The sequence below is a fragment of the Cnephaeus nilssonii genome (assembly GCF_951640355.1).
Source record: "Cnephaeus nilssonii genome assembly, chromosome: 10".
NCBI lineage: Eukaryota > Metazoa > Chordata > Mammalia > Chiroptera > Vespertilionidae > Cnephaeus > Cnephaeus nilssonii.
Window position 1 is genome coordinate 32,475,506 of NC_137081.1, and position 72,089 is coordinate 32,547,594.

Sequence of the window (72,089 nt, forward strand, 5' to 3'; positions counted from 1 at the left end):
CAGCTTCACTGACCCAGAGCCACGCCCCTGCCCCCACCCCTCAGGCATGCCTGGCTATTGAGGCAACAGGGGTCTCCTGCAGGCTCACAACAGGTGATGTCCATTGTTCCCAGCCCCAGGCGATGATGAAGTGGGGTCCATCATCACTGAAGCAGGGTCCCCCTGCTCCTAGGCCACATTTGCTCCAGGGAGGGTTGGGGACCTCTGTGTGTCATTCCTCCCACCCACCCTGCTTCTTCTCTGTCCTCCTGGGACTGAACCTTGTGGTCGTCATGGATACACTCCCTGCCCAAGCCTCTGTCTCAAAAACAAAAAGCTCAGAACTGGGGCTCTCAGCCGCGCTGGATATGGGAGGTGAGCATCCACGCCCTCTGACCCCAGTCCAGGCACGAGTAGATGGGCCCTTATTCTCTGAAGATGGAAATTGTTGAGAAAAACAGCCTCAGGTGGCCTCTCCAGGCACCGCTCAGACCTGAGCAGACACTTCTGAAACACAGTTGGTTTAGGATCAAGCTGGGGCTTTGGGGGCTGCACGAACACATTCATAGCATCATTTTAAAATAAACGTCCCCCACTACCGAGCTCTTGTTTGACAAGGAGGAATTTCCTCGTCTAGTAGGTGCTGTGCCAGGATTCAGAACTATGGGACCCTCAGTGGGTTTTCTAACAGGTTGCAGGGCCAGGACTCAGAACTGTGGGGCACAGTGGCCGGCTGAGAATCCCAGCTTTGCTGTTTGCTTTACTAGTCTTTGTCTTGCTGAATTTTGAGGTGGGGGAATGGTGTTTGCAATGATTTTGTGTGGATGAAAGGGAAATTCCAGTGCTCATTTGCCTTCTTGCTTTCAAATAAGTATGAAGGAGCTAAGAATGCTCCAAGCCCTGACTCCCCAGGCCTGTGGTCACTCTGGCCCCCAGGAGGCTAGAAGCCAGGAGTCTCTGTCCCTGCCTCCTCCATCCTCTTTTCTCCAAATGTCTCCCCTTTTCACTCCAGCGCTGGCAAATGGCTCTGATGTCTGGTCAGTTTTTCTCGGAGATGAGTGAGGAATAAAAGAGAAACTGGCCTCTGGGTTGACGGAGAGAGCTTTCGCCTCCAATTTCACTGCTCATGTCCTGCGGACAAGCCTCCTGATTGAAGTAATACCACTGCAAAGTGGAAATCGCCCCCGGCTCCCTCTGCTTTGCCGGAATCTGCCGCACTCGGGGATTATTCCAGAAACAGGCTTCCTTTCAAGCCGCGCTGTCAGCTTCGTTCAGGTGGATCGGGCAATTTATGGAGCTGAGCCACGTGCCTTCAGTGACCCAGAACTGAAGACACTGGGGAGTTCCCAGCTCTGGGCCGGGGCAAAGGGGGATCAGGGGGGCAGGGCTTCTGCACCCCCTTGGGTTTCCCTGACAGCCAACCTCCCCAGGGAGGCCCAAGCACCGCACATCAGCCTCCTCTGCTCCTTGGGGGACCCCTGTCCCTTACATCAGACCCACAGCCCACTGTCCTTGGAGTGTCAGGAAGCAGGAGAATCTCCTTCCACAGGAGAGTTGTTTCCAGGCCGGGAGGATGATTTTCCTTCCACTCCCCGGAGCTCTCTGCCTTCCAGCCCCAGAATCCTGGACACGGTCCCTTCTTTTTTAAGGTTTCCTCTTCGGATCCTCCTGTCACTGACAGTGTCTCCCCCCAGTAAACAGAGAGGAGGCGGTCCCCTTCCGACAGGGAGTACATTTGACTTGGATGAAGCACTTTGCGCTAAGAGAAGGAAGAAGCATTCTCTTTCACCAAATACCCGCCTCTGTATCCACGGTGCCCGGATTAATTCTCCGTCCTCGTGTTCTCAGTGGACACCCGCAGGTGAGAAGTGTCCCTACACCGCCCTCGCTAGAGAAAGGACAAGTGGAACTAACCCACTGCCCAGGCTGTGCCCTCTGAGTAGCTCGGATTTTGCCATCCCTGAATAAAGGAAGGCCGAGCTCACCTGTGCTCAGAACACCCGCGGGCCTTCTCTTCCTGGCCATTTGGGTCACGGTGTTTTTCTGTGAATGTGACAGGGACTCAGGGACAGACATGAAATGATGGTGGTAGCGATTTTTCCTCCCCCCGCCAGCTGCCCAGGGAAGATTCTGGCTTGGTTCACAGGCCACTATTTCTGGTGGGGATGGTCCCGGTGATGGGATTATGAGGGAACTTATTCTTTGCCAAATAGATATAAGCAATAACGTTGTGTGTCACCTTTAGGCATTGTCCTTAAGGAGAAGAGGCTCCTCCTTCTTTGTTCTTTCCTTCAGCAAGCTGCATGAAACAAACTGTGATGGCTGGAGCTCTAGCAGCCATTTTGGGCCATAACGACAAGAATATCTTGAAGGAATCTAGGTTCCTGATAGCTGGGGAGTCATCAAATAACACCGGGATCATCTCCTCTACTCTTTTGCAATTGCATTACACTTTTTTAAAAAAAATGTGAGAAATAAGCTTTTATTTTATTTAACCCAATATTGGATTTTTTGTCACATGAAGATGAAGCTGATTCAAACTGATCCTTCCTTTGCTTTGCTAATTCCCTTGTTTTGGTGGAGGACATCCTTTTAACAGTCATGGATGATCAGGAAATAAAAATTAACTGTATGTATTCCAGGCATAAAGGGTTTCTACAGGAAAGAAATTATCAAATCATTACTTCACAACTTTAATCAAAATTAATTCCAAATGCATTAAATAATTAAAATGTAAAAAGGGAAATTATAACATACTAGAGGCCCGGTGCACTAAATTGATGCATGGGTAGGGTCCCTAAGCCTGGGCAGCAATCAGGGCTGATTGGGGCCTTCCGGCTGCCAGCTGGGGCCTCCCTTCCCTGGCTGCCAGCTGCTAGCCAGGGCCTTCCTTCATTCCACGCTGCCCCCGGTGGTCAGCGTATGTCATAGTGAGCGAGCAGTTTCCTGGTCGAACTCCCACAGGGACAATTTGCATATTAGACTTTTATATATATAGATAGGTAAGTATTTATGTGATTTTAAACTGGAGGAAGATTTTCTAGGGATGACACTAGAAGAAACAAAAAAATTCAGTGGATTTAAAACAAAAATAATAATTTTTATAGGATATACAACACCAAACATAAAATTAAAAAATAAATTAAAATGAATAGGAAGCCATAGTTAAAACTCGGGCTGCTGATCAAAAGTTCTTGCCTTTCACCAGGGTTTCCCAACCTTAGTACTGTTGAATTTTTGGCAGGATAATTCTTGGTTATAGGACTCTGTCCTGTGCACTGTAGGATGTTCAGCAGCATCTTTGGCTTCTACCCACTAGATACTCAGTAGTACCCTCTCTTCTAGTTGTTGACGAGCCAACATGTCTCCAGAGGTTGACACGTGTCCTGAAGGCAAACTCACCCCTGGTTGAGAATCACTGCTCTACACCTGTGGTTCTCACACTTGAGTCTGCATCAGAATCACTTGGAGGACTTGTCAAACCCAGATGGCTGAATCTTCTCCCTGGGGTTTCTGATGTAGCAGGTCAAGGGTGGGTTTGAGACTTTCAGATGTTGCTGAAGTTGCGGGCCTGGGGACCACACTTTGAGCACCTCTGATACTACTTTGCTTGCAAATACACATGTCATCCCCTAAAAAAAAATAGAAGTAATAATAATAATATTGACATTTCCAGTACATGGAAAGGTTGGGACTACAGGCAATCAAGGTATATTTTGACAGTAGAGTTCATCAGTTTAGAAACCATGTTATCACAAAAAATTGAAAGATAGCTGTAAAATTTGTGTTTTACAATCAGATAAAGACTTAGTTTACATTTGCTCCAAGCTTAGTGATTTTTCTTCAATAATATTACTAGAGAGATGAGCAAAATGAAAAGAAACAAGAGAAATTATATCGATGACTGCAAAGAATCTTATTAGTCTACTAGAGGCCTGGTGCATGGATTCCTGCACCAGTGGGGTTCCTCAGCCTGGCCTGCACCCTCTCACAATCTGGGACCGCTCAAGGAATATCGGAGAGCCAGTTTCAACTCTCCACAGGCCAGGCCAAGGGACCCCACTGGTGCACGAATCATGCATTGGGCCTCTAGTATGCATATAAGATCTTTGGTTAATCTCTTCCCACCCTCACTCCTTCCCCCTTCCCTCTGAGATTTATGTTTCTGTTTCCATGCCTATGGTTTCTGCTACTGGCCAGTCGGCTGGCCACTTAGGCAATATATATATATATATATATATATATATATATATATATATATATATCCTATCTAATAAAAGAGTAATATGCAGATTGACTATTACTCCAACACACAAGATCAAGATAGCTGCCCCCATGTGGTCAAAGATCCTGCCCCCATGTGGACACAAGATGGCCACCACAAGATGGCCAGCAGGGGAGGGCATTTGGGAGGGACCAAGCCTGCAAGGGAGGGCAGTTGGGGGCAATCAAGCCTGCAGGGGAGGACAGTTAGGGGTGACCAGGTCGGCAGAGGAGGGAAGTTGGGGGCAAACAGACTGGCAGAGGAGCAGTTAGACATCAATCAGGCTGGCAGGGCAGTGGTTAGGGGGTGATCAGGCTGGCAGGCAAAAGTGGTTAGGGGCAATCAGGAAGGCAGGCAGGTGAGCAGTTGGGAGCCAGCAGTCCTGGATTGTGAGAGGCATGTCCCACTGCCCTACATGGGCAGTGGGACATCCCTCGAGGGGTCCCAGATTGGAGAGGGTGCAGGCTGGGCTGAGGGACACCCCCCCCCATGCATGAATTTTGTGCACCGGGCCTCTAGTGGAAAAAATATCCTCAGATGAGGGTTAAAAAACAATAATAATAAAAATAAATTTAAAAAATATTCAGTTATCCTATCTAATAAAGAGGGAATATGCTAATTGACTGCCACACCCTCAAATATGGTGGCACCCACAGCCACAAGATGGCAGCGCCCAGTCCCCTCAGCCCCCTAGCCGCCCAGGGCCGCCCGAGGCTCAGGTAACCAGGGCCGGCTGAGGCTTGTGCTGCCGGCAGTGGCAGCAGCAGAGGTGTGATGGGGTCGTCACCTTCCCCTGATTGCCGGGTTGCCTCCCGCCCCTGAGGGCTCCTGGACTGTGAGAGGGGGCCGGCCGGGCTGAGGGACCCCCTCTAGTGCATGAATTTTCATACACTGGGCCTCTAGTGTGTATATATATATATATATATATATATATATATATATATATATATTCATTCATTTATTGAATGATATTAGGAAGATCGTTTAATTATAATTTCTTAATTATTTTATAATATAGATGATATGGATGTCCACCAATCTTTAGTCGACCTTTTGCTAATTGCTTGTTAAGCTTCCTATTATAAATTTTATATACATTTCCAGGGACTATGTAAGTAAAAACTATACAATCCTCTTCATTTAGTGCCACATAATTTTAATACCTTAACTAAATAATTTTTGTTGGAACAGCAGAAAACTGCTGGAATGAATGCTGTACAGTTTCTGCAGATAGAAACAAGAATAATGAAAGAAATCATTATGGCCTTAATTTCAATGGATGGCTTACATTTAATCTTCCAGGTTTAGCAGATGTGACGGAACTCCGCAGAGGCGTTTTCAGGTCATCACTTTTTAGCACTGAGAAATTAAATGACCCATCAATACACCAATGAGCTACAAGCAAAATCAATAGTCCTGTGCTAGCAACATTGTTTTATTGTTGTCTCCTTAATCTCCTCTACTCTTTTGCAATTGCTTTTATTATTACTGCTCATTTAATGAGACCCTGAGTTTGGAGCCAGGTGGTGTCGATAGTTAAATCTGGAAGACTCTAATGGAATTGAGTTCAAACCAGGTTAAGAGTAATAGAATTACAAATCTTTAGTGGTCATCATCTCATAGCACACCCTTTGTGCAACTTCTATACACCAGAAATTACTGCAGGCTCCAAACAGAAAGACTTGGATTAAGGTTCAGAGAGACTAGGTGTGCTCATTAATTAATTAATTAATTAATTCAACAAATATTTAATTATGTTCCTATCTGGGTGTTGCGGTATTGTATACACAGGACAGGCATGGTCTCTGCCTCATGGAGCTTATAGTCTACTTGAAGAGAAAGATAATATCATACAAAAAAGCAAGGTCACAACAGTGATAAGTGCTAGGGAGGAAGAAGTAGGAGCTGAAAGGCAGGAAAGATGATGTCAGGTGGGTGGTCAGAGAGGGTCTCTGAGGAGGTGCCACTTAAGCAGAGACCCAAAGGCTGGGAAGGAACGGAGTCTGGGAAAGCAAGAAAAAAAGCCACTGTTACTTGTTGGAAGAAATAATGTGTAAAAGGATATGGCAGTGGTCGGCAAACTGTGGCTCGTGAGCCACATGCAGCTCTTTGGCCCCTTGAGTGTGGCTCTTCCACAAAATACCACGTGTGGGCGCTCACGTACAGTGCAATCAAAACTTTGTGGCCCATGCGCAGAAGTTGGTTTTCGGCTCTCAAAAGAAATTTCAATCGTTGTACTGTTGATATTTGGCACTGTTGACTAATGAGTTTGCTAACCACTGGGCTATGGCATGGAAGTCATTCGGTGTCCCAAAGAACTTCAAGGACACCTGTGTGGCTGGAACCTAGTGGGGGAAAGAAGGAGGTCTGAGATGAAGCCAGAAACTACTGGAGAGCTGCATGTGGTAAAGGGCATTTAGACACTGAGATTATCCAGGTGAGATTTTAATACACCTTTAACACACCTCACTCATGTGCTGATGAGTGAGACTTACAGAAAGAACACCTTTGGGTTCAGAGCAGTAAATATGTGTAGTCCTGCGAATATGTGAAGTCAGAAGCATGATTTTGAACTTGTGCAGAGGGCAGGCAAAACAGAGGCGATATTTTAATTAATAAATTACATTATTGCTTTATGTAGCAGCAATAATATAAAATTTGCATCATGGCACTTTCTATAAGACACATCTGTCATGTTCAGTCTACCCAGAATCTCTTCCCCCTCCTCCTCCTCCCCCTCCTCCTCCTCCTCCCCCTCCTCCTCCTCCTCCTCCTCCTCCTCCTCCTCCTCCTCCTCCTCCTCCTCCTCCTCCTTTTTCTCCTCGTACACAGCCATGCCTGGCCAGCCTCTGGTGAACATTACTGTACTACACCTTGTGCCCTCCCCAGTGGTTTCCTTTCTGTTCTTTCTTCTTGGCCGGAGTCTCCACCTCTCCTGTTGGACGCCTCTGCATCCGTCAAGGCCTAGTTCAAGAGACACGTGACCACCTGGGAACTGAGGTCAAGAGAAGTGAGTGAATGGCCAGTGTCCCCACCACCTCCAGGCTTCTTATAGCAATTTATGTTTTCAGTGTCGGCACTTACATTTGCGTTGTTTAAGCAGGTGAGCTAGATGTTTAGTTCATTTAGACATCCTCTACAGTAATTATTGTTGCCTTAAACCTAGCAGATACTAAGAATACTTACTGAATTGAATTCTTACCAGCAGTTACCATTTATTGAGCAATTAATTTTCCAAGCACTCTTTTAAGGGTTTGTGATTTAATCTTTATGTGATGCTTAATTTTATGTGCCAACTTGGCCATGGTGCCCAGATATTTGTCAGACTTTATTCTGAATGTTTCTCTGAAGATATTTTTTAGATGGGATTAACATTTAGATCAATAGACTTTGAGTAAGTACATTAGTCTCTATAATGTGGGTGGGCCTCATCCAGTAAGTAGAAGGCCTTAATATACAAAGGCTGACCTCCCCTGAGCAGGAAGGAATTCTGCCAGCAGATGGCCTTTGGACTTGAGCTGTAACTCTTCCCTGGGTCTCCAGCCTGCTGGCCCACTCTGCAGATTTTGGACTTGCTAGCCTCTGCCATTGTGTGAGCTGATTCCTTAAAATGAATGTGTATAACCTATAAACATAAACATTTATATATAAACATAAGCATATATGAACATAATATATATGTTATGTTACACACACACACACACATATATATATATACATACACTGAGTGGCCAGATTATTATGATCTCTGAACGCATAATAATCTGGCCACTCAGTGTATATCCTATATAATAAAAGGCTAATATGCAAATTGTCCCTTGACCAGGAATAGTTCAACCAGCAGGCAGGCCAGCCAACAGCCCATGTCCCCTCCCCCTGGCCAGGCTGGCTAGACCCCACCCGTGCACGAATTCATGCACTGGGCCTCTAATATATATACATATATATGCCAGATTATTATGCGTTCAGAGATCATAATAATCTGGCCACTGAGTGTATATCCTATTGGTTCAGTTTCTCCCTGACTAATCATATACCTTACATCTAACCATTTCTATCTATTTTATAGATAAGGAAGTTGAGGCTCAGAGGTGTTGGGTCCCATGACCAAGGGTCCATTCCTGACACGTGTGGAGCCAAAAAAGTCCAGGTCTTCCTAAGCCCCAGCACAATACAGCTTCTCTGCGTGAATTCTAAGAATGAGAACGCGAGGACCTGCATGCCACTCAAACTATATTTGCTCTCAAGTGTCTCTTCTTTTTAATGGTTCATGAGCGACCTTGGGATTTTGTCATGCACAAGAACTATCAATATGCAGACACCATGCTGTCCAGGAGAAGCGCAAAACTGCCCTTTGGCAGAGAAGGCTGGTCCTTGCTTGGCATATTTAAGTCCTGTAGATTAAATTATCTTCTTTGCAGTTATAATCCCCAGAAATGCCTTGAAAGAACCACACACCTTTCATAAACAGTCAACTTCAAGATTTTTAGGAACATGAGAGGGGACTAAACTGACAACAATCGAAAATGAAGTTTTGTTGAAAATAAAATATACCCCCTCCCTCCAAATATGGAATGAAAACAAAGAGAAATAAGCTGTGCATGTAGATGGAATTAAAATAGAGAAAAACAAACAGCGCACACGAAGCCCTGAGCCTCTTGCTGTCTTTGCCGTGGGCTAAAGTCCCAGGTTGAGGTCGCAACTTCAAAGTGGCCTGGCACCTCTCCATAGGAAAAAGCAGCGGTAAACATTCACCCCGGATCAATTGTTTCTGGTTAAGCTCCAGACTGTCCCAGTCAGAGAGAGCAAACTGGGTCACACCTGATAAAGAAAGGGCCGCTCTCAGGAGAACGTGCTGTCCTCTGATGCGTAGAGACACTCTCCGGGGCTCTGAGTGAAAATTATTCTTCCCCACACAGAGAAGATGGCGCTGAAGACATTATTGGTCATGATTGTTCTTGGAATGAGCAACTGGTCCTGTGCAGGTAGGGAACTCAGCTCCACTCAGTCTGGGGGGTGGCAGGGAAGGGGGTCCTGGCCTGTGCACCTGACACCTGGTCTCACTGTGTTCCGCGTGCTTGTGTGCCCAGGTTTCCCGGTGTACGACTACAACCTGGCCTCCCTGCGGCAAGCCCTGGCCGCCTCGGTGGCAGACGTGAACGCTCGGTCCCTGAGCCCGTATCTGTTACGGGCATTCGGAAGCTCCGTAAAAAGAGTAAGCGCACAGTGCCTCTCCTCCACGCCTCTTGCTACTGCTTTCTGCCTTTGTTCTTTGGTCAGTGCATTGGGTACACTTTTTTTTTTAATATATTTTTTCAGGTTAAAATGATAATAGCTAGTCATCTCATTCAGACAATTTTTGGCAGAGAAAGGATTTAATTAAGATTCTGTCATAGACTCTCGAGTCTCGCTGGCCCCATTGCCTGTCTCCAGACGGTTCCTGCTGAGCATCCTGCCTTTGTAGCCTGTGTCCCCCTGGCTCCTCTTGAAATCCTTTATTAAGAACTTCTCATTTATTAGAAATGAGGCCTTTTCAAGTTCAGCAGTTCTGCTTCTAATATTTATTGGAAATAAATCCTGGCTTTTGAGATAAAAAAACCGCCCTTCCTTTGTCAGTTTAGTAAGAGTCTATTTCCTGTTAGCTTTGGAAGTAGGGAAAGATGAATTTTCTTGGGCTTCTGTGCCTAAATCTGTGACAGGCAAAGAAGGAGAAGCAGATACATCCTTCAAAGGAAATGAGAGTGTGGGCAGCAAGTCGCCTCCCCCCCCCCTCGTCCCCAGAGGATTTGATCGCCTAAAGCAGTGGTCGGGCAAACTGCAGCTCTCGAGCCACATGCGGCTCTTTGGCCCCTTGAGCGTGGCTCTTCCACAAAATACCACGTACCTAATTAAGTTAATAACAATGTACCTACCTATATAGTTTAAGTTTAAAAAATTCGGCTCTCAAAAGAAATTTCAATCGTTGTACTGTGGATATTTGGCTCTGTTGACTAATGAGTTTGCCGACCACTGGCCTAAAGGGTTCCTGTGCAGAGAAGGGCAGAAATGCCCTCAAGTTGGTTTCGGTGAAGGTGGGGGGTGGGACAGGTTCTATGAATTACAGGCCACATGGGAGGGAACGGAGGTGCCCCCTCAGTCTGCCTGCTCGCGTCTCCCATTCTGGCTGGGTGCCGCCTTCGCTCACGCTTAGCGTGTTCCTCTTGAAGCGTGAAGAGCATGTGGCTCATGGTTTCTTAGCCCCAGTCTCCAAATACACCATGGTCATCTTGACCCTTCTTCTTCAGAAAATGGCTCTGCGTCCCATTTCCAGAGTCCCAGGAAATGAATCGAATTGTCCCAGTTGTCTTTTCTAATTGGGCCATCGGTCATGAAGACGATGGGCTATGCTTTAGTTAGGTGTGCAGCCCGGGACCAGCTGTCGTGGCCAGAAAGGGGACACGTGGCCTAGATGGCGTGATGTGGGGTCAGTGTGAGATGCGTTCCTTGCACACTGGCTCTGTTGGCTGTGGTGTGGGGAAATCCATGTCCTCTTGTCAACCTGCAGATGAACAGTTTAAATTTGCTTGTAATTTAGCAGTGCTCACGACAGAAGAAAGCAAGGGCTTAATTCAATGAATAAGAGCATGAGGACAGGTCCTGAGAGAGTCAATTACAGACACCATGGAAGTCTGGCCCGGGGAGATGAGCTGATGTGAGGCAGAGCCACCCAGCGCACATTCCGTCATGTGACCATCTTGGTACAGATGCGAGCCCAACACACATGCACCTGCAAATCAGCACACTTAACATATGCATGTGTGTGATCCTTAATGAGTTCATAATTAGGTGATGTCCCACCTCATCCTGTATGCTGCTGTTCTATCTGGAAGCTGCCTATTCTTGCCTCTCTCTGGACTTTTCTGATTATTCAAATTCATTGGTCAGGCGACAGTCACTACGTCCCTTCCACGAAATCTTCACATGTCCATGAATGACTGCCAAAGGACCCTGAGTGTCGAAATTTGGAGTTACAAATAAATTTTAGTGAGTGGGAAAATTTGCAAGTATGGAACCTGTGAATAATGAGGATCAATTATACACGCTTTCCTTGGAGTTAGGACCCAGAAGGGCTGGTTCTGTCTTCCCCCTGAAGTACCATGTGCCTTTGGTAAAGCACCTTTCCTCTGGGCCTGAGCATGAGGGCACGAGACCAGGTGATGGCTGAGATGACTGGTAGCTGTTTTCACTGGCAGAAGATTCCGTAACGTTTTCTCCCTGTGCAGGGAGAGACCGTGCTAACAATGAGAATTTCAGAAACTCACCAGTGGCAAACTGATGTTTTGTTTTTGTGAAGGTCAATGTTCTGGATGAGAACAACTCGAGCTTGGATATAGAATTCAGCATTCGGGAGACCACATGCAGGAGGGATTCTGGCGCAGACCCCGCCACCTGTGACTTCCAAAGTGGCTACTACGTGGTAAGTGTGGTGGGAAGGGCCACCCTCCTCCCCACCCCCCACCCCCAATCCCACAAACTAACAGGAGGCAGCACCTCGTCTTCTTCCATGATTGTCACAGCAAGAGCTTGGCTGTTGCCTGTTGGCCGGCCACACTGGAGGCACTAAGTGTGTCCATGCTGTATTCCCCGGGTGGGGGCAGTGTTGCCCAGTGGTTGAGGACTTGAGCTCTGGGTTACATGGTCCTGAATGATCCTGGCAAATTATTTAGCCCCTGTTGCCTCAGTTTCCTGCTCTTTAAAATGGGGATAGTGATGATTCCAAGCAAAGGGAATACAATGAGGCCAACACCAAACAGAAATCCCAGAGACATTTCAAATTCTACTTAAAATAATTTAAAAACACTACACATGAGAGTCACATTCTTTTGCAGTTGACTGTTGTGGAATATCTGTCTCCCCCACTAGCTCGGACTCCATTGGGAATAAATGTCAGGAATAAATGTAGGACCATGCATGTTTGGTTTGTATCCCCAGTGACCAGAACATGGTCACCCCACACTTGGTTCGCACCCATGGGCTGCACCATCAAACCAATGATTGCTTTCCAAAGCGTTTGCCATGACATGTACATGTTCTCGGGCTTTTGTTACACTATCATTTTATGTCGGGGTTGTCTTACAATGATGTAAATTCTGAAAAGGAATCCTTTGTTTTGAGACTTTTCACCAGGATTATTTTACAAAGGACTCCAAACCCCAAGTGTCAGAGCAGATGAAATCTGGAGCCAAAGGAGAACCTTGGGGTTCTTCTCACTTCTTTTTGTTCAAGTGGGAAAGGCTTCAGGGCAGCCCCTCAGTGCTCATGCAGGAACGTCTGCTTTCCTGGGACTCATAATGTATCAAATGCCTAAGAGATATTTAAATTTTCTCCTTAGGTTTTGAGAAACTTTCATTTTGGAAAAACGAAATGCCTCTGTGAATTTTTCCTTTCTGTCTGTGTCATTTTGTCCAGCCCTACTGTATCCTGATTTCTTGGACAGGTCTAACCCTCTGTGAGCTGCTGGAGGTACAGTTCATTGCTTTGCATTTTCCAGCCAACAGCCTCTTGCAGAAGCACCGTGTGGATGTCTGCCGAGCAGGTGCAGGACGTGTGGGTTCTTTGCCGCTGGTCCTCCAGCTCCGAGTCGGACAGCAGCGAAGAGGTATGACTGGGCCTTGGTGTCCATCAGGACAGCTCCTCATAGGGTCTGTGTGAGTCTGTGATAGATTCCTGTATATAGTGTAGTTGGAGCATCACCCAGGTATGGGCAAGCAGAGCTCTGCTTGCTCAGCTGGATCTTTCTTTTATACCTACAACCTCATTTTCAATACCTCTTACTTCCTCCAGCTTTTCCTCTGTCTGTCTGCATCTATCTATCTATCATCTACCTATCCATCTATATCTCTTTCTATCTCTCTGTTTCCCCAAGATTTGTGAAATTAGCAAATCTTCAAAGTTTTAGACTTAAGTATGCACTCCTGGTCCTGTGGTTCAGTGGAACAAAGAGGGACATTTTTGCTGAGCCAGAGGTTAAAATTATTTGCCAGCTCTGCAATCCAGGTTAGGATACCTAACCATGATCTGTAGCTTCTTCATCTTAGTAAAGGAATAAAGACCACCTGATAGGTTGTTGACCAAACCAGGGAGGGATGGGCAAGGAAGATCAGGTCTCGCATCTGGTACATGACAGGTGTGCAGTGAATGGCAGGACATGCTCTTTCCTTCAATTACATTGAAATTAATTTGCATGTTGTTGATTTGCATGTTGTTGAAGTACTTGTTGAATGAATTTTTTAAAACTGAGGAAGAAATGGTCAGGAATATGGTATGACTCTAACTAGGATAAAAACATAACTGTTACATTATTTGTTTATTCATAATGGGATAATATTCTTGACAGGTGTTTTAAAAACATTTCTACCAGTATACAGCTGGTATTTTTATTTATCTACTCATATTTTTATTCAATTTTTCAAGATTTAAGTTTGTAGTGAAAATTACATTAAAAGAATATACAATTTCAACTTCAAAAATTATACATAAAAAGTAATATTCTCATATTATTAACATACCCATGCTTTAAATATTTTGTTTGGAAGTCCATCTTTTTACATATTTATATTTAGTTTTTTAAATTTGTTTTTCAATTACAGTTGACATATACTGTATTAGTTTCAGGTGTACAACATAGTGACTAAACATTTATATAACTTACAAAGTGATCACTGGATAAATTTAGTATTATTTATGAAAATCTGTTTTAGGATTAGGAAGTAATAGAGGTGATGAGAACTTCTGTTATGGGGTGGTGTTACTGGCGCAGGTAGAACTTTCCCCAGGTTATTAGGACCTTTTCCACACACTGTTTAATTGAGCATAACCTTGTGGCTTGATCTTGTTCACACTGGCTACTTTTGAGGATCAATACCCAGGTGATTTCTGGGGCAATTGCCCCAGAGTCCTATTCCCTTGGCAATATGACAATACCAAGGGCCTCCTTTTCTAGACTTCATTAAAGTATCTAGAAAGTCAGATATGATTCACAGTTCACACACTCACATGCTCACTGCCCAGCTAGCCCAGAAGTGACAGGGGCCACGAATATCATTTCACCAGCATTTTGTTGGAATTGATTTTGTGGTTTCTGTGGAGAAAGCTAAAGAGATAGTGAGGAGCAAGACAAGCATAGTCCTGGCCCTTGTGGAGTGTATAGATGAGTCTAGGTGATGTCTGTTAAGCAGGGGTGACCAGGCAAGTATTGGGGAGCACGTAAAGAGGACTGATTAGTGTGTCCCGGGCAGAGAGAGCTTCCCTGGGAGCTGATATTCAACTCAAGAACTGGAGGGTTGTCATCAGGACAGAAGGGACAGGCGGTGGAGGGGAGGGAGAAAAGAAATTCCAAGCAAAAGGAGATCATGAGGGAGTTCCCTGAAATAGGACAGAAGCTGGTAGATTAAAATGGACAGAAATCCATGACTGGAATGAGCAAAATGCAGAGAGAGAGATGTGGGAGTGGGGCTGGACAGGACCACAGCCAGTTCAAGATAAGCCTTATTGGTCATGTTGAGCATCCCTGGCTGATAATGGCAATGGGGCTATTGAGGGGTTGTAAGTAGGGCAGTGACAGAATAGATGAAGAGTAGATTGGAACTAGCTAAGAGTAGATGGGGGCTAGGCAGGACAGATGAGCAAGAATGCTGCCTGGGGTTGGGAGTTAGTAGTGAATGTTGAGAGAAAGGGATTCTAGTTTATTCTATGATCTTTGACACAATTGAAATTACTTTAATGAATGGTCCTCTAAATTAACCCCTCCCTCTTCTGTGTCTGACTTGGGAAGTTGATTCTGATTGTTTGGGCAACCCACAACTCTTCTTCTTCTTCTTCTTCTTCTTCTTCTTCTTCTTCTTTTTTTTTTTATTAAATATTTTTATTGATTTCAGAGAGAGGAAGGGAAAGGGAGAGAGAGAGAGAGATAGAAACATCAGTGATAAGAATCATTGATTGGTGGCCTCCTGCACTCCCCCTACTGGAGATCAAGCCCACAATCCAGACATATGCCCTGACAGGAAATTGAACCATGACCTCCTGGTTCATAGGTCAATGCTCAACCACTGGCCATATGGACTTGGCACCACAAATCTTTCTAATTGCAGAGTGAAGACACTCACTGTTCTCCCGTCCCACATTTTGTAAGAAGACACTGACATTAAGTTAAGTTAGCTCCTGTAACAAACACGATTTTTACATAAACTCTCAGGTCGCTATTCCTAGAAGATTAGGAGATTGAGATTGTTAAGAATTCTGAGCCAATTTTAAAAAAGAATTCCTTAAAAAGAGAGAGAGAGAGAGAGAGAGAGAGAGAGAGAGAGAGAGAGAGAGAGAATTCCTTAAATTAAAAAATGCTGCAATTCAAAAGAAAGAGAAGAAAGCAGATGGAGTTTAAAGTAATTCCTGGAAACTCTGAAATAGATTTCTTACATGATACAGAAAAAAATTAGAAAATAACTGTTAACCGTTTTCAGTGAAATAAATGGTGATACTACAAACATGAAAGATGATAGACTAGATGAATTTAGACATGGAACAAATAAACCATTGTTGGAAATAGGAAATAGAAAAAATAAAAGACACACGAGTCATGAAAATAAAGACTACTTGACAAACATGTAGAATACAAAAGAATTTCGAGGAAAAGGAATATAATGTAAAGAAAGATTTAACCAGGGAGAATAAGGCTGAAAAAATTCAAATTGTTATAAAAAAGGATTTAGATTAAATGGAAAATATCTGGTAAGAAATGGCCTTGAATATAAGAAATTTGGATTTTTCACTACATAATTTTTAAAAGCATAAAAGCTCTAAAGACATTTGAGGAAATAAATGTCTAAATTTGCTAAAAGTCTCCTCTCCTTAATCAAATAGGTATTTGAATCATAGGTAGTATGTGTTATTTTTTTTCATTTTAAAGGAGAAGCATGTAGGTCTCTACATGGTGCATAGAACTCAGCCAATCATGTAATGGTGCAGTCGTCAAGAATGCAATGTTACACCTGTAAATGGGTGATTGAACTTGACTTTAGACAAATCCTTCTCATTTGGAGTGGAAGGGAAGAGGTCTGGCTAAGGTATCAGCCAAGGGAGAAAATAGTCCAAAAGGGAGAAACTGAGGAAGAATAACTGAACAGAAATTCTGAGCTCAGGGGAGGAGAGGTAACAGACGCTTCATTTATTTACTGTCTTTCATTTCAAGAGACAGAAACTCAACTAGAGATAGCCTGAGTTGAAATAAGACAATTTCATGGTCACATTCCCATAAAGGAAAGGGAGAGTTGGCCTCAGGAGCAACTCAATTTAGGCACCTTCAATGCTATGTGTGCCACATTCATTTTCTCCTTCTCCCTCCCATGCCTCTCCTTTCCCTTCCCTTTCTCATTGCCATGGCCTTTCTCGGTGTAGCAGGAAGCAAGGCTACCAGCTACTCCACATTTAGCTCCTTTAAACTTAGAGGAAAAAGGAGTATTTCTCTTAGACTCCAGGGGGAGATACCTTTTGGCATTATTTCCATTGGCCTGGCTTAGTCGTGTTTCTCTATTTTTTTAAAAATACCACCTATATTGAGATATAATTCACATGCTGTACAGTTTCCCCTTTCTGTGTGTATAGGTGAGTAGTTTTAGTATATTCACAAATTGTACAATCATCACCACTCTCTAAACCCAGAACATATCCACCGTTTCAGAAAGAAACCTCTTAGCCATTAGCAAGTCATTCTGATCCTCATTCCTACCTGGACACAGCCATTCATCTCCCTCCTGTGTCTATAGATTTGCCTATGCTGGACATTTCGCATGTATGAAATCATACAATATGTGTTCTTTTATGACTGGCTTCTTTCACTTAGACTCATGTTTTAGAGGTCCATACCTGTTGTAGTATGTGCAAATACTTAATTTCTTAAATTGTTGAATAACAGTTCCCTTTTTGGATATTACAAATAATGATACTATGAGCTTTCATGTGCAGGTTTTCTATAATTGAATGTATTGGGGTTACATTGGTTAATAAAATTATATACTAGTAAACACATGTATTTTTAAAATATGTTTTATTGAATTTTTTTAGTGAGAAAAAGGGAGAGGAGAGAAACATCAATCAGTTGCCTCCCACATGCACCTTGACCAGGGATGAAGCCCACAACCTGGGCTTGTGCCCTGACTGGGAATTGAACCAGCAACCCTTTGGTACACAGAATGATGCTAAACCAACTGAGCCACATGGTCAGGGCTTTCCACATGTATTTTTGTATAGCCTTTCAGTGGCTTCATGAAGGCTACTTATGTGCACCTAACTGCACATATATGGAATCTTCATAGAGAGAAACCTCCAAAAATTGACCTGAACACAATTTGCAAGTCCATAAAACAAGCTTCCATCTTTCTGGTTCATAACATTTGGGAGTAATTCTGAGTCCGGTGGAAAGCATTTTAGCTTCATGTAAATTGCACTTCCCCACATACTTTCTTAGACATATATGCTTGGTACCCATTAAAGTTATTTGAAATAATATATTGTCTTATTTAATTAATGAGAGTCCATCAGATAAGAGTTGCATTTCTTTTTACAATGTCTTTCCTTTTTGTCTCTTTCATGTGCTGATACATACTGATGCTTACATTTATGTAGATGGTTTTCAGAGGTATATTGGGATCCTCTAAATGGAGAAGCGGCTATCCACTTGGTAAGTTGAGATCCGTTCTATTTTTAATGCTTTTTTTTCTTGGAACAACTTCATATTGAAGCTTTCTGTTAGTCATTTAAAACTAGATGTATCTATACATAACATTTGAACAACTACAGTCATTATAGAAAATAAACATTTTCTTTTATTTTTGTTTCTTTCTTCACACTAGGCAATAGCAATACAACCTTTCATTTAGGTGTTCCTCTGTGTTTATATAGAGGTTTTCCATGCATGATTTCATCTGATGGCCCCAACATCTCTGTCCAGTAGTCAGGGCAGATGTTGGTGTTCCCCTTGAGAGGGTCTGTAAACTTGAACAACCTTGCTCAACCCCCCTGAATGCATGACTTAAGCTGTGGGGCCCACATATGCAATAAGGTGAAGCTGGGAGGATCTGGACTAAAATTCATCTAACTGGCTGGGGCTGAATTGGGTAATCCTCCAGCCACGTGACTGGGCTGGAACATCATTTCCGACTCTTGATTGGGGGAGGGAGGCTCTCCTTTCTTTCCTTCTTGTGTGGCCTCTCATTTGAAGTAGGATGGGTTAGTGTTCTGTGGCTTAGGAACCATTTTTATGTTCCTGAGGCTTTTTCCTATTGGTGCTGATGGTGGTCAAACTGGTGATCTCCCACTTCCTCCTTGTTCAAGAGGCACATCTGGGGCATCAATAATAAAATAACAAAATGTTCTAGAAGTGACAAGGCCTTAAGACTATTATTGTGTTCCAGATCTTGTTCCTGACAAACCCAGACGTGAACAGTTTTATGAACGGTCGCATGGTAAGTGGTCCTGTCTTCTTCCCAAAGTCAGTAGACCTCAGTCTCATCAAGCCAGACTCTGTGGTAGCCATTTCATAGGAGATAAACCCATGAAATACAAACTATTTTAAGTGAATGAAATGATAGTAGAGTACTGCATAAACTTGCTTTGCAAATCATTCAAAAGGTAAACTTGCGGCATTAGAAACTCACTTAAATGTTATCAGGAGTTGAAATATCAAATCTGGCTTGGGAGATCAGTTTGACCTTTTTCCTGCCCCACATTGGGCATTTTCTGAATAATCCAAATTATTTTGATCTTCTCTTTGCCCCCACTCTCAACTATATTTTGTGTTAAGCAGACATTAGTGGTATTTATTTTCTCCTGATTACGGATCAGTTTTCTTATTTAATCTTTGTGATAACTCTTTAAACCAGGTTATTGCCTGCTTATATAGAAGAAATGAGTAATAACTCAAGGTGTTAATTGTATGCACAAATACTCTGTACTAATTGCTAGACACGATTTCCTCCTTTAACCCTCACACCCATCCTGTAAGGCAGCACCGTGTTCCTTCCCATTTTACAGATAAGCAAACTGAGTTTCTGTAACTTGCCCAAGGCTACCCTCCTGGATGCATGACCTAAGTTATGGGACCCAGCTATGCAATAATGTGTAGCTAGGAAGATCTGGACTAATGCTCATCTGACTGACTGGGGCTGAATTGGGTAATCCTCCAGCTATGTGACTAGGACTGACCAAAAGTTAGTGAGTGGCAGAGACAGGACTTTGATACCATTCTGCCACTCTAAAGCCTGTTTGTTTGTTTTTTGTTTTTTCTTCATGCTGTTTTCCAAAGGAATTGTGAAATTTACTCTATGTACAGAGTTCTCCATCACAATGAATAAAACAAATATAAATATTTCATTGAGTTCAATGTCTGATCCTCATTAGGCATGCTTACAATTTGAGGCTTGATTTAAGGAAAAAAAAAAAAAGCCCAAGTTTTAGACCTTCTCCATATAGTCACTTTGAAAGAATATACAGTTATTCCACTACTGTGACAACTGCTGAGAACATTTTTTGAACACTTCTTTTGAAATTGCCTTCAGAATCTCTGGCTCATTCTTTTGAATCTCTGTAGTGGTGGTAAATATTTGCCATTAGATTTGATTTTAGAAATAGCCCAAAGACATTTGGAAATCGGTCTTACCCTAAACTTAGTACCTTAAAGCAACAATTGTTTATTAGCATAGTTTTTGAGGGTCAGGAACCCAGAAGCAGCTTAGTTGGGCATGTCTGGCTCAGAGTCTCTAAAAACAAAGTTACAGACAAGATGTTGACTAGGGCTGTGATGTCATCGGATGGCTTGCCTGGGGCAGAAGGATTCACTTCCAAGGTTACTCACCTGCTTGTTGGCAGGCCTCAGATCTTCATGGGCTATTGGACTAAGGGTTTCAGTTTCTCATCATATGGGCCTTTCCATAGGGCTGTCTGAATATCTTCAAAGTGTGACAGTTGGCTTCCCCTAAGAAAATGACAAGAGACAGAGAGAGAGAGAGAGAGAGAGAGAGAGAGAGAGAGAGAGAGAAGTGAGCAAGCAACAGAGCACCCACGACAGAGGCAAAGTCTTTTATGAGCTAATTCTGGGAGTGACAGACCATCATTTCTGCATATTTATTGATCACATGGACCACCCCTGGTTCAGTGTGGAAGGGGCATGCCCAAGAGTGTGAACAACCAGGAGGCCATCTCGGAGGTTGGCTACCACACTGGGGAAATGCCATTTGGGACGAGAAATATATGGATATAAATTAATGTGACTGATCCTTTTTATGTGTCTCAGGAGGTAATTCCAGAGCTGAATTCTAAAAACATCTTGGGCTTTGGGAGCATCACGGACACAGATGTGCAGCTCTCTCGGAGACGGCTTTGAACATGACAATTTAGTTCAATGCAGCAAATCCGTGTGACAAGCACTGGGCAGAGCCATAGAGACTGAAAGAGAAATAGACAGTCCATGCTTACACCTGTGACTGAGACAGATCACAGGCAGTGGAGAGAAATAAGCACTGGGCTCGGCAGTAACACCATGCAGAACAGGGTGTAGGAGAGCTTGATAAGGAAGACAAAATTATCATATTCTCATGGCAGGATGGGTTCTGGTTATGCTAGTCACAATCCTTCTCATTAATTTATTGTCATGTGGCCTGTGAATGACAGAGCCTATGCATTCCTTTTCTCTCTTTAGAGATCATGAGAAGGGTTCCCCCTGGAGATAGAAGGTACCCGAACCAGTGGCACAGAGCGAGAGTAAATACTGGCTTTGAGTAGCAGTCTTGAGGTAAGAGAACACAGGTAAAAATGTGTATTTAGAAACAGACACTGTTGGAGTGAATGCCTTCAAACTGCAACTCCCACACCTTCAAACATCTATGCTTCACTGTTTACCTCCCATCCTCGCCTTTCCACCGTCTCTTCCCCTTCCCAGACACTGCTCCTCCTTCAGCTCTTCACTCTTGCTTCCTCAGGCTCTTTCCTGTGGCTTTTGTATTTGCTGCCACTGATGTGATCAAGTTGTTCCACTTTAAGAGCAAACAAACAAATAGCAAACAAGAGACCATTCCCTTCCTTTGACGCAGTGTCCCTTCCACCCTCCCTCTTTCTCTGCTAAGCTTCTTGCCACAGTGTCTATGGTTCCTAATCGACTTCCTTGCCTCCCATTCACTTTTCTGCTTTTTGAAAACTGGATTCTAATCCTGCAAATCTGTGAAATCTGATCTGCCTTCCTTTTCTCCATCGGTAATTTAAACCCTGTGATCATTTGTATTATTTCTGCAATCCAATTCTTTCCTTCTAAAGTAGATTACTCTGTCATCTCTTCCACTTGCCTGACTTTTTCATCATTACGCAGTTATTTCCAAGTCCACATCTCTTGCCCTGCTCCATCTGGGATCCAGGCCCTGATATCAATTGCCCACTAGATGTAGTTGCTATGGAAACCTTGGGAGCAAATGAAACTCAACCAGCCTCCTCTTCAGCTCCCTTCCTCAATTGAAGACACCACCACCCACCTAATTTTCACAAGTTCACAATTTTAGAGCATCATGGACTCTTCCTTACCCTCTGTCTTCTCCCAACATTGGAAAATTATTGATTTTGTCCACACATTTTCTCTGGTATTGGCCCAGGTCCTGGTCCCATGATGTCTACCTTGCACGTCCTCGGGTTTATCTGGAAACACAGAGGAGACTCTGGTCCTGCTCTACTTAAACCCCCTAATGTTTGCTTCACTCATGGGATAAAGCAGAGGTGTGCAAAAGTCAGATCCTGAGCCAAGAGGAGGTTGTGGGGAGATGGAGGTAGCCCTGGCTTTTGAAACCTACACTGAGTATCTAGTCTCATGGATATATTAACTCTCAGTTACTAGGGATTGGAGCAAATGCAGCTATGGATTTCGAAAGGCATTGGTAAAGGGACATCATGAAGGACACAAAGGAATGTTGGTATACAATCATAAGTACTGATTCAGAGAGCATTCATTTTTACACACATACACACACACACACACACACACACACACACACACACACACGTTAATAATAAAGCTTGGGCTTCCGGGGCTTTAGATTTACATAGCACCATATGCCTTTAGGATAAAGTCTGAACTCCCTACCATGGCCCACAAAGATCTTGGTGACCTGGCCCCGCCTACTTCTTTAGCCTCATCTTTCCCAAGTCCCCCGAGCCCCTAAGCTCTGGCAGTACTCAAATACTGGCAATTTCTCCTGCTGTGACCTCCACCTGGAACATCCACCTGGCTAATTCCTCCTCATCACTAAGGTCTCACCTCAGTGGCCCCTCCCAAATCAGAGCTACATCTCTTTAGGGCCTCCCTCAAGTCCTCATCCGGGACATGCAATTGCTTGTCTCCTTTCTGCCCGCTCTGCCCTACCTGACTCTCGGGCACAGAGCTCAGGGAGCTTCCCTGCCATCGTCTCCCAGTGCCCTGCACAGAGCAGAGCACACAGCAAGCATTCAGGAAGTGTTTGTTGAGTGAATGATGGAATTCTTCCCTTTGGGCTCTTGAGATTCTTTTATTACAGTAAAAAAAACAACAACACACACAACAGCTAAGCATAGTATAATTAATTTGTAACCATTGGAATTTGAAAGAAGTCAACTGACTTTACTAAAATAGAAGGAAAATTTTACCAGTGAGGTTGTATTGGATGCAAAATGCAAATAGTAGGTTTTCTTTTTCATCTATGTGCCCCTGAATATAAAAACCAGCTTTAGCTGAGATCAAGAAACTACTCATTATGAAGAAACAGACTCATCATATTCCTTTTTTACAAACTTAAATCATTTCTTTTTGCATTGCAGACCATCCTCAGGGTAAACAATAGAGTTCTCAATGATTTGGCTGTATTTTATTATTAATGATATGCTTATATTGGCCATGCATACATATGTATTGCTATATAAATTCATGACCTGATTTCTATGAAAAAAAAAAAGATCACTTCAAAGTCTTTTTTTACTTGATTTTTTTTTTCAGAGAGAGAGAGAGAGAGAGAGAGAGAGAGAGAACTAGTTGTTGTTCCACTTGTTTATGCATTCATTGGTTGTTTCTTGTATGTGCCCTGACCAGAGATTGAACTGCAAACTTGGCATATTTGGATGATGCTCTAACCAACTAAGCTACCCAACCAGAGCCAAAAAACATTGCTTTAAAGACAGCACAGACAAAAGGTCAAAGGCTGCCACTCTGGCCTGGGCATTGACTTTGACTGAAGTCCTGGTCTGTCTCTGCCCTCCGGTGCTCTAAGTTTGCTAGAATCATAAAACAAGGCTGGAAAGGCTCCTACAGGGAGTCTAGTGAGGAAGTTGACTCACAGGGTCTGGAATCAGCAGGCCTGGCTCCCAGCCCCATCTGCCATTTAGGAGCTGAGACAGTGAACCAATCCTTTAACCTCTATGGCTCAGGTCCTTCAAAGATTTATAGTTATCATTTACTGGACCATGAACTCCTTGGGGATGTCTTAGCTTGCTATCCTTATTATCTTAGTTTAACAATAAGAAAATATAATTAATGGTACTATCTTAAATTAACAATAACAATATCGTTTGTTTCATAATGCTAAAAAATGGTGTCTAGAATATAATACGGGTTCAATCAGGTTGGAAGGAAGGAAGAAAAGAAGGAAGGAAAGAAGGAAGGAAGGAAGGAAGAAAGGAAGGAAAGACTGTACAATTAAATCAGGTTGGCTTTTCTAAATTATGAAAGTCACATTTCCCATGGGGAGCTTTCTGTTTTTCTTTTTCTTTCCCCCCTCCCCATTTTTTAAAATTGATTTCAGAGAGGAAGACAGAGAAACATCAACAATGAGAAAATCATTGATTAGCTGCCTCCTGCACGCCCCCTTCTGGGGATCTTGCCTGTAACCCGGGCACATGCCCTTGACTGGAATAGAACCTAGGACTCTTCAGTCCGCAGGCCAATGCCCTATCCACTGAGCAAAACAAGCTAAGGTTCCTGTGGAGAGCTTTCTGAAGGTGGAGATGTGGGCTCACACAGCACAGAAGCCTCAGAGCCTGGCTCAGTCTCTGGAACAAAATAGGAGCCGAGGAAGTGTTTTTGAACCATAACAAACACTGTTCTAGGATTCTCTCAGGTTGCTAGAAAACCATGTTATCTATCAGAGTGGCTAGTGGAAGGTATTATTTAAACCAAGAGCTCTGATATGTTTTTGTAGTTGCTGATCTAAAATTGGAACTATGGCAAATCAGCCCCCCTCACGTTGGCCAGGCTCTATGTGAGGGTCTCACACTTTCTGGATTGTTATTGCTGGATTCGCCCAGACATTTTCATTACATAGGGGCTGGAAGAACACAAACCTCACCGACTTCCCCCAAACGACAGCAGCGTGAGTGACACATGTTCCTTTATATCAATTGTCCATTGGTGTGGAATTCTTAAACTCCATGCCCCAGACCAGCAAAAGAGGTGATTCTTAGTGAGGCCTTTTGGCAGTTACTATAGGGTGGGAAGAATCAGTCTCATGGTTTTATCAATTTGTTTGACACCTGTTCACCAAATGCCTGATTCTTCCCTATCCCCTGCACCAGGACATATCAGAACTGCCAAGCGTGCTCGGGTCCATGTTTGGACCCTGCATGTACTTGGCCTTCTATAAATCTTGCAGCAGTCCCAGCAACTGCTGTCATCATTGTCTCCCTTCCAAGGATGAGGAAGCTGAGTCTCTCGGAGGTGGTGCTGGCATTGGGGAGTAGCTCTTGATGTCCAGCTGTCTGTCTCCAAAGCCCCTCTATTCCTCCCTGTGATGCTCTACCTCATGACAATATCTCCATGTTTAGAAAACAGCACAAGAGGACAAAACCTCAGGATTATTTGTCTAAAATACATTTGTCGTGTGCCGCGTGAAACCAACTAGAAGGCAAGGACTTTGATCGATTGGAAGTGCTGACAACATATCTACCTGCCATCAACTACGTGGGGGTGGCCCTAAAACATGTGCCTCTTAGTGAACTTGCTGAGTGGTTTCCATACCAAGTGTCAGACCCATTAGTGACTTCTTGTTGTGAGCTCCCATGACCGCCCACCTACTGGGGAAGCCAAACACCCCTAACCCTCATATGATAGAAAAGACCCAGCCCGTGCTATGGAGGGAGGTGCATACCTGGCTATAGGTGACTCAATTTACTCACAATCTGAGATTCACTCGCTGCGCACCTGCCGATGACTCCCCAGGTACAGTCCATTCTCCTTGCTATTAGCAGTAGTGCTGCTCTGTAAAATCAGTGAAAACACCGAATTAGTGGGTCCTGTGCGAAGTACAGGGTTCGGTTCTTGCCAGCCTCCAGTCACATTCATGGAATTGCATTGACTGTGCTCTATTCTGCTTCTGTCTTCTCCACTAGGTTTTCGGTTCTTTCTTCCTTCCCTTCCTCCCTCCTTTCTTCCCTCCCTCCCTCCCTCCCTCCCTTCCTCCCTCCCTCCCTCTCTCCTTCCCTCCCTCCCTTCTTTCCTTCCTTCCTTCCTTCCTTCCTTCCTTCCTTCCTTCCTTCCTTCCTTCCTTCCTTCCTTCCTTCCTTCCCTTTCCTTCTTATTGGAGATCGGGACTACACCTTACTGATCTTTGTAATCCCCCCAAGAGATACTCAATGCATACATGTTTATTGAATGGATGAATGAATGAATGACTCGATCCACACAGCCTCAGTTGACCACAGCTGAGGCCAACCTACCCCTTTACTGGCTTGACTGGTTCCTTCCCTCCCAGCCTCCCACCACCAGCTGTTCCTTAGACCAGCCTGAGTTCCAGCATGTGGCTGCAGCCTTTCCTCAGAGCTCCTCTGGACCTTCCCTTTTTGAGACATGAGCATCCTATCTGGGCCTGTGTCTCCATTACCTGGACTCCAGTTCCTCCTATTCTCACTGCAGGTGTCCCTCGCCCTTTCCTGTGTTTGAGGAGCTGGCCGCATTGCCATCTTGGGTTCCATGCTGAATGGCACCCAGGCTCCCCAGGCCCCCCAGGCCCTCCAGGCTCCGTGCCTCCATGGTAAGAATGTGAAAGGCACAGCACAGGGTCTAATCATCTTGTCCTTCTCTCTTTTAACAGCAATATGTATTGGAAGGAAAAGTTCCAGTGAAGAAAGATGCTTCATGAATTGAGTAATTTTCCTTTTGGTTGATTGCAGTCCTTAATAAATGTCTTACTTTTTCTCTTTCATTGCCTGATTTTCTAAAAATAAAAAAATAAAAGATAGGAGTAACTATTACATTTTCAAATAAGGAGCTAATGCCATGAGGAGATTAGTTTAGCCAAGGATTTTAGGAGCTGAGATGTATAAAGCAGCGTGTTTAGCATAGTTATGTCAAACACCTGTCTTAAATCATACAATGGTCATAATTCCTTGTTCCTACCAAGACAGGCAGTCCCAGGCAGCTCAGTGTCAAGGAGCATCTTTCCTTTTGTGACTAATTTTAATTTAAAAAAGAAAAAAGAAATCATCTGGTGATTAAAGGACAAGAGGCAATCTTGTCCCCCACCGAAATGCTGCAATTGCTTCTTTTCCTTCAGATTTCTTAGGCCACAGAGTCAATAGCAAACTGGCTTTCTGTCAAAGCAGGTATTGCCAGAAATGAAGCAAGGACTGTGTCCCTGAGCCACTTACTTAGAAATCTGTCCCAATTAGGTGTCTCAGTTTGGAGCCAGGCATTTCTGCGGCCATTCTGTTGTGGGAATGACAGTAGTGAGAGGTCTGGAAGATTCAAGAATCCCCAAATTGGAATGCAGTCCCTTGCCAGCGAGACTGAAACTGACACCTGTTTCCATGGCTTTCCAGGAAGATGTCAGGAGGTCCTGAGGACTATTTTCAGGACCGATGATACTCTAAGTCATTATCAGGCATTTGCACCTCAATTTAGGGGGGGCTGTCTATTCCTGCACCGTAGCAAACTGCTCTGCTTATCACAGCTTCTAAGTGTTGGACAAGGCTATTGTCTACCTCACCCCCACCCATCTTCTCTATTTTTTCAAAACTTTCCTGGGTATTCCTATACGCTTTTTAAAATTTCAACTTTAAGATCAGCCTGTCAAGTGATGAACAAAAATTCTGTTGATGTTTTAAGTCAATTTAATGACATCAAATTTTTGGATTAAATTCAAAAACAGATGTCTTTAGAATTTTGAGTTTTGCTTTCTAAGAATAAGATATACATTTCCATTTACTGAAATCTTCTTTTTATCCCTTAATAGAGTTTAAGTGTGTGTGTGTGTGTGTGTGTGTGTGTGTGTGTGTGTGTGTGTGTGCATTTGGCATATTTCTTTTATAATTTATTTGTTGGTATTATTCTTTTTGTTGTGATTATAAATGAGATTTTTTTGGTCACTATATCTTGATATAAAACTGACTAATCTATATTAAGCTTTTGGCATGTCTTCCTATTGAAATCTTATATTATTTTTAATAGGTTTTCAGTTGATACTCTACAATATTCCATGTATACACTGTAACTTCTGCAAGTGATATTAATTTTGCCTCCTCTTTATTTTTTGAATGTCAATGCCTTTTTTATGTTCTTTTAATATATTCCCACAGGGTTAGAGGATAGTACGATAATAAGGATCCTGGTTTCGTTTCTCACTTAGACAGAATTCTAAGAAGCATTTTAATGTCTCATCAGTAAGCACAATGCTGGCTTCTGGTTTGGTATCTATTTTTAATCATATTAAGGTTTTATTTAGCCTTTCATTGTTAAGAGTTTAGAGCATAAGTATGTATTGAACTTTATCAAAACATATTTTGAAATTTGTCTATTTTGAATTTTTCACATTTGTCTTCTTTGATAAAAATATAGTGACTTATGTTAATCTATTGCCTATATTGAACCACCTCTGCAATTCTGGAACATCCCTGCTGGGTTACGGTTGCTATTCTTTATATAGGCTACCACTTGTTATCACTGTTTCGTGTAGGCTGTTGATACCAACCTTCATGAGTGAGCATGATCTGCTGTTGATTTGTGTGCTGTCTTTGTCTGATTTGGGGACCAATGTTGCGAAACCCAAGATATCTTGCATCTCCATAGCATCTCCCCTGCCCACCAACTCCCAATGCTGGGTCGTGTGTCTGGCCATGGAGCTGTCTGGTTTGTTCTGTGGATTGTGCGAGCCCATGACCTCCCCAAGCACAGTCACCTGCCCCAGCTCAGCCCCTGCCTGCTCCTAGCACTGCACTCCCCTGGGAGTGAGCAGGTCAGCAGGAAGAGAAACACTATGGAGACATGGGCTCACGGGTGATTGGCAACAAGGGAGACCTTATAAACGATGCATATTGAGGGTACAGAACCCACACCCTCTGTGTGCTCAGCAACATTTGTTCTAAGAACAAACGTGATCTGATTCCTTCAGGCCAGAATTCAGGTGAGCAATTTGCTGTTAAAAAAGGAGACCTCTCTTATGGCTGAGTGGTATTTAATTGTGTATATGTACCACATCTTCTTTATCCAGTCCTCTATCACAGGGCACTTTGTCTGTTTCCATGTCTTTGCCACCATCAATAATGCTGCAATGAACATAGGGATGCATATATCTTTGTGTATAAAGGATTTAGAGTTTTTCGTGTATATACCCAGGAGAGGAATTTTTGGGTCGTATGGTAGCTCTATTCTTAAGATGGTGCTATATACAGATTTTGTAACTTAGAAATCCACACATGAAACCTATCTGTTCATGTTGACCAATGTCACCCCAATAAAATTTAAATTAAAAAAAATCATTACAATGTCAAAAAAAATAAAAAAAAGGAGACCTCATGGCTTTCCTTTGAACAATGAACACCTGTCCTCCCAACTGCCGCCTCTATAGAAATCCCCTGTGAGACAAGCATCTGTACACATTTCCATAAAAATGTTGGAGTGCCAGACATTTTTATGCAGAACAATTTTGGCCTCTCCTCAGAAGCAGGTGTGACCAGAGCCAACCTGTCTGCCGTGGCTTTTGACGTGGGAATCCTCAGCAGCGTCAACAAGCATAACGATGTTATGTTACTGGGCTCCGCCCCTGGGAACCAGCGTACACCTTTACGGAGGGACCGAGTTTACCTTCCTTGTCCTTTCATAGCTTGGATTAAAAATTGCCCAGAGTTCAAATATTTAATGTTCTTCCTTATTTCCCATTCCTGGAATGTCTCGTTGTGGCCTGGCTTGTGGCCAATGTGTGGTCTTCCTCCCCCGCCAAGTACTGGGCAAGGTCTCCCTTTGGGGCTACTTCAGCCCCAACACGCACCTGTGACCTTTGCACCTTTGGGGCAGCTTCCTAGGGTGTTCTGTATTGCGTTATTTTCCTTTCTGGGTCGCAGCAAGAGATTTAGTTTTTATCATATCAATTTTCTACACATTTCACAGCACGTGGTCTGATTTGTTCTGTGACCGTGGGGGCGTTGGCAGCTTAGAGGCAGCGGGGCAGGGGCAAAGGAAGAATCGTCCTACAGAATGTCCTGCGCTGCAGGTGCCAACTTGTGGCCTTTCAAAAATGAAGCTCAGACAGGTCAGCTCTGAGTTTCTGGATTGCCTCTTTCCTTCTTGCTTCGTTTTCTTTCCTCAACTCCTGTCTCCTCCTTCCCTGGGCTCTGATACATTGTCTTCAGCAACCCATGGAAGGCAAGCTGGGGATTTTTTCATCCTGTTCAACCATCCTGTGTGAAGAGCTCTGTTTTATGGGAAGAGGGCTTATATCTCTGACATCTGCCCTCCCGTCCCTAAAAAAATTATAATAATTAAATCTTTATAAAGTTAACCAATGGGTCTGAAATACTCTCAAAGAGTATGGTAGCCAAACCGTTGGCTTGATGGGTCACTCTGGCCATCCAATGTCATGTGTGATTCTTACAAAACCACTGCCAGCCCTGCGGCAGCCCACCTGCCCTCTCATATGTGTGCATGAAGGTGACCCCATGAGTTTGGTTCTCTGAATCTGCCATGGGGACCCCATGAGGGTTGGGGAACTGTTTTACCCTGAAGGGCCCTATTACACATTCATGGTGTTTCCCATCCATTTTCTTCTTCCCTGGACCGAAGGCCTAGACCTCCAAGCTTATGAAATTAGATGCAAAGCTGGAGTTCCTTCCAAGTTTTCCTTTGCCCATGACATTGGCATTCTTTCTTTTCATATCCAAATAGATACTCCCTTGGCTATCATTCAACAGAAAACTGGCAACCCCTGAAAGCCAAATAAAACCAGCTAAAAAAAAACCACACAAAATGAACCAGCACAGAAGACATCTGAGCCTTATTTTCTCTGACCTGAGAGGTCGAGGGGGAAGGGAAAAAGACAGCAGGCTGCCTGGGCACCCAGCTGCCTCAGGGCTTGGAGACCTCCATACTAGGTAGGAGGGCAGGCTCGGTGCTTTCTCCAGGTCCCTGTAACTAGGTCACAGTGACACCAGGAAATGTGTGTTGTTCTCTGGGCAGAAGCAACGTGGCTGTTGCTGCTGCTTCAAAGGTAGAGCTCAGCATGGCTGCAGCAACTGCTGAAGGCTGCCCACCCTCTCCACCCTTTCTTCTTTCTTCCCTGCTTTGCAATAGTGGGTCCTCTCTTAGGTCTCCTCCTAAGGGCCTCTGAGGGTGCATGTGGTCACTGCTTCCCATTCAAGCCACGAATTGGGTTAGCGACATTCCATTTTCAACTCTACAAGTTAGCTCTACCCACATTTAAAGATAATGCATTGCATATTAAAAGAAAGCCTTACATTAAAAAAAAAATAAATAAAATTCACCCAAATTCCCACCACCTACATTTGTCTCTTGAGTTCCCTTTAAAATTGATTATGGAAATGTGCTTCTGACCAAGAATGAGATGCTGGCGGCCCCACCTTCTTTTCTGATCACTGTCAGATAATAAAAAACTCTGTGGGTAATTTTAGTCCTAAAACAGACTCAGGTCTTTAATTAGAATAACACCATGTTGTAGGCATATATGCATATTACATACTAATATATACATATTAGCACATGTCCTATGATATAGTCAAAACTCTAAGGCGGGTGTCACTGTCTTCTCTTTCGTCTCAGACACATCCTGAGTTAGCCTGCAGCGGGGAAGGGACATGGTCTGTCCTCGCCCTCACTCTGCAAGGTGAGGGAGGGGTCTGCACAGTTCTTTGGGGGCTGGGTAGCTCTGCATCATGGGGCCCCGCATAGGAAGGCTGGTTCTTCCACTCAGGTTTCTGTAGACATGCCCTCTGCTCTCTCTCCTGGGGTTCCTTTGGCCCTGGCCTAAACAGACACAGCTCCATGCCACATGGTCCCTGTACTCCCCACTCAGTCCCAGGTATTCCTGCATCACCTCCACCCTCCCTCTCTAGGTCTTCTCACCCCTCCATGCAGCCACACTAGATTGACTCAAGATGCCCCCTGCCAGCTGCCCTGGGTTGAATAGTGCCCCCCAAAATTCATGTCTTCCCAGAATATCAGAATGTAACCTTATTTGGCCATAGGGTCTTTGCAGATATAATTAGTTAAGATGAGTTCATACTAGATTACGGTGGGCCTTCTAAGAAAATGTCCTTACAAGAAAACAGAGACACGGGGACAGAGGGAATAAGTTCGAGTGACAATTCAGGTACAGACAGAGATGGGTGTGATGCGTCTACAAGCCAAGGAAGGCCAAGGATTGCCGGAGCAAACAGGAGCCAGGAGAAAGGCCTGGATGGGTTTCTCCTTCGGAGCCTCCAGAGGAACCAACCCTGCAGAACCTCTGCAGTTCTAAGTCACCCAGCACGTGGGACTTCCTTATGGCAGCCCGGGACATGAATGCACTGACTTCCCCCATTTACTCACATCTGGTCCCAGAAAACAACCACGTACCCTGTGCCCTGATAAACCCCGGAGGTCCCCCAAAAGCAGCCATCCCCTGGCCTTGCCTCCAAAGTCTTTGGTCACCTCTCGTCCTCTCCACTTCCTAGTGGCAGTTGGAGCCCATTTTTTCCTTCTCAGTTGTGGACCAGACACCAGTCTTTGGTGTCACCTGACTGCACTTGGACTCCCCTGAGCTATGGGTTGGGCACTATATGCCCTCTTCTCTCCCCATGGGTGGGTTTGCACAGCAGCCAACCACTCTCTGCAAAGAGACTCTTCATCGTCTCCTCAGAGGAAGAGACTGCTCCTCCGTTGATCCCTTTGCAAAGCTGGCCTTGCTAAGAGGTCCGTGTGCTGGGCCATGAGCTCTTCTTCATTCCCTTTGAAATTCTGCATATGGGTGGGGGAGGAGGGTAGTGGTGGAGTCTTTTCACACTCATTTTGTTTCCCAAGTTCCACCCTAACATCCCATTACATGTGGTATGTATATAAATATGGTTTTACATTGTTGAGGTGGGACTGTACAAAGTCTTTATAGAAACATTTCTGGCTCATTGTAGTAGATTGAATTGTGCCTCCCCCCCCCCCCCCAAAAAAAAAAGACATGACCTCCCAGAATCCATGAATGTGATCATATTTGATAAAAGGATCTTTGCTGTTATAATTAATCTGAGGATCTCGAGACAGGATCCTTGAATTTAGGGTGGACCCTAAATCCAATGACAGGTGTCCTTATAAGAAGAGAGGAAGGCATAGAGATACAAAGAGGAGAAAGCGATGTGTAGAAGGCACAGATGGGACTCATTCAGTCCCAAGCCGATGGACACCTGGAGCCTCTAGTGCAGTGGTTCTCAACCTTCCTAATGCTGCGACCCTTTAATACAGTTCCTCATGTTGTGGTGATCCTCAACCATAAAATTATTTTCGTTGCTACTTCATAACTGTAATTTTGCTACTGTTATGAATCGTAATGTAAATATCTGTGTTTCCTGATGGTCTTAGGCTCTACAGCAGCGGTTCTCAACCTGTGGGTCTTGACCCACAGGTTGAGAACCACTAGCAGGGTCGCTAGTGGCTGGAACAGGCAAAGAAGGATTCTCCCCTAAGCCTTGGGTGGGAGCTGGCCCTGCAGACCCCATGGCTGACACCTTAATTCCAGACTTCCAGCCTCCACAGGTATGAGAGAATAACATTTTTGTGGTTTTAAGTCACTCAGTTGTGGTGATTTGTTATGACAGCCCTAGAAAACTAACACACTAATTATATTATAAACATTTCCCCATGTTATTAGACATTGTGGCAATTATTTTTAATGATAACACACTATTCTGTAGTATAAGGAAGCCAAATCAACACTCTATTGTAAAATGTTTAATATTTAAAAATTGAACTAATTAAATAATAAGGAATTAAATGCACTTGAATGTACCTTTTGAGTACCTGGTAATTTCCTTAGAAAGATTTCCCAGTAGTGGAACTGTTGGGTTGAAGGCTACACCCTCCGCTCTGCCTGTACCTTCCCTGCCTGAAGTCTATTGCTCAAAACCTGTAATTTCTGTAACTATTATTTTATGCTGGTTGGTACAAGACATGTAATAACCCTGTGACTCATTTCTATAACAATTCTTACAGATGCTGGTCTGTGAGCATGGAAAGTAGCCTTTCGAAAACAAGGCATAACCCAGTACTTAGCCTGTCTGGGTTACCCGTCTGATATATTTCAGTCACAATTAGCTCACGTCCTTCAATTTGGTGCCAGGTGTGTATTAAAAACGTGTTTCTTTGTGCTTTTCCTTTTATTGGTCTCTACTCTAAAAGCAAGCCCTGAAATATAGCAAGTTGTCCTTAAATCAAACATGTCTTGGGTCAGCTCCCTCCTCCATCTCCAATACTTAATAGCATAAATGTCATAGAAGTCTTTGGCATTTTGTTCTGAAGAAGTCAGAATTGAAAAAAATTGCCGAAAATTCTATATACCAGGAGGTAAAGGATCTGTGGTTCAGCTTGTAGTCTGCTAACATCTAAAGATTTTGACTTGAGAATGTTTGTATCCCTTAACCTTGGTGACATAATCTGGAGAGTGAGAGCAGTGGGCTGACTGAACTCTCACATTTCCAAGATTCTGTCCCCCTCTAATGTTTAAATGGCCCGTTTCAAGGCCTTTGCGTGTTCATGTCTAAGTACTGGGGCAAATGTGTCTGAATCACATCAGCCTTCCTATGCACATCAGTCAGAGATGGGACCGAAAATGAATGCCTGGCCAAAATAACAACCTCAAAATCCTGATCACATTAAGCCAATGCAATTGTACCAGGAGCTTAACATGTTTATTCAGTCCAGTAAAACATCTGATTTTTACACAAACTGCTATCTTGAACACAAGGCTATAATTAGAGCTGATAAAATAAATCATAGAATCATTATTTAGCCAGCTATTATGTCTCATTGGTATGTTTATAAGAGACTGTGACCTACCATAAGCATGTCTATATGATGTCTATATAATTCTGACCTGGAATCTAAAAATGACTTTAATAATTTAGCCTAGAAAGAAACTGAGTAATATAATCAAATAGGGGACTTATTATTAGTTTTTCCAATTACTGTGGAACAATACTGCTTGATTCTAAGAGAGAAACACAGCAATATGCACATATACACATATATACAATGTATAAACACACGCAGCACACACACATACACAATACATAGGCACATGGGCACACAGTGCATAAACACACATGGGCACACACTAAATAGCATAAAACACACAGAGGAGAATCTTTACCTTCTTCTTCTTAGCACCTTTCTGCTTCTCCTCTTCCTTGAGAAGTGATAGCACTCCCACACATTACAAAGAAAGATGACATTTCCACCCAACAGCCTTTTGGGTGGCACTATCACCAGCTATGTGCTGGCAACCATATTCTCCACCCCAGGCCCCTTGCATCGGGCACAAGCAACACATTTGGAATCCGGAAGCCACAATAAATGACGATAGTGGGAATAGCACAGGCATAGGTGCAAAAAGCCAGCTTAGATACCTAGGATGTTCCAGCAGGAAGGGATAGACAGGTGACCTGTCTCTACCCCTGCTTTGAACCATTGGGAGCCTGAGATCCAGGCAGCATGAACCTGAGTCACAGCCAGAGATGGGATTTAAATTTGGGGCCTCCAACTCCCAGGTCACATGCTATCTGGGGGTCAGAACTTACAAGGCCCACAGTCCATTTACCAATAACCATAGGAGTCACTGGGCGCCACTGTCTTAAAGAAGGAAGCCTGGGCCTCAGGGAAGAGGGTGCCCCCTATATTCCTGGCAGTGTGGCCCCAGGAGAAGGACCATTTTTCTGCCTCTGGAGTTTCAACAGCCATGTCTGCACCAGTGCTCAAGGCTGTGGGCCCGCCTCCCATGGGCCCCATTTTCGGAACACAGAGCAGGATGGCATGCTTCCGGGGGCAGCCTCACCTACAGAGAGCCCTCTGTCTTCCCTTTGCCGGTGGCCATTAGGTGACGTCAGCCCGCCGTCCTGGTGAGCAGACCTTCCCTGTATGCTCTTCAGCTTCCATTATGTGAGCAGTTTGTGTTTTACTCTGGGTTTGCTCCCATGTCTTGCTCTTCCTCTGAAGAAGGCCACCTTTTGCCATCTCAAACTGATAACTCAGACTATTTTTGCAGAACTGCCTGGCCGGCGCCCACAAGCAATACCTCTCCTTCCAGCAGGACCCAGAGAGCCAGCCTCAGTGAGTGGGAGTGACCTGCATGGCCGCCTCTCCCTCCAGAGTCAGGAGCTCCAAGGCCAAGTGTGCTCACTGAAGGTCCTTTCCTTTAGGTAATCTTGGGGACACTGGGCTTTCCCATGGCCCGGGTCAATTTTGTTGAATGGACTCTGCACTCTTTTAAAAGGACCTGATCCTTTTGAATTTTGCACAGCCCTAAATATAATCCCTTTGATAAAAGGGTCTTTGCTCCTGATTATCGGAACACTATGGAACGTCTGTAAGTATGTTTTTATAATTCCATGTAAAGTTGGTGGGAACTCACATGAAACCAGTCTGAAGCAGCGGCTGCTCTCTGGACAGGCCCATGATGGAATTCAGAAGGAATGGGGCGGGGCGGAGGGTGGGGGGGCGGTTGGAATGAGTGACTGTTTCCTGCAGGCCATTCTGGTGCTCAGACCCTTTAGCCTCATTTTAAGTTCCCCCTGCTAACACAAGAGCAAAGCGTGTGACTTGTCAATGTGCAGCATGACTTCATTAAAGACTGATGTTAACCTCCGGACTCCAGCCTAGCCGTGGAGCCTCGGAGCCTCTGAGCCTGGGAGCCTCGGAGCCGAGCCATGAAGAGCCACGAAGAGCCACGAAGAGCTGAGCTAGTCCCGAAAAAAAAAGACACAACCCGAAAAAGGTTAGGAGGGAAAACAAAGGGGTTTGGGTTGGCATTTTTCTGATGGCAAACATTCAAAGGATTCTTCTATAAAGACACCTTGTTTGTTGGTGTGCATTTGGGGGAGGAGGAGGTTCTTGAGAGACTTTTCATACCCAAAGGACTTTCGGCTTGAGGTTTTTCATCCCCTTGGGCCTCCAGTGTAGCCCCTGGGCCAGACTCACCCATCATTCCCTGCATGGTCCTGCCCTGACCCGGGCTCCAGATGCGTCAGCAAATGGAAATGCGGGTCATTTCTGTGGCTCTGTAAACACTCCGCTTACCCAGAAGCACATCCAGTCAGCCAGTCCCTCAAAGCCAAGCCAGCTCTGGGCTCTGTGCTGATGTCCTTGTTTCTTGTCACCCCAAACAAGGTGGACTAAGTGGCCCAGCCAATCTTTTTTCTACTTTTCTTTTCCTTGTTTTTTATTCTCTGTTCTATAAAAGCTTCCTGCCTTCTGCCCCACATGGCAGTCCCCCGAATGGAGACTGTCCATGTCATGAAATGTTAATGTTTGTTTGTATCATCAAAATTGTCTTCTATAATCATGGCATAACATGTACTGACATGAACTGAAGTTTCCTAAGACAAAGAGAGGGCATGTCACATGACTAAGGGGAGCAGGATATGCCATCCCCAAATATGTTGTTTGTCATTCGCCTATTAATCTGTCTTTTATTGCAGGGGTCTCAACTAAGAACTCAGAAGCGTAGAGGGAAATTAGTTTTTCCTTCCTTACAATTTCCTACATTTATTTAATCTGACTTTTTCTCACCTCTTCCCCTTTTTCGGTTTGGGGATGCTTGCCAAGGGGTGCTTTGGAAAATGCTAACCTAGGGACATACATATTACTAAGTAAAATTTAAGCCCACTGCCGATGCCTGTTCTGGCTCTTTGGCTCAGAGAAGATACGTTCTTGGCATTGCAACTTGGAAATCAGAATTCATTTTCCATAAAAACAATGCAGCTAGATGTAATTGAAATAGTACGATGAGAGCTATAATTTGGAAGTATGTAGGCCAATTGAGCTTTTGTGGACTAGTCTTGAAATCAAACACCAGGGACAGAGCCGTCACGAGGAGGAGAATCCACTTGGGTTGCAAGAAGATTAGAAACATACATGTGGACTCCGACATGCTTACTCGGGAGCTGACTTTGTCTGAATTCTCAAAGCAAAGCTTTTTATTAAGCTTAAATTGTGCACCCACTTTTTGAATGACTGAACCTAACGTGAATGGTTCCTACTTGTTGCCAGCTCATTTGCCTTAACATTCTGAGTCGTTCTTTCATGTTAAATTTTTCTTAAGAATTAAAAAAAAAAAAATCTTGAGTAAATGTCTTTCAATTATAATCAGCTTTACTTGTTGCTATGGAGTTTTGCTTGGTTATAAATTCTTCATCTACTGCTCCTATTTCAGAAAAAAACATGCAACTGACTAAATTTTAAAGATCTGATTGGCTCTATTCAATAATTCATGAATTGGGCAGCATCCCATCTAGCAGTTAGAAAGGAGCTCCAAGGAGATGAACAAAATGAAACTGTTATGACTAGGAAGGGGTGAGACAAAGAAGTTATTCGCAAAGAGGGATTATTTCAGGCAAGGTCACCTTCCTTTGGAGGATGTCAGATTCCCTCTCTAGTGCTGAAACAAGTCATTGCAGATTGACTGGTTTGAGATTCCACTCCTGGGAGTGGCTGAAACAGTAATAAAGTTAGGTATTAAGTCTAGGTTTGGTGACAGGGGCATGACACAGGTGACTCTATTTTGGGCCTGTCTCTTTTTAATACTCCTAATTCAGCTCAAGTTTCAACAGCTGAGCAAATATTCTGACTCTAATGACAGACAATACATAAAATTTTTAATAGTTTTAGTCTTCAGTGTAGCAATGCCTACCCAAGGAGTGCCAAGAAAAGAAAACAAAACTGGAAAGATATTTCATAGTAGCGCCAGTACAGATCTTCAAGAAGAAAGATTTGGAATGTTTCCTTTTATTCAGGATGGAAATTTTGTCTAAACAGCTTGAGAACGAGAGAAACCATTTGTCAAAAGACTCATTTTAAAACGTTTAAATCTGAAGCTGTTAGTTGGGAAGCAGGCTCCTCACCAGCAATTTTGTACTAACTTGTTTTTCTAGAAGAAAACATGTTTAATATTTGTCAAAATGATTTTGATGATTTTATTATTCTATGGTTGTCAGAGCAAAATAAAAATCAAGGCTATACCAGGCCAGATAAATGTAACATAAAGTTTTTGTGTTTGTTTTTTTTTAAAAGAGAAGATATTGTATTAAATAAGAGTAAAATCAAACTGTATCGGCCTTCTGAAGACTTAACCTTTTGCACTCGGATGTCGAGTGTGACTCGACATGGTTAGCATCGGTAGCAGCTCTTTTTATACTCTTTGAATGTATCAATAATTTGAAATATGAAAAAATCCAAATAAATAAGTTTGTATGAAAAGAAACTCCAGTTTTTTTATTCTACTGCCATGCTTTGTAAAATCTGGGGTATTTAAAAAATTAAATCCCAAGTAGAATAAAGGAATCGAGGAAAAAGCAAGCAAGTGCAAAGGGCTAAACCCGTACCACCCATGAAAGCCAAGCATTTGCCATTCTAAGTTGCTCAGATGTCTGTGCTCTTCTGCAACGTAAGAGTGGAAACTTGAGATGAAAGCTGAAGTATTTAGAGGTGAAATGGCAAAATTTTTGAAGCTTGATTTGAAACGGTGGCTTTGTAATATGTCAATTTAGCCATGCTGCGCTATGCTTCCCAGAATTCCCTTTCCTGTATGTTTCTAGTTAGGGTGGGCCACAAAAGACATTCTTGGGAGGTTTTGAGGGCAGAAGAGATGCGGCCACCATTCTGTGGGTCATGCACATCACTGCTGAGCAGCTAGCTCACCCCTCGCCTTGTTGGCAGGAGCAAGCAGCTGGGCCTGCCACCAGTCCACCTCCCCTGGGATCTCCTTCCCGCTTCTCTAGCTCCTGGGCCAGGTGTGTGTGGTTAGCTCTGTGAGGGGGGGCTCCAGCTCCTGCAGGACATCTGCTTCATCAAAGTTGGTGGTGGCGAGAATGACATAAATCTACCAAGTGTAGATTTTGTTGCTCTCTGAAGATTAGCCATCCTTGTGGGGTGCCAGTCTTGATCTCCTACATTTTATATCGATTTTCCCTTCTGGCTGCTGCCCTGTGGATTTCAACCTCCAGCATCAGAAACAAAGATAGCAGCCTTACAGATGCATGGAAGCAGATGTTGCTATGTAGCTATGTAGACATGTGGTGGTGGATCTGCCCCTCTGAACTCTGGTACACACGACTACCTACATAAATAAATATGTGTGTGATATTGAAAGAAAGAAATTCAATACAATAAACGGTTAGTATTATTTAACCTAGAAAGCAGGTATATGAATTTTTATTTTACCACTAGAGGCCCAGTGCACAAAAATTTGTGCACTGGGGGTGGGAGGTCCCTCAGCCAGGCCTGCCCCCTCTCACAGTTCGGGAGCCCTCAGGGGATGTCCTACTGACGGCTTAGGGTCACCTCCCAGGGAGTGGGCCTAAGCCGAAGTCTGGCCTCCCTCTGTGGGAGGTGAACGGGCTGAACAGGGGAAGGCGCCACCCCCATCACCCCACTGCTGCTGCCACTGCTGGCCGCCCGCCCTCCTCAGCCTTTGCAGCCACTGCAGCTTTGTCTGGAAGGACGTCAGGTCTATCCGGTCTAATTAGCATATTATCCTTTTATTAGTATAGACTAGAGGCCCGGTGCACGAAATTCGTGCATGGGGAAGGGAGGGGTGTCTCTCAGCCCAACCTGCACCCTCTCCAATCTGGGACCCCTTGGGGGATGTCTGACTGCCTGTTTAGGCCCGATCCCATGGGATTGGGCCTAAACAGGCAGTCAGACATCCCTTTCACAATCTAGGACTGCTGGTTCCCAACTACTCGCCTGCCTGCCTTCCTGATTGCTCCTAACCGCTCTGCCTGCCAGCCTGATCACCCCCTAACCACTCCCCTGCCAGCCTGATCGATACCTAACTGCCCTCCCCTGACACCACGGTCACCCCCAAATGCCCTCCCTTGCATATTCCCTCTTTATTAGATAGGGTTTTTTCTTTAGCATATTGGACAGTCCTAACTGGTTTGGCTCAGTGGATGGAGCACTGGCCTGCAGATTCAAGGGTCCTAGGTTCGATTCTGGTCAAGGGCATGTACCTTGGTTGGGGGCACATACCCAGTTGGGAGTTTGCAGGAGAAGTTGATCGATGTTTCTTTCTCATAGATGTTTATAGCTCTCTATCCCTTTCCCTTCCTCTCTGTAAAAAAAATCAATAAAATATATATTATAAAAAAAGAAACATTTAAGATTCCTCCATATCTACCTGGCTGGTGTGACTCAATGGTTGAGACCCCAGGCTGCCACCACTGGAGGGGTTCGGGCCCTGGCCAGGCTGAGACCCCAGCCCAAGGCTGCCATCTCAGCCTGGCTGCAGATAGCCCGGTGGGTGCCTTCCCTGGCCTGAAGATCGCGCATTGGGGGTGCACTGCACTGCCGGCCTGACACCCTGGCCCCAAGCCCCGTGGCCCGCTTCGCCCCGAATGCAAGCGGCTCGGGGGCGGGTCACTGCTGGCCTGACACCCTGGCCCCAAGCCCCGTGGCCAGCTTCGCCCTGAATGCAAGCGGCTTGGGGGCGGGCCGCTGCCGGCCTGACACCCCGGCCAAAAGCCCTGCGGCTCGCTTCACTCTGGATGGAGCGCAGCTCGGGGAGCGGGTTGCTGCTGGCCTGACACCCTAGCCAAAAGCCCCGCGCCCCACTTCGCCCCCGATCGCGTGGGGCTTGGGGGCGACCAGCCGGACACCCCAGACTGCCGCCACTGGGCAAGAATTGCTGTGTGTGGGGCGGGCGCCTCCCAGCTAGAAACCCTGGACTGCCACTGCTGGGCAGACTTAGGGACTCCGGTGGGGCTCGGGGCTAAGAGGACGGGGCGCCGCCATCTTGTGGCCATGGGCGCCGCCATTTTTGTCGTGGAGTGATGGTTAATTTGCATATTACCCTTTTATTAGATAGGATTCTTTTAGCTTTTTTGTATGTTTAAGCTTTTTCATACAGACAATTTGGGGAAAGAAAGAATTGATCTTAGTAATGAGCGAAGTTCACAGATTTTTTCACAGTGGCATGTCCTAGCCTCTTTGTCTCTACCTGAATAAAACTTGCCTTTGCTCTCACTTGGACTCTTACTCGATCTTGAATTCTTTCCTGTGTGGGTTCAAGAGCCTGGAAGTCCCAGACCACATGGGGCAGGGCCAGCCCCGGGCACAGAACCGGCCCAGTGATACCACTATTAATGCAATGCTCTAAGGATTTTATCCCATGACCCACGTGTCACCAGTGGAACAGAAGCTCTTTCCCACCCTATGTGAGCTCAGGGAATCCTTCTGCCAACTGCTTTCTGGTGAGTCTTTTCCTGAACTCAGTTACCTCTCAAACATTCATAGGTCAACACTCAGCCAAAGTCTTGAAGGCTCTTTCTTCTCTGGAAATCTCCAGAATTCTCACTCTGTTTTTGTAGCTTTTTCTTCTCCTATATTTTACTCAGAACATTCTAGCCATGTTGGCCCTTCCAAAGTTCAATCTCTTCTTCCTCAACTCAGGAAGACCATTGGGCTCTGTATGGGACCCCCTTTCTGTCCTGCAGCCTGGAAACTGCTTCTAGTCCATAAACTGGGGCAACCTGAGGGCTTACTGCACTAATTTCCCTTCTCTCAGGGATCCTGCACTTTCTGTTATCCACGGTCTACAAAACTCTGTTTCATACAGTGTGACCATCCTCTGGTTGTTTAAGTCAAGAGGGTCTTGTTAATCCATCTTGGCCAAAAACATCCAGTTATTTGTTATGGATAATATAGAATATTTTCATAAAATGATCTGTTAATTTTTAACATTTCACCTCATAGAAAGCAGGAAAGAGACACAACGATAACCACAAGAGCCATCATAGAGTTCTAGCTGACATTTTCAGCTTTAACTCACAGTAGCTGAAGTATAAAATTCTCATGGGGAAATTCAGTTAATAAACCTTCACCTCTGCCCAGTTTTAGCAGCCAAGTTCTGCACACAAACCGTCAGTCCTTCAGGCTCCATGAATTGGGTTATAATTTCTGCTCAGTAGGAATCTGTGTCAGGTCACTAAGCCTCTAGCTTCTGTTCCCCCTTGAGGTATGAGGATATATTTTTAGGTAACTTAGAGTTGAAAATGAGCCCTCTGCTCTCACTGTAGTGATCTGTTCAACCCAAAATCTAACAGTGCTGACAACCCAGTAACTTTACTTTGAAGACCATATAACAAACAGCCAAGATTATTTTTTATTTACTTTTACCTTTTTAACCCTCACCTGAGAATATGTTTTTATTGATTTTTTTAAGAGAGAGAGAGAAACATCAATGCGAGGAACATTGATGGGTTGCCTCTCATATATGTCCCAACTGAGGATCAAATCTGTAACCTAGGTATGTGTCCTAACCAGGGATAGAACCACAAACTTTTATGGTGCATGGGATGATGCTCCAAACAACTGAGCCACCCAGGCAGGACCAACCAAGATTATTTAGGTAGACAACAACAGAGAAGTTATCTGAGAATTCTAGGTATATTGAATTTCTGGGATTGGACTTTGCAACGAATCTGTAAAATTCTCACACATTTAATTTTTTACACTTTATATAATTGCTTCTTTCACTTAAATATAATTCTGAACATTTTTTCTTCTTCTGGAACAGTTACTTTACAATTAAAATTTAGTGTTATAGTATCCAAATATTGGTGATATATACTGATTTCATATTGTTCTCTCTTCATCTGCTAGCCACATTACCACAATCATCATGCTTGCATACTCCCCTTGCCTCCCAAATATTTCATCCTTTCTCAAGGGAAGGATTTTTTTACTTCAAAATCCTTCAGAAATTAATTTTGGCATAACTCCTTCCAATTTACTTTGAAACTTTTATCATTTCTCTCAAATCATAAATCATTTTATTTCCTTTTGAAAGAAGGAAAAGTATCTCTTACTTCTCGTTGAAGTGTATATATATATATATATATATATATATATATATATATATATATATGTATATATTTTAAGTCTGTCACACTTAGACTTGCTAAAGACGCCAGAATCTAAAGTTATTCCCATGTCTACAAGTGACTTGACTCACTGGCCTCTTGTATCATTGAAGAATTGTTTAATAAACCATTCATCAACTGCTACGTTTACCCAGGAATTACTGTGTTCTGCTAATTCAGTGACACTGCTTCAGTGAGCTTTAGGCACCTTCAATAATATCCATAACATACTCATGAGTTCCTCAGTAGCTGCCCACATTTTTACCTAATTTCTGAGTGATCTAGAACATGCTTAGTTGAACCAGGAGAGGGTCTGACCCCACCAGACCAGTCACCCCTTTACCTCCCAGCACTTGATCCTAAGGCTTTGGCCAGAATCAAGCTAAGCAGGTGCTGCCAGATCACACAGTCCGGTGGAGAGATGAGCTTTCCCCTCCTCCTGTGCATTAAAGAAGGGTATTCTGGTCGCAGTCGACTGGGGTGTTATTTAAAGGGTGATGCTGAGGTATCTGTAACTTCCTCCCTCTTCTCCTTCTCCTTGCATACCCCACCCATCCATAGATAATGAGGAGATGATTGTGTAAGAGACAGCCTGACCCACATGCTCTGTGTTTGGATAGAGCCACTGCAAAGATTGACATGCGATGCTCCGTGTCCAGCCCATCGCCCCTCAACGAAGGATGAACAGTGGCACATTCTGTTCCATTCTCACGCTCACCCTTCTTCTGTGTTTATCCCAATATTTGGCTGAAATCTAAAAGTGGGAAAGTGCCCAGGTTAAGCTTATTTTGAACATTAAAAATATATAAATCACTTCCTGTCACATCAATATGAAAAGCTGAAGGCATAGGTACTCTGTAATGAATTGCGCAAACAATACACAGAGCCAATATAATGAAGTAAAAGATACAGATATACATTCCCCTTAATTTATGCGAGTGAACACATATCCACAATTTATAGGTTATAAAACAAAAAATCAAACTTCGCAGCTCTGATTGTTGACATTCCTCAGAGATCACTCCCTGTGATATTCCGTAATTTGGATATTATAGATATTATGGCATCATATAAAAGATTATGGAATCCCTGGAGAAAGAGAGATAAAAACGAGGCAGTTGAAAAATGGAAAAAAGAATGAGTCTAGCTGGAGAAACCTCATCTTGTGTAGGGATGGAATGCAGGCTGTGATGGATGCAGAAAATACATTGTCCATCCTTCATTGTATGGAACCGCTCTGGTACCATTTAGTTAATGGCATCAGACTGCTAACAACAACAACAACAACACAGTAAGAAAAGCTTGAGCCAGAAATAAAGGAGAGACAGGAAATGTCTGAGCTGCCCCCTATGAGCCCTATTTCCATCTCATTCCTTTAGTTTGATATATGCAACTTTCTGTACCAAATCTGATTAATTCAAATGCCTGTGGAGAGAAAATTTGAACTTAATGGAATATATATATATATATATATATATATATATATATATATATAGATTTTAAATATATTTTATTGATTTTCCACAGAGAGGAAGGGAGAGGGATAGAGAGCTAGAAACATCGATGAGAGAGAAACATCGACCAGCTGCCTCCTGCACAGCCCCCACCGGGGATGTGCCCGCAACCAATGTACATGCCCTTGACCGGAATCGAACCTGGGACTTTTCAGTCCGCAGACCAACGCTCTATCCACTGAGCCAAACCGGTTTTGGCTAGGATTATATATTTTTATTTGCAAGCCTGGACTTTTATTGAATAGCTAATTTATCTATTCAGCAGATGTAAGCCAAGGACCCATACTCCTCTGAGTGAGGACTAGGAAGGAGTGCAGGTAGCTTTTTTGGATTCAGTTAAGAGGCGGAAGGAAACCTAATCCTATCTAATAAAAGAGTAATATGCAAATTGACCATCACTCTAACACACAAGATGGCTGCCCCCATGTGGCTGCCCCCAACACACAAGATGACCGCCACAAGATGGCCATCAGGGGAGGGCAGTTGGGAGGGACCAGGCCTGCAAGGGAGGGCAGTTGTGGGCGATCAGGCCATCAGGGGAGGGCAGTTGGGAGGGACCAGGCCTGCAAGGGAGGGCAGTGGGGGGTGATCAAGCCTGCAGGGGAGAGCAGTTAGGGGTGACCAGGCCAGCAGAGGAGGGAAGTTGGGGGTGACCGGGCCTGCAGGGAAGGGCAGTTGGGGGGGGACCCAGGCCTGCAGGGGAGAGCAGTTAGGGGCAAACAGGCCGGCAGGGGAGGAGTTAGGCATCAATCAGGCTGGCAGGGGAGTGGTTAGGGGGTGAGCAGGCTGGCCGGCAGAAGCAGTTAGGGGCAATCAGGAAGGCAGGCAGGCGAGCAGTTGGGAGCCAGCATAGATGGTTCTCCATGTTGCCAGTCATTGCTGCTGCCTTGAACACTGTCCACCAGCCTCCACACCAGCTGTGTGATCACTTGTTCAAGGGCTTCCCAATCATTTTGTCTATTTGTTTTGGTTGTAGAGTATACAAAAGCATCAAACATACTGACCTTGTATCTTTCTACTTGCATATTTTAAAGAAACATTATGATAAAAGCAATGTAATTCAACTCTTTTAGAAGAGAATGTATTCATGTAAAATTGAGAGACCACATTTTCTAAAACATTGTGATATAGACTAGACAAGTGTCTTTACAGACAGTGAAATGGGTTCAGGGAGGATGAGCCTTGTACCAAACAACCCAACCGGCTTCTGACTTGGTTACATCCCTTTCACCCTGCAGGCATCCCCTGGTCCTGTTCAGCAAGGCCTCAGATCTGGAATCCCAGGGCCTGAGTCACAGGGAGGCAGGTCATGAACCAGCAAAAGGAGAACTGTTCTAACACTTGAGCTATTTGCCAGGTTGCTCAGGAACAGAGTGGCCTGGTGGCCACAGGGACAAGGTCAAGGTTGCCCTGATGCCATAGGTAGCCAGGGCAGAGGAGGGGTGTCACTGTACCAGAGGGTTTCCTGGCAACACACTCAGGCCCTTCCTGGGGAGAGTTGTGAGATCTCCCATGTGCAAAGGTTAACTTTGCAAATCGCACTGCAGGGAGTCAAATTGGCAGCTCCTGAACAGTGATTGTGGTCACAGGGACAAATGCTAATGACCCTATTAAGAGTGACAGGGACATGTCTTTGTCCTCATCAGTGAAAGTCATCTCTGGATAGCAATAAATTGATTCCTGAATATCATGTGCAGCATAAATAAATAAATAAATAAATAAATAAATAAATACTTGGCCCAGAAATGAAATTCTAATAGACTTAGTGGGAAGTAATTTGTGAACAAATCTTTCTGCTGCTCTGTATGCCAATGGCATCTCTGGGAGAGGTCATCAGTGTCTCCAGTGCATTTTCTAATTACTAATGCTAATTAGCTGCATCATCATTTGCATACCATTATGAGACAGAAGCTACAGAGGACAGAGACTCTGGAGTTTTTATTTTTTTCTCCTGTTCATTCAGGAATGAGGGGACTTCCACCCAGGATGCATTTGTCAACAGACAGGATGGCTGGAGTAGGGTTCAACCCTTGGCATGTCCTTGGGACATGACAGCTTCCAGCTCTCAGATCTGAAGACAAATGCAGCTTTATTTCTATACCTACACCTGTTCCTGTGTCTGTACCTATATCTATATCTACTAGAGGCATGGTGCACGAATTCGTGCACCAGTGGGGTTCCTTGGCCTGGCCTGTGGGATTGGGCAGAAACTGGTTCTTTAACATCCCCCAAGGGGTCCCAGATTGTGAGAGGACGCAGGACAGGCCGAGGGACCCCACCGATGCATGATCGGGACCGGGGAAGGACGCGGAAGGTTGGCCAGCCAGGGAGGAACCGAGGAAGGGCTCCAGGGAGTGACCAGCTGGTCTCACTCAGTCCCCATTGATCAGCTGGACCCCAGCAGCAAGCTAACCTACCGGTCAGAGCATCTGCCCCCTGGTGGTCAGTGCACGTCATAGTGAGCAGTTGAGGACCCTTAGCATATCTATATATATATAAAAGCCTAAGTGACCTTTATGACCAGTCGATCGAACAACCAGTTGCTATGATGCTCACTGACCACCAGGGGGAAGATGCTCAATGCAGGAGCTGCTCCCTGGTGGTCAGTGCGCTCCCACAGCCAACCTCCCACAGCCGGCTGTGGCTCCCATGGTCCCTTCCCCCGGCCGTCCAGCCAACCTCCCAGCCCCGATCAGCCCAGTTGGGACTGGGTGAGACAGGCCCCAATAGGCCCCGATCGCCAGCCAGGCCGAGGGACATTATGCTTTGACTGGTTGAACGGACGACTGGATGACCAGACACTTAGCATATTAGGCTTTTATTATATAGGATATCTATATCTATATCTATATCTATATCTATATCTATATCTATATCTATATCTATATCTATATCTATAACTATATCTATCACCTATCTTCTATTTACATCTATCTATCTACCTACCTATCTATGTAGGCCCATGGCCAATTTGCAAAGGTTTTTAGGCACTCCCAGTTCTGGGAGGTGTGAGGGGTAAAAAAAAGTATTGCTTTTCCTCCCACCTTCTAAGTTCTTCTGTTAGCATAGGTAGCTAGATATTAATAGTGGGAGGGAGCAAAGGGAATCAGACATCGTTGAGTTAATGGTCTGGGGAGCTGAATGGGACACTGAGCCTGCTGCTTCACTAGGAAGCTACAGCTTCACACACTCCCAGTCGTTAACTGGTCATTACTGAGGGAGGAATAAAAACAGCAGGAGAGAGTCCTCTGTGGGCACATGCGCAGGAGGAGCCAAGATGGCAACCACAGAGGCCTGTCTGTCTAGCTCAGGAAAAGGATCGGATTGGATAAGGAACTCAGGACCCTGGAAGATCCAGGAAATGGATTGGTTAGAGGGAGGAACCAGCAGAAGCCCAGGAAAGATTGGGAAGTTGATTGGTTAGTTTGAAAGGGTACCTGGTCCTTCCCAAGCCTGACATGATATAACTTAAGCTTAAGAAAGAAGCCTTTAATATCTCTCTCTCTCTCTCTCTCTCTCTCTCTCTCTCTCAACACACGCTCAACCAGGTCCTTTGCACATTCTCTTTCCATAGCAACCATGCAGCCCTAACAGCTGCCTGGGGTCAGGGAGCACCGTGGACTCCACGCATGGGCCTGGGCACAGCCCAGCCAGAGTACAGCTGGGAACGGACTAAGCTAGCCTATCAGGACAGAGACATGGCCTGAACCAATTGCTTAAAATGTCTGGACACTGACTCTATGTCTGGGCCTGATGAAGACAAGGCTTAATTTTCTCACTGTGGGATAGACGGAGATGAGACATTGGAAATCCAGGGCAGTCCTTTCAATTTGCTTCTCCAATAAAAACCTTGCCACACCACACCACAACCTCCCATAACCGTGGGTCCCTGGAATGCCTTCCTTCTGATGCCCTGAAAGGCCTCATTTCTACCAGGCAACACTTCTAGCTGGGCTAATAATTAAATTAACAGACAGATTAACAGGAAAAAATTAAAATGTTAATATGTGTGAAGGGGAGGCGGCTGGTTAGCTCAGTTGGTTAGAGCATGGTGCCAGCATGTGTGCAGGGGGAATTAATATAAGCATGAAAATTCCAAAGACTATGAGGCAAAATTGGGTATATATGACATTCCGGACAAAGGATAAAAAGCAGGTATGGGGTATGAGATTTCAAAGCAAGGAGGCAGTTTATAGGTAGTAGAGGAAGACTGGAACATACTTGGCAGGTAAATGTTTGCTCGGCAACCTAGAAACCGTGAAAGACAGCAGGCAATCTAGTTAACTGGCCCCTGCTTTGCACCTTCCAATCTACCGTGCTTACTTCAAATTAGGCTGAGGTGAATCCGTTAACATCTCCCTCCTGGAGGAGGTCTTTCTGAATCTCTTGGCAGGAAAGGGGGAGGTCAAACATTCTTCATGAGCCTTTGTTTCTTAATAACCAGCTTAAAATCATTATTCCAAAAGGCGAAACTTTGGTCCCCTTTAGAGGTCATGTGGTACAGTGGTTAGGAGTTCAAGCTGTGGAGTTAGACCCTAACTCAGCCAGATAAGGGAATCTGACTACTACTGGTTCAGGACTCATGTTGACACTGATGGGATCAAAATTCTGCCACCTTAAAGCTGCCTTTTGGGATATTGATTTTTATATTAAAAAGAAACAAAGGACTCAGAATCTTTGACCTTCCCCCTGCTGCTGTCCAAGAAATTCAGACAGAGAAACTTGCTTTAGGGAGTGTGGTAGGCAGTTAGACAGATACGAGCAGAGCAAGGACAATGGGCCAGGTACAGAAGGTCACCAGGGTGGAAAGCTCCAGGTGCCTAGTAAAGGACAATTGTAGGGTAGGACCTTGCCCCTAGGGTGACCTTTTCTTCCCTAGCATCTCACTGGTCATGAGGTTTGGATCCCCTGACTTTTCCTCCCCAGAGATAACATCTAGGCGTCAGTTGTATTTCAGCTCCAGACCCAGAAAAGCAGCGAAACCAGACCAGTGACCCCATGGCTGACCTCAGGACCAGCTGCATTAGATAATGACTCCCTGCCCTGGTGCCAGCCAATCAATCAGTGGAAACCTAGACCCTGAAAGGACACACATGGAAAACTGCTGAATAGTCTATTGAGATCTTCCCCTGGGACCTCCCCTAAAATCTCCACCCTTAAGACCTTTAGGACCAAGATCCAACATGCTCTCCTTCAAAAGAAAGAGCACACCCTTGCCTTCCCCTTCCCCTTCTCCCTCCTAGTCCTCTCTGGCAAGTTACCATTATCTTCCTCACTCCCAAGCTCCAAGGACCTTTCCTTTCTCTCTATCATTTGTTTCCTACACCCTTTTCTTCCACAAATTACTTCTTCCACCTCTGTGATTTTCCAAATAAATGTGCTCTTATCGTTTGAGTGTTGGCTCTGAATTTTTTCTTAGCCAGAACTCAAATTCTGAGGTTGCTGAACCCAGGTCCAGTCTGACCCCACCAGTCTAACACCTGGTGCCATTCTCCCACCTACAATACTTCCTGGCCCCCCTAATTCAGGAGAGAGTGTCTGCAGAGCTGATTGCCTATATGGATGTTTGGCCTTTGCTTGTTTTTCTGCTTTAAACACACACACACACACACACACACACACACACACACACACACAATAGCAGGAAACTAAAATCAATTACTTATTTTTTAAATTCAGAAGACAGAGTGTATATTTCTTAATCCATTTACATAGTCTATATCATGACAGAAATTTCACCTAAAAATTAACCACTAGCTTCTCCTCTCCATATTTGATTATGTTCATGGATTTTTAAAATGAGAAATAGGATAAAGCCTTTAAAAATATAGCTAGCCTACCTTTGTCATTCTAACCTTGAGGTTTGTTATTTCTTTAAAATAAATACAGTGGAAAACATTGTACTGCTAAAATACAGAGCCATTATAATTATGTTGTAAATAATATAGAGCAGTTGTTTGAGATGTGAAGTGTGGGATTTTATTATCAAATTAGAGCATCAAAATGTGTCTGTAGCTTGCTGAATTAGGATTTGTGTGTGTTAATATGCTTGAAATGACACATATGGAGAGTCCCCAAATGAACTCCACTGCATTTAATTATGTGTTGTTTAGTGAACACATCATGGTATACTCCACTCTGTCATACTGTCCTCACTCCTTTCCCACAGGTTTAATAATAGTCTTTGCACTTCTGGAATATATTTAAGCATAAGTAAATATCAATCACCCTATAAATCACAAATTTAGTCCATTACTCCACATCACTCTATTAGTTCTCTACTGCTGTCTACCAAATCATCACAAACTTAGCAGGTTAAAGCAACACACATTTATCATCTCATGGTTCCCATGGGTCCAGAGTCTGGATGTGTCTAGCCTGGGTCCTCTGCTCAGGGTCTCTCAAGGCTGCAGTCAAGGTGTTGGTCAGGCTGTGTTCTCATCTGGAGGTTTGACTGGGGAAGAACCTGATCCCCAGCTTCCTCCCTGATATTGGCAGGAGTGATCTTGTGACTGTAGGACTTGTGGGTCTGTTTTCTTGCTGACTCTCAGCAGGGCACAGCTCTCTGCAGCTCCCAGGGGTCTCCCACAGTTCCCTGCCATACGACCCTCTCCATAGCCATTCATGATGCAGCTGTTTGCTTCTTCCTGCAACATTCAGGGGAGGAGATCACTCAGGGCATCAATGCCAGGGGTGGGCAGGGACCAGGGGCCATCTGAAGACTCTGCTGACCACTGGCCTCTTCATTGTGATTCCAGATTAGTGCTCTAGGACTACCTGAGACTTACATTGACAAGCAGAAAAGAATGGCATTTTATTTTTTATTTATTTATTTATTTATTTTAAGAATGGCATTTTAATGCCCAACTTAGATTTAGAGAATTTGAGAAATTTCATGGCTTATTTGCTTCATTATTCATATATTTTCAGAGTAGTAAACTTTGCTAGATTCTCTTTACTACTGGAACATCAATCCCCCAGCTCTTTTGCATGCTAATACATGGAGTACAGAAGCCTGCTTCCCTGGACTTCAGGTGGGACAATTCTATGCAGCATTTTAGATCCAGAGACAACACACACACACACACACACACACACACACACACACACACACACAGACACACACACACACCATGGATTAACCAGTTAACTACCACGATATTTCGAATTTAATTCAAAAAGTCCACCGCTTGCATCTGTAGATGTTTATGGCGTACAGTCAAGGCTAGACTTTTTCTGAGGCCACGTTCTTGCTTTACTCCTTCTCTTTCCCTCTCCTGATCCCTCCCTCCCTTACATCTGTCTCCTAAAGAGTATTTTCTCAACATAACTCCTGTACCTGTGTCACTGACTCAGGTTCTTCTTCTAGGGGTCCAACCTGAGACATCTGCCTTGTTTCAAAAGAGATGTCAGGTGCTCTAGCACAGCCATTACCTGCCTGGGTTTGGGCGCCAGGCAAGTTGGAGTTTGTTTTCCGCTTCTGCCACTTACTAGCTCTGCATCTTATTACTTAACCTCTATAAGTCTCAATTTTCCTACCTGTAAAATGGACTTCATAAGGGTAAGAGGACTAAAGTGAGAGGGCATATAAAATGCACATCATATAGTAAGTGCCCAAGATATTTAGCTATTTTCATGATTTCCAAAGGAAACGGTTAGACTGTGGACAAACTTTTCAAGAAAACATGTTTACATGTATTAAAATTTTAAGCTCTACACATAAGCTTTTCTTTACATCTAATGTAATTATGCAGGCTCTCCCAGAAGTGGCTTTGATTTGTTCTTTGATACTATGGTAATGAGCTCCCATTGGAACATTACTTTTTTTGAGCACTGCCCAGGGACCCAAGGCCCTGCTGCAAGGCTGGCCGCTCTTTCTGAGCAGCCCAAAGCCAGAGGTCCAGAGCCCGGCTTTCCTTGGAGGACCAGGAACCATGTCTTTGAATTCTTAGCAACTTGCTCTCATTGATTTTTAAAATGAATCAATCTAGGCATCTGGGTTTCTTCCAGTTCTGTGGCTCACTACTGCCCTGAGCAGTGGATTAGAGCTCAGATCACAGTAGCCTTTTTCATAAGAATGTGTGCATGTGTGTGTGGTGGGGGTGGAGTGGGGGTGCAGGAGGGTCAGTGGGTGGGCTCTTAGGGGAGAGGAATATAAACACTTATCTAGTACGTTTTATTTTATCCCTGTTCCATTATGAATGACTTTATACTCCATGGTAAAGAATTTGAATTTTACTGTAGGCCATGGGAGTCATTAAAATGTTTTAAGCAGAGAAATGACATGGTCAGATTTGCATTTTAGAAATCTTTGGCTGTGTGGGGAATGGATCATGGGGAAGAGGGCAGGCAGGGAGAGAGATTGCTGAGTTGCAGCAGTCACCCAGGAGAAAGGAAATGGGACCCTGAATTAGTGCAGTGATGGTGAGGGTGGGGGGAGAGAGGTGGAAAGGAGAGCAGAACCAACGGGTTTGATAATTGGTTGCATGGAAGGGAAGAAAGGACAAGAATGGGACTATGGGTTCTGTGTTTGGCAGCGAGGTTGATGGAGAATCACACATTGATGGGGAACGCAGTGGAAGGAGTGGGTTTGGGAATGAGAATATGAGTTAAGTTTGGGTTGAGTTGAGATAAGACCTCCAGGTGGAAACGTCTGGTAGGCAGCTGGCTATAAAGAGGGAGGCGCAATAGCCCTGATGTGGCAGTGAGGACAGAGTATGGGGGTGCAGGAGAAATTTGTCTCTGCTCTAGAGGACCACTGGGGAGCACCACCCAGGGGTGTGACCAGACTCTGTCAAGTCAAAGATAGAGAAGTATTTCATCATATCTTGCACAAAAGTCTCTTCCTCCCTCTGGAGGATATTGAAATATTGGGGGAGGGAGGGAAGGAGAGGAGGAAGAGTGAAGGCTCAGTGAGGGAAGAGGAAGAACAGAGAATGTGGGAATGAGAGTGTGGCAAGATGCGATGACCAGAGGCACTTCCAGCTCCAATGGGACCAAGAAGAAGAGGGTGCAGAGCATGAGGGTTAGTTAACTGTAAGAACTCCAAAATAATTAGGCACTGACAGGTGCAAGGATGCCCTTCTCAGTGAGCAGCTCAGCGATGAGTTTTTCTGGCCCCTCCCACTGGTGGCAGGGTGGGGCGGGGGGGTTCAAATACTGGCACATGTGCAGGAACCCCTAACCTGGCTCAATACTAACCACATAAAAATCAAAACCACACCACTCCCCTTTCGTGGAGCCTCTGCACTGGCTTGCACCCACCTTGATCTCCCTAATATGTGATTAATAAACCTTTTCACCTCATCCTGGGGCCCAGTCTTATCATCCTAATCACTCTGGGATGGACAATTGCATAACCTCCTTGGAGCTTTTAAGTATGACACCTGGCCTGGAAGACTCTTGTTTGACTGTGAAGTGGCCTGGCCCTGGCTTCAAGGCCTCCTGGGTGGTGGCGTTGTATAGTGGGACCAGGACCTGGTCTAATCCCTCTTCACTCCCCCTCCAGCTGATTGCTGTTCTCTCTTAGCCAGCCTTGCCTTAAGCTCCTAAGGACAGAGGCTATGTGCTTTTTTGTTACCATTCTGTTCCCAGGGAAAGAAAGGAAAATAAAGTGGGAGCTTGGAACATGGTTCCACACCAGTGGTATATACACCAGGAGTCAGGCCCAGCCCATCCCTAGCCTTTCCATGGATGTTTGGTTTTGGAAACTTTTGGCTAAAGGGACAAGTTAAAAAGGTAAGGTAAGGAACAGAACCACAACTGAGGACTAGGATTCTAGCATTCGGAGTTATCCAGAAATTCCAACAAGGAGTCCCCATCTTGGAGAATTTTTAAGCAAAGGCTGAATCTGGGTTCTTTAGGTGAGATTCCTAAAGTGGGTAGCCCTCGGGATCAACTTCCATGGGATCTTCTAGTCTATTCCAGGAGTCACCAGCCATTAGTGATGGGAGAGGTGCAGTTACTCCTCACATGCACTAGATGGCGACCAGGCATCAATAAGGCTGAACAAGGAGGCCAGGTCCTGGGCTTGGCTGGTTCCACCCCACAGTGACCCTGGGAGGTGGACAGGAGACAGGAGGGCTGATGGGGCTAAGGACTTCACCCAAGGATCACAGCCTTTCGTCTGGCCACAGCTGAGGCTTCAAGGGAGCTAGCGAGCTTTAATATTAATTATACCGATTAAGCTGTTCCCAATGGCCAAGCGCTGTTTTAAACACTTTCCATACACTGAGGTGTTTAATCCTCACACTGACACCGTGGGTTAGGATTGTCAGCATTGTCATTTTACAGATGAGGAAACAGGAAGAGAGATAGGGGAGCTCGTCCGACATCATGCTGCTAGTAGGTGCCAGAGCTGGATTCAAACCCAGAGTCATTGCTCTGTATCTTTTTCTGTTGCTTTTTAAGTGACCAATATGGACAAGTATATTGAACCCAATTCATTCATGGACGAGGACTTCCTTCCATGGCCCTGAAACATCAGGATGGTCCTTCTTGGGACAGTAGGGAGCAGGCCTGTGGGTCAGGCCGTGACCTACTCAACTAGTGGGACATGCACAGCTCCTTCCCCCGCCTTGCATGAGTTAGTCAAAGCACTTTCTAGAAGTTTCCCCTGTGAGTCTGCACAGTAAGGAGAGTGCTGGCCACTGCTTGCTATTTTTTATTTCTTCTTTTTATTTAAGGGTAGTTGGTATACAATCTTATATTGGCACATTACTTTCAGGTGTAGCAATTCAATATTTTTATACTTTATAATGTATATATGATTATTAATTAGTAATTATCTGTCACCCTGTGAGCTTATCACAATATAATAATTCCCTTGCCCCTCCACTACTCTCCCACCCCTCCCTTCTGGTAATCATCCCTTTGGACCCTGTTACTATGAGTCTGGTTTTGTCTTTTTTTTAGATTTCACACCCACCGCCACTTTTGAGAAGCCTTAAGATCAACAAGATCTTTCGAAGGTGGAGATCACGGAGGCAGAAAATCAAGTCCCTCTGGGGCAGGACTCACTGTTTGCCAGGATCTTGCTCCCCTATCCTCTTCCTGGTCTGGACAAAACATCCTCACACTCCGAGGGATGAAGCTACTGACTTGCTCAGGAAAGTTTCTGACATTGAACAAAAGTGGCCAGCTTGCTATGCCTTTGTTCTTTGAGAAACCAACACTACCTCACCCCCAAATGCCTGAAGGTTACATTTGCAACGAGTGACTCACTCCATTGAAGTTAATGTTTTTTTCATGTAATGATGTCAAGTTTTTGACACTCGTTGGAGCTTGGTGAGGATATTGAACGGGAACCAGAAAGAATCCCACAACCGGTTCAATTAAGTGAAGCATTTAAGGCCCTTTTAGTCTGGGAACCAACTTCACCAGGCGGCATGCTGAGTGTGAGTCTCCAAGCCCCAGGGCCAGCTCAGTGGCAAAGTCACCCCACACAGGGGCACTTGGCCACCGACTGGGGCATTCTGGGTTCAATCTGGTTTCTTGTCCCAGAGGCCCTTGGCTGGCAGGGATGGGATTCTGCCCTTCTGCCCCTCTGCCCCCATGGTCATAAGGCAGACAGGCATAAGGCAGCATGGGGCACCCTCCGATGCCTGGCTTCCACCAGGAAATTTGGGCTTGAAAGTGGAATTTAGACTCATGCTATTTTGTTGGTGTTATGATTTAAAATATTTTCTTTTTCAAATTAAGTTTTGTAAGTGTCACATTTTAAACCCCTGGCAAGGTGAGACCAGTGATTTGAGCAGCTCAAGACTGTCCTCAGACTCTACCTAAAATGTCACGTGAGGAAGCTTCCTACAACCCAGCCCTCCAAGCCCCCAGCACTCGGTCATGTTTGTGGTGCCCTCACAGCTGTGCTCCTCTCTGCGGTGACATCTGTTTGCCATGTGCTGGCTGTGGACTTGATCTGAGTGTGTCCCCACTGCGTTACACTAAGTTCCATCTCGTTCTTGACAATAAGAGTGGTCAGGAAATGCTGTTGAACTTCAAAACATGAAGCAGTAGAATTACTAAAAAAGAATACAAATAAACACATTCAATTAAAGGAGAAAAATTATCCACACGAGTCAACCCCGTCCCGTGGGAGCTGATTAATTCTATCACAGCATCTACATCCAGTGGCCTACTGTGCAGTCATTGACTTTCATGACGTAAATGTATCAACTGAGTAAGAAAGATGTTCCAAGTACACCTTGTAAAAATGCAGTTTATAAAGCAGCCCATTAGAAAATACACAAACCCGCATAAGAAAAAATGTGTGGAAGTATCAACTCTAGACTATTAGGAGTGTTTACATCTGCAGGAGAGTAGGTATGACAAACACTGCTAGTTGAGCACCCATCCCACGTCCTCGTCTTCCTGAGTCCCAGCGAGGCCATGTTTCCCAGCCTCCCTTGCAGACAAGTGTAGCCATAACAGATCTCACCAATGAGATCTGGGCAGAGTTGATGTGTTCCATATCCAGGTCTGCTCCTTGGCCATCTGCTGGCTGGAGGTCAATGCCCAGCGTGACTTGGACTTTGAAAGCCACATGGTGAAGGTGGCAGAGCTGTCAGCAGCCTGGATACTTGAATGACTGATCCTGAGATCTGCACAGCACCAACACACATACCAACCTACACCTACAGCAATGGTTACTGGGGCTGTGTCTATGAGGGCATTTTAAAGGGAGGGGACTTGGAGGGTGGACACAAACAGAGACAGGGTCTTAGAGACTGCTGGGCAGGTGTTGCAGAGCCTCGTCTTTTTGGGCCTCTCCCCTGCGCATACCAAGGAGGGAGCTCCCTCCCTTGAGTGCAGGATCTGATTGCATCTGCATTTCCCACCAGGAGCAGGCTCCCTTCCCACAATTTATTTGGATTCCAGTCTTCCAGGCATGGTCAGTTACTGAATTAGTTTCATTTTGTTATTACGGTTCAATCCTTCACTAATTCCAAACTTAGATTTTATTTCAAGCTCTCTGGGCAGATGGGACTTGTGGCTCCATTAGCTTGGTCTAGTGCTTGGGCATTAAGGAGGAAGAGGAAAACATGTCCCCTTCTCTAGCTCTATGTGTCAATTGACTGACCTCTACTGGTTTGGTGAAACTATTGCTCCCTTACACGATAACCCCCTCTCTGTGGAAGCCAGGTGCTGCACCTATGACTGTTGTTGATTTTCTGTCTATATGGAGCAGCCCTGGATTCCCTTTCTGTGGGCATCACTCTGGCTCTCAGGGGGAAACAGTGCCCAGGTATGGGAGATCTTGCTAGGACTTGATATCCTCATCTCTCCTTCAGCTCCTACCACTGTGATCCATCTCATGACCTCCTACTTCCGGGTTCTCTTGCCAAGTGGGTAGTCCTCATAGGTATTGCTGGCAGTGCAGCATTGGCCCAGCCACCTTCCATGATACCTACTCTACCAGTGGACAATGCTGGACTCTTTCTACCCCCAGCTCCCTCTCCCTATGTCAGTGGTACACTGGAGATGACTTGAACCAGCTCATAAAATCTGAATATTAAATTTTCAGGAACTTTGTGAGTAGATCAGTGGTGCCTTGGTAACTGGAAATATGCCATGGGGGGAGTGAATATTTACACTATGGGGATTGGCAAAAGCCACACACCATAACTTTTTTTTTTTCTATCTGGAGAGCTGGTTGTTAGAATATTACCAGCTCACCACTGACTTTCTCTGTGGGGCTAGTGGCTGGGTTATTTTCAAACAAGAGACAACCTCTACTGTTGAAGAAAGAGGCAACCACTTGATATCTAAAGCCAACAGATGAGTGCACTGCTTGCAGGGGAGGGCATGCTTGTTGGGCTCAAGTCTCTGAAAAAAGCAAACTGTTGATTCCAAGTAGGATTTGAGGTGTGAACTCAGGGACTGGAGGGCTTTCTGAGGCAGGATTAGTTGTCCTTTAGCAGTGGAACCTGGTTACTGGGATTTAACTGTTACTGGTCGACTGACTCTCAAACAGTGCTCCCTGGTGTGAAGATGTTATCAATTGATAGAAATGAGTTTAAGACTGGCTACGGTGGTTACTTGTAACTATGGCCCAGAACGATCAGCCTCTTTCTTTCTTGAATTTGGAGTATAGGAACTTCTTATGTTCACCATTCTCTGACTCAGTGGTGACCTCCTGGTTCTTAAAGGAAAGGAAGTTTGAGAGGCGGTCCCATGGACAAATAAGGAGGAATGTGTGGTTTTGGCTCTTCAGACTGTGTTCTCTGCACAAAAGGCAGTCAACCTTGACTCTTCCAGTCCTGCTCACAGTGGCAGGAGCTTCTAACTCTTTGACCTGTCTTTTCCATGGGGGCCCAGGGAGTTTTATGCTGAGACTTGTAACCATCCACAGGAGTGGGCTATCTTCATGGCAAATGCTGCGTTGTTCTTAAGTAACTTCTGAGAGCGAGGAAAGACCTCATCATAGAAAGTCCTACTGTGAATAGAGCTGAAGACCATCATCTTTTAATTTCTCACCTGTGACTCTGGGGTAACGTGAATTATTTGATTAAATCAGGGATGCAGAACTCACTTGAGCCTGAAAGCATTTCATCGGAAGCTCTGGATATTATATTTAAAAAGGGCCAGAAATAAACATGACTATGGCTCATTTATGTAGAGTCAACCGTCTTATAAAAGATCATACGCAGCGGTGTTTACCTACAGGGCAGTGGAACAGCAATACTGCAATTAATTATTTAAGCAATAGCATCTCTGAGAGTTGCTTAAGTGGTATTTATGGTATTTTGCCATGGCAACCGTTCTTGTTTTGAATATTATTAAAAATCTATCAAACTGCAGTAGTGGACTTCTGGTTTAAGATTGCGCTGGGCTAGCAGCCTCTGAGACAGCCTTCCCCATCCTCCTACTGAAATTCCTGTTGAAGATGAAGAAACCTTGAGTGCAGCAATCTGGTCGTGGGCGGGCTGGATATGGGGACCCCTGTGCAGAATGATCACACCGCAGCAGGGACAGCTGTGTGTGTCCAGGACGATGAGATGCATGTCTTACATAGTATCTGACTTTCCTGGGGCTGCTGTAACAAATGACCACGAGCGGAGTGGCTTAAAACAACAGGAATGTATTACGTTACAGTTCTGGGGGGCAGAGGCTAAGTAGGTCAGGAGGACTGGGTTCCTTTTGGCATCTCTGGAAGACATTCTGCTTCTTTACCTTCTCAGACTCTGACCTTCCTGTCTCCGATGACATTGACCCCACCCTAATAATCCAGGCCAGTCTCTGTGACTCAAAGTCCTTCGCTCGGTCACATCCGCAGAGTCCCTTTTGATCATTTAAGGTAACATATTCAAAGGTTTGGGGGCTTAGGATGTGGCATCCTTTGGGCAGGGCATCTTTCAGCCCACTACACACAGGCTCACATCTCATGTTCCAGGAATGGGACTCCGTGAATGCAGCCCCACGGGAGCTTTAACAGCCGCCACAACAGGTCCAGTCCCCTGCCTTTGAGTTCTTCCTCCTCCTCTCACCCCCTGACATTGCCTTGAGCCCAGCAGCCTGTTTGGTGCCTCTGTGTCCTTGTAGATACTGTCCTCATGTCCCTTCCACACTGGGGGACCCACACTCCACCACAGAATCCTCTGGCTTTGGGCCACAGCCCTGCCCAAGCCCTGTTGAATGCTAGTGTCACCGCAAAAAAGGGAGCTCAGCCTTGGCTGGTGTGGTTCAGTGGTGGGGCCACCTTCTTGCTGCCTCATCATGTGGTGTTTACTCTGTGTTTGTGCACCTCAGTGTCTCTCAGTGAGTCCTAATCTGTATACACTGTATAAAAACCAGTGACAGTAATGCTGTAACGACCCTAATGACTGGTCGCTATGATGCTCACTGTGCCCAGAAAACCGTGGGGCTGGCTGGCCAACCTCCCACGGCCCCTCCCTCTGGCTGGCCCACCCCTGATCAGACTCTCCCACCCTGATCAAGGGCAGGGCCAGCCTGCCAAACGCCCCTCCCTCCCCCCCAGCCAGTCCTGCTCCCATTGGCCCGCCCCACCACAATAGGCCTGCAGCCCCTTCCCCCGCCCCCCCGGCTGGCTCCGCCCCTGATCACACCCCCACCCCAATGGGGGCAGGGCCAGCCGCCAATCTGCAGCCCCTACCCCTGGCTGCCCCACCCCTGATTGCCCCCCCTCCCACCCCAATAGGGTGCAGGACCGGCCGGCCAACCACCCATGGCCCCTCCTCCAGGCTGCTGGCACCTGATCAGCACCCCCCACCTCATTTGGGGGAGGGGCTTGCCAGCCCACTGCCCACAGCCCCTCCCCATGGCCGGCCCCACCCCCATTCGGCCCACCAACCCCAATCAGGGGCAGGGCCTGCCAGCCAATCACCCTTGGCTCCTCCCTCCAGCCAGCCTGGCCCTGATTGGGCCCCGATTTGGGCGGGCTGGCCAGCCAACCTCCCACCATCTCCTCTTCCCAACAGGCCCAGCCCCAATCCACCCCAATTGGGGCCAGGCCAGCCGGAACCCACCTGTGCACGAATTTGTGCACTGGGCCTCTAGTTTCTTCATAAAGGACACCAGTTAGATTGGATTAGGGACACACTCAAGGCTTAACTTAATTTTTTTTTTTTAATTGTTTTGAGAGAGAGGGAGAGAGAGAAACATTGATTTGTTGTTCCACTTATTTGTGCATTCACTGGTTGTTGTTCATGCCCTGCAGGGGGATCAAACCTGAAACCTTGATGTATCAGGATGTCACACTAACCCAGTGGTCAGCAAACCGAGGCTCGTGAGCCACATGCGGCTTTTTGGCCCCTTAGTTTTTAGCAAAGGCCAGCTTAGGAGTACCCTAATTAAGTTAATAACAATGTACCTACCTATATAGTTTAAGTTTAAAAAATTTGGCTCTCAAAAGAAATTTCAATCGTTGTACTGTTGATATTTGGCTCTGTTGACTAATGAGTTTGCCTACCACTGCACTAACCAACTGAGCTAACTTAATTATCTCTTTAACAGCCCTGCCTGCAAACAAAGTCACATTCTGAGGTACTGGGGCTTGGGATTTCAACATATAAACTTTGGGGGATGCAATTCAGCCATGACAGCACCCACAAAAATCTATGAGGATGGGAGAGATCTACAAAGACACAAAGGCCCACAGAAGTCAGGACAGTAGGTTAACGTGATTTCCTGAGGGGAGGAGAAGGGACCAGGAAGGTGTCCAGGCAGCCTGCAGAAATCCCAGAATAATTAAGCTGGCCTCTAGCAAGGGTGCTAACGTTCTTCCTGACAGCATCTCTGTCTCCCTGTTAGCCACTCTGTTGGCTGAAGCTCAGACACAGAATCAACAAAACATGTTACAACAATTCTTATTTAACTTTCATTTCAAGAGAACATACTATTTGCCAGGCCTTCTGTAAAGAGAATTTTTATACACTGGATTCATTCAACAAACAGTGAATTCTTTTCAGCTAAAGTACAAAGAGCTGTGCCGGACCCTTTGCTGAACTTACGAGAGGAAGCAATCCATGTGTTTTCCAAGGCCCATAGCTGACAAGACGCGGCAGGGAGCGGCTGATGACTCAGGGTGAGGCCCCGGGCCCAGTACTTGACTAACTCAGGACGGGGAAGACCACATCCTGTCTCCTATTTCTGTTTCTCATTAACAGGAGGTTGTGTGTGTTCACAGAGCTGTGCAGACATTTATCACATCCACAAACACCGACAGAGACTTTATAACGCGGAGGAATGTGTGCTGTTCTCAAGGTCAGCAAAGGTCGTCCAGAAAGTCATTGTTAAAGAAGACGCAACCCATCTGCCTGGGGGTTGAAGCTACCACATGGTCCCAGTGTTAACCTGGACGCAGAAGGTCATTTATCCTCACCTTTACCAGCCAGAAAGGCTGTCCTAGTGTTAGGAGAACTGTTGGGAGGGAGAAAGGAATCTTGGGAGAAAATTCTCTCGCTACACATCAGGTGTCATACCTGTTATTTACAATGCTGCCTTTTTATATTCTCACCTGCTTTCTTTTCTTTCTGATGGGGCAAGGGCTCAGTCCCGCTGGCCACTCTGTGAAATGGGTTGAGTCTGGCTGGATGCTGCAGGTGTCACAGGCAGGCTTGCTGAGTTGCCACCAGGAAGAAATGGGGCTCAGCTCACATCGTGGCTGGGAAGGCACAGGGAGCTTGGCTGCGGTCCAGTGACAGAACCCGTGAAAGAGAGGCCTTAGGCAATCATTGGCGAAGCGTTCTCCATGCGATGCCTTCTTCCCAGGTTAGCTCTGTGGGAACCACTGGCTTAACCCAGACCCAGGGGCTCTGACTTGGCAATGACCTCTAACAAGTAAACTGTTAAAGATCAGTAAATAATTAACACAGGTTCATGGAGATGCTCAGCGAAGCATATCCAGAGCATCTAACCACTAACAATAAATGTTAATTGTCACTTTTAGATTATAGACTCAGATAATGAGATCAGACACACAGGAAGTCATAGCTCACCATATCGCTTTTCAAAAGAGTCACTTTAGAATAGAGTCTTGCCCTCCATTAATGGGTGCACAGTGTATCTGCCCTGATAGGCAGGCAGCGTTTGACTATAGCAGGAGTGGGGAACCTTTTTTCTGCCAAGGACCATTTGGATATTTATAACATCATTCTCAGGCCATACAAAATTATCAACTTAAAAATTAGCCTGCTAAATTTGGTCAAACATTTAATTAAGTCACTCCTAATGCCTTGGCAGGGGCAAACCAAATGATTTATTGAGCCTTCTATGGCCTGCAGGCCAGATGTTCCCCACCCTGGACTATAGAGTGACCAGCATGAGGGTCCAGTCTGCCCTCCAAGGCTGGTTCTTCTCTCTCTGGAAGCTGAAGTACAAGTCTGTTGCCAGATTAGACATTAAACTTAGCAATTTTGAGATTGATTCAATAATACAGTCTGAGTTTAGGTGCACAAACAGGAAGCTGGAACTATTAAGGGATACCCCGATACTAAATTCAACCCTGTTTTAGGCAGTGGGAACAGCACCAGGTGTCTGACTCGTGGCGTCAGACCAAACTTGGGTTCAGCAACTTTGGTACTTGGGTTCTGGCTAGGAAAGAATTCAGAGTCCAGACCCAAACAGTAAGAGAACATTTATTGGGTAAATTTCAGAGGTAGAAAAAGTAATTCCTAGAAGAAATGGGCTTAGTAAACAAGCTCTAGAGGTAAAGGAAGGGCCCTCAGAGCTTGGGAGTGAGGAAGCTGATGGTAATGGGCCTGATGGGGGTGCGGGGGGAGAGAAAGGCATGGGTGTACTCCCGGGAGGGAGAGCACACTGGGTCCTCCATCCTAAGGTTTTTAAGGGTGGAGATTTTAGGGCGGGGATGGTCTTAGGGAAAGATCTTAATAGAATACTCAGCAGTTTTCCAGGTGTGTCCTTTTCTGGGGTTGTGGTCTTCACTGATTGATTGGCCGGCACCAGGGCAGGGGGTCATTATTCAATGCAGTGGGTCCTGATGTCAGCCATGGCTGGTTTTGTTGCTTATCTGGGCATGGAGCTGAAATACAACTGAGGCATAAATGTTGTCTCTTGGGAGGAAAGGTCAGGGGGTCTAAACCTCATGACCAGTGATAAGCTAGGGGAGGAAAGGGAGAGGGCTGCCACCACCCTACAATTGATTGTCCATTGCTAGGCACCTGGGGCTTTCCATGCTGGTGTCCTCTGTACCTGGCCATCATCATCCTTGCTCTGTTCATGCCTGACTAACTGCCTACAACAAACCCCAATACTAAATTCAACCCCAACACTAAATTCAAGCCCATCTCCTTTGAATTAGTGGATGACAGTCCTTGGCAGTCCTGCTGTCTGCTTCCTGTGCGCTCCTCAGGTCTTCCCACTTTCTCTCTGTTTGCATTTTAGAGTGGCCTCTTCAGGAGGGTCCCAGCCATGAAGCCTACCCAAAGTCCACACCCGAGTCCTTGTACGGGCAAGTTCATGAGAAGAAAGAGCAGAGAGAGTGTGTCCTCTGGGGAGGCAGGGTTAGCTGTGCTGAGTCCAGTTCTGAACCTCACTTGTCCCAGTGCCTGAGGCTCCTGCCCAGGTATGTGGCCATAGGAGGACAAGACACCAGAGTCCAGTTAAGTCCACCCAATTCAAGGATATTTGTTCATCGCTTTCTCTCACCTTATGAGTATCTTTTCCCTTCAAACAATCAGTGGAATTAGTTTGGCCCTTTCCCCAAACTTGCAGTTCCATGCATCCTCACCCGGCTCTCCTTACAGCTCGGAGCTGTCCCCTCTCTGCGGTCCCTTAGGGCCCAGGGTAACTTCCTGGGAGATGAGGACACATGAAATATAAGACAGGGCAGGAGAGCCTTCTCCCTGCCCGCCCTGAGCTCCTGCAGGCTGGGGCAGGCCTGGCTCAGGGCCCCCTCTGCCTGCTCTCTCGAGACCCCATGTTGTTCTGCAGGAAGTGAACACCAACTAGCTGGTCAAAGGCAGGCGGCATCTCCTCTCACCTGGAGGCTGATTCCCAGCGTGCAGGAAACAGACCTCGGCCAGACTTGGTTAGCAGAACATGTTGGTCACACACCTCACTAAGATTGGCAAACAGCTCACCCCAATGTTTCTGGGGGGCCAGAATCATCCCTGGGCAGGGGCCCTCTGTGGGCTTATCTGGAACAGTATCCTTTTCTGCTGCCCAGACCTGCTCAGCTTCCCCCAAAGCCCTGAGATATTTTGTGGTCTGAGGAGAGTTCTGCCTCATTGCAATCGAAGGCAGGGCCCTGGGCCATTGGGAGAGCTTCCAGGCAGACCCTCACAATCAGTTCATTAGTTCTACTAAAGGAAGGAACTGTGTGTCATGGGTGAAGCTAGATGAGCATCATCCGTGGGCCAACAGATTAATGGGGCTGCAGAACCAACCCCGAGAAGGAAGAAAATCCAGGCCAAATATAAGGCCACACCTTCCACCTGTCACTCAGGGCCATGCTGCAGATTCCCGAGTGGGGAGATGGGCAAAGAACCCCATAGCCACACCATGGCTGTGTCTGTGCTTGTCATTTCTGCATGTCATTCTCATGTAATGTGACTCCACCCCCAGGTTTGTGGGAGCAGTGATAAGAGGTTCAGAGGGAGAAGTGGTCCTGAGACCGTAACAAGAAGTACTGATTTGGAGGGGCACAGAGTCCAGGGAGGTGGTCAGGCTGAGCTTCAAATCCAGCAAGCACTGGTTGTCACCATACAACTCCCACCTGCTGTCTTCTCTGTGGATTGTCATATTCCGGACATCTCATGTACATGGAATCATGCAGTAGGTGACCTTTTAGGTTTAGCTTCCTTCACTTAGCCTAAAGTTTTCAAGTTCACCTCCATGGTAGCATTATCAGGCCTCGGTTGCTGGCATTGGCCATGATTTACCCTATTCCTCACCACAACCAACACCTGCTAACAAGTACCCATGCCCCTGACCCCTCCCACTGCTAGGGGTTTGATCTTAAGGGCAAAATGATTTAATAGCCAGACATTTGACATAACAGGTCCCATATTTTCTTGCTATGGCTTAGCTCAGGCTTTCACACTTCCATAACAATTAGTGTACAAGGTTGCAAACAAACAACTGCATCTATTGTACTTTGTGGGCTGTTGACAGGCTGTCAGGGGTCGTCTGGATGTCTGCCAGTTTTCTGATTGGGGGTCAAGAGCGAGCCTGGGTTGGGTGTGTGCAGTTGCTGTGGGCACAGGGAGTGTGCATTCTCCTCCATTGGTGGCTGGGCCTTCCCTGAGCTGAGGTCGGCAGCCCTCTCATGCCCTGCTGTTTGAAGAATGTTGACCCAGCCGGGCTGGCTCTTCCTGGATGTGGACTTCAGGGGGTCTGAGCCATTCCAGGACCTGTTCTTCACCTTGAAAGATTTAGACATTTCATGTTTTCAATTGCCCCAAGATTGATGAGACCTTGGGAAACCAATGTCTGCTAACTACATTTACAGGAGTTGGATTTACAGCCGGGGTTGAAACTTGGTTAATGTACTGTTGGCGTTTGTATCAGTCAGAATAGGTTGGCTGTGCCACCATGATAACTCTCAAACTCAGGGGCTTAGCGACAAAGCTTCTATTCTGTTGGTGCAAAGGCCACTGCAGGTCCCAGCCATTGTCCAGGGCAGCAGTCCTCAGGCGGTGGCTTGGTGTTGCACCGCCACTGTAACCACATTAATGAGACGGGGGAAAGAGCATTCTGGAGGGTCTCTCTGATGCTATTTAAGTGCTTCCCCTGAAGCAACACACGCCACCTCCACTCACAACCCATTGGTCAAAGAAAGTCATGCGACCATGTCTAATTTCCAGGGGAGCGGCGGTGGGGTCGGGGGAGGGAATAACAGTTCCCGGAGTGCCTAGAAGGAAAAGAACTGGAAATATGGAAGAGGGACCCACCCTTCCCTACAACTGGAATCCCTACGTCTATTTTCTCCAGAGAGTGTAGCCCTGAGAGGTGGGGTTACCAGGAAGGGGGCAGGAGGCCCCAGCTGTGCAACAGGATCTGAATGTGCAGTTGTGTTTATAATAATAACTAAACTCCATTAATAATAGCTAATTTTAGGCTTACTTTATACATTATGTCATAGAGCATGTAATGTTGACTGTTTGAATGAGTGTGATGAGCCTTCTTTGTTCCTATGTTGATTCAGTGTGAAGGTCAGATGATTTGTGGCCATCAGAAATTGGGTTTCCTGTAACCATTCATTTGTGCACCTTACAGTACATATTACTTCCTGGCAGCATTTTGAAATAGTGGGGAAGAGTAAAGGACCTCCCAAAACATGACTGGAAGGGGATATCCTTCAGTGGGTAGGGGGTCTGACTACATGTGTTTGATTTAAGAAAATAAAGATGTGGGTTCTAGTTACCAGCTGCTGTGGAACACACCAAATCCTATGGAACAATCTAGAGATAGTTGTAATCCCTACAAATAAATGTTAAAAATTCCCTTCACATGTTTTATCTTATGCACACAGAGTTGCTCTTTAATTAAAATGTGAGGTGGGTGCTCCTTACTGGTACAGCTTCAGACCTAGTGACAAGCGTCAGGTGAGTTACCTGGGGGTTGGCAGGTCTCTCTAGATCACTGTCTCCACTGTTCAGAACAACCTGTGCACATCCTCTGTTGCTGACAGGACCAAGTTTGCAGCACTGTGATGAGTCGGCCCAGGGGGTGAAGAGTTTCTGCTGACCTGCAAGGCAGGGTGATGCGTACCAGGTCCCAGGGTCATCACAGGCAAAGGGAGCGATCACACTTCCCATAAGGCTACCAACCTAGAGTGCGCAAAGACAGGTGGTGTGTGAATGTGTGCTGTGTATGTGCTGTGGGTTGTGGGTTGTGAGTGTGTGTTGTGGATGTGTGTGTATTGTGGGTGTATATTGTGAATGGATGTTGTGGTTTGTGTGAGTGTTTTGTGGGTGTGTGCATGTTGTGGGTGTGTGTAGGTGGGTGTCATGGGTTGTGGGTGTTGTGGGTTGTGGGTATGTGGTGTGGGGGTGGGTGTTGTGCCGTGTGCACACACACATGTATGTCTGCTTATGTGGGGAAGGAATAGAAGCAGATTCCTCAAATTGGGCTCAAAGTCAGGAAGGCAGGTGGCACGGAGAGGTGGCAGGTGATACATGTCCAGCCTGGTGGTGCTGGAGGGTCCAGGAAGCAGGTCGGGGTAAACAACATAATGGTCCAGATACAGCCATTATGGCCAGGCCATGGGATGACTGAAAAGTGGACACTATTTCAAATAACCCCAAACTGAGGCTGGCCCAAGGGACACCAAAGACCAGGGAAGAGGCGAGGGATCAAACTTTCTGTCTCTTTCCCAGTGAGGATCAGAATCAAATACATTACATGCAACATCATCTATCTTCCCTGATCGTCCCTAATCTGAGCTATCATTCCTCCCTGAGCCCTTCTGTGCTATGGGTCTGGCATTTCCATTTCTCTTTAGTAACTATTTACATTGGCATCTGCTCATTTCTAAGTAGTTTCTTCTTCTTTTTCCTTGACATCCTAAGCTCTTTTCTCTCAGATGACAGCCACACACACAGAAGGAATGCCTGACTGCACTGTCATTTAGCTTTATTAGGAATTCTGCTCCATAGCCATATTTATGAACCCCAGGGTTCTCACTAAACTGGGTTTCATTGGGATTCATATCTTTTGCATAAAAGAAGCAAGTGGCAGTAGCTAAAGGCTGCCTATGGATCCCATTTCTTTTTCTATTTCATTTAAAACTTCTACCTTCTGATCATGGGGGTCACCTAACCCTGGAAGCCTGGAATCACAGGAAGAACAGGGGAGGACTGAAGGAAACACAGTAATGCTGGGTCCAGAATATGAGCTGTAGATGGGCAAAGGTTGTCCCAGGTGGGGTACCCACTACACCTGGAAATGAAATCCACTGTGGGCCCAATCTTGGTCACCAGTGAGGAATGCAGTAAGATTTCACATGGTGACCTTCTGATGACCTTGGCAGTGTGTAGTGTTGCAATGCAACCATCAGTCTGATTTTGAATCCTAGCTCTGCCACTATGAGCACTGTGGCCTTGGGCAAGTCACAGCCTTTCTGAGCCTTTGCCTTCACATCTGTAGAATGGGCTGATGACACTCAGCTCAGAGGCTGCACTGGGGTCAAGGAGACACTGAGATGTGACAGCACCCACAATGGTGATGGTGTAAGGTCCATACTTAGCACTAAGGAGCTCTCTCCTTCCTCTGCAAAAGTGCCAGTCCTCAAGAGGTGGCTGTGGTGCACAGCTTGGGCATAAAAGGAAGAAGAAATGTTAAATCTCTACTAAGATTTATCTCATCTCTTTTGTGTTCCTCCAACTTCCCCTATTTTGTTCCTCTGACTAACCTTGTGGTCCCCAGAACCAGAAATCTGTAAGTCAAGAGCTAAGAGAGAAAGGTCTAGGAAATGAGACTTTATGAATCTTACTGTCAACTCCAACCTCAAAGATAAAAGCAGATGACTGAAAACCCTTGGAGATCATAGGACAAAGCCAGTGACTCTGGGTCCCTCCCCAGAGTCCCTTTTAAATCCACCACTTCCCATTGCTCACTGTCCCTGGATCCATTTGGCCTCCAATAGCATCCCTTCCCTCCAGGGGATGCCATTCAGCATCACCTCTGTGGATGGTACCCTAAGGGCAGACCCTTCCCTTCCCTGTGCCACTGATTCTGATCCTGGCATCTCTCAACAATTCTTAGCAGTACCCTCCCAGCTCTTGTCCCTGCTTCTACACTTGCTTCCTTCAAACCCACCTCTTCATTCAGCCCAATAACTTCTCTGAAACTCAGATGGGCCTCACATCCTTCAGGGACTGGCTGTTGCTTGCAGGAAAACCAAGGCCACTGCTGGCAGTTATGTGCTGTCTGATGGGAAAGCCAACCCCTAGAGACAAACTGTGCACAGTCACTACCCGGCCAGCCACTCCAGAAACACTGAGTGAGGATTAGGCTCTTGGTGTGGGCTATCCTCAGCAGTGCGAAAGTGGAGCAAGGTGAAGGTCACTGGGATTAGAAGAGGTCCAATGGACTTAAGAGTGTCTACCTGCACACTCAGTGGCCCTTGCATATATATGACCTTCTCATTTACAACAGGCTTTACTGAGAGCTTGTCAGTGTTTCCACTAATTCTGTATTCATTTTAATTTCATAACTGATTTAATTTCATAAAAGAGAGATTTAGTAACTCAGCACCTTAGAAAAAAGCCAGGGAATGACAGAGTTGTAGAAAGAAACCCAGCCTTCTGACACACGTGTCCCTCCTCACACAGACCCTTCTGCAGAATATGACAATTTTGCAAAATTGGGGGAACGAAAATATCCAGAGCAATTATATGCATTCACTTCACCCCCAAATGCCATCTTATCTCATCTTGACTCTTAAAAATGGCTGAGGTATCACTTTGTTACATACACACAGTCTTACTCCAGCAAGGAGCAAACATACTCACCCTGCACCTCCTCTCCCCTGCACTGGTTGCATCCATCTGACCCCTTGGCCATCTCACAGCAAGTGCAGAGCTCCCTATGTCTGTCATAGTACTGTGACCAGCATTGATAAAGAACTTGGATCAATAATTGAATCCCCAGTGCCACAGTGTGTTTCAACAGTGACTTAGAAACAGACTGTGCTGTGGTAGAGAAATTCTTGTCTGGGTAAGGACAGCCTTGTCTTGAAGTCTTTGGCGAACAACACAATGACTCAAAGATAATTCTCTGCCTTAAACAGCCATGAGCCTTGCTCATCTTCTCTAAGAGTTGCATGTGCAGCAAATACGTAGTTATTAATTTATATATTATTTCCTAATCAGAAATTTTCTGAGAAAAATATTTCTGAGCAACCATGGATTGAAGTACTGGTGTTCTCTTAAAGAAATATGTAAATGCTCACATGCTATAGCTGTGGGAGACCCCATGGAACATTCTGCCCATTTTCTTCCAGGTGCATGCAAAGCCCACAGCTTATTCTGTCCTGGTGACTCAACTTGTGGTGCTACCAGAGTAATTCCATTGCTCATGCTCTTAGAAGACCGAGATCAAGGTGTCGGCTGGGCCATGGCTCCAGGGAAGAATCCTTCCTTACCTCCTCCTAGCTTCTGATGGTTGTCAATAATCATCCTTGGCATTCCTTGACTTGATCCTATGTCATAGTGACTTACAGCTGGATCCCTCCAATCTCTGTCATGTCACCACGTGGCCTTCTTCCTTCTGTGTGTCTGTGCCCAAATGTCTCTCTCCTTATAAGGCACCAGTCATTTGGTCAGGCCCCATGCTGATCCAGTGTGACCTCATCTTTACTCAATTACACCTGCAAAGACTCTATTTCCAAATAAGGTCACATTAACAGATTCCAGGTGGGTGTGGATTTTTGGAGGACACTGTTCAACCCAGTCCAGTGTTTCATGAATAATCTTTTCTGGTCCTCACAATGG

General features: G+C 45.3%; 1 protein-coding gene across 1 annotated transcript; it reads left to right on the forward strand.

The window, feature by feature from the left end:
• Window positions 1-272: 272 nt before the first annotated feature.
• Window positions 273-21,055, forward strand: SPP2 (secreted phosphoprotein 2; the record flags this gene model as incomplete). The annotated part of the gene is made up of 8 exons (XM_079783134.1): window positions 273-354; window positions 9,139-9,228; window positions 9,334-9,458; window positions 11,577-11,699; window positions 12,774-12,881; window positions 17,903-17,957; window positions 18,691-18,741; window positions 20,973-21,055. The coding sequence occupies 8 exons, from the start codon at window positions 273-275 to the stop codon at window positions 21,053-21,055; spliced, it is 717 nt and encodes a 238-aa protein (XP_079639260.1).
• Window positions 21,056-72,089: the final 51,034 nt, after the last annotated feature.